The 70,361-nt window shown below is 37.9% G+C and overlaps 6 protein-coding genes and 1 long non-coding RNA gene across 11 annotated transcripts; 4 read left to right on the forward strand and 3 right to left on the reverse strand.

Moving 5' to 3' along the window:
- The first annotated feature begins 1,409 nt into the window (after nt 1-1,409).
- Nucleotides 1,410-4,620, forward strand: LOC116248774 (trihelix transcription factor DF1-like). The gene is made up of 3 exons (XM_031621739.2): nt 1,410-1,427; nt 1,531-2,343; nt 3,019-4,620. The coding sequence occupies exons 2-3, from the start codon at nt 1,856-1,858 to the stop codon at nt 4,331-4,333; spliced, it is 1,803 nt and encodes a 600-aa protein (XP_031477599.1). The 5' UTR covers nt 1,410-1,427; nt 1,531-1,855; the 3' UTR covers nt 4,334-4,620.
- A 6,910-nt stretch (nt 4,621-11,530) lies between these two features.
- Nucleotides 11,531-18,155, reverse strand: LOC116248443 (uncharacterized). The gene is made up of 4 exons (XM_031621233.2): nt 17,880-18,155; nt 12,567-13,271; nt 12,039-12,122; nt 11,531-11,945 (listed from the first exon to the last, which is right to left on the reverse strand). The coding sequence occupies exons 2-4, from the start codon at nt 13,240-13,242 to the stop codon at nt 11,830-11,832; spliced, it is 876 nt and encodes a 291-aa protein (XP_031477093.1). The 5' UTR covers nt 13,243-13,271; nt 17,880-18,155; the 3' UTR covers nt 11,531-11,829.
- A 2,047-nt stretch (nt 18,156-20,202) lies between these two features.
- Nucleotides 20,203-25,266, reverse strand: LOC116248296 (ubiquitin domain-containing protein DSK2a-like). Of its 2 annotated transcripts, none has more exons than XM_031621007.2 (7): nt 24,826-25,266; nt 22,257-23,009; nt 21,889-22,097; nt 21,701-21,814; nt 21,540-21,598; nt 20,918-21,033; nt 20,203-20,831 (listed from the first exon to the last, which is right to left on the reverse strand). In XM_031621007.2, the coding sequence occupies exons 1-7, from the start codon at nt 25,058-25,060 to the stop codon at nt 20,686-20,688; spliced, it is 1,632 nt and encodes a 543-aa protein (XP_031476867.1). In that variant the 5' UTR covers nt 25,061-25,266; the 3' UTR covers nt 20,203-20,685. The 2 variants fall into 2 exon arrangements, with proteins under 2 accessions (XP_031476867.1, XP_049932216.1); XM_050076259.1 differs by having other exon boundaries at nt 22,257-23,013; nt 24,826-24,965.
- Nucleotides 25,267-26,658: 1,392 nt separating this feature from the next.
- Nucleotides 26,659-29,081, forward strand: LOC126409806 (uncharacterized). Its single transcript, XR_007572583.1, has 2 exons — nt 26,659-26,944; nt 28,830-29,081. It is a non-coding gene; the product is annotated as an uncharacterized LOC126409806 (long non-coding RNA).
- A 2,021-nt stretch (nt 29,082-31,102) lies between these two features.
- On the forward strand, nt 31,103-42,431 carry LOC116247155 (uncharacterized). Its single transcript, XM_031619152.2, has 14 exons — nt 31,103-31,265; nt 31,377-31,458; nt 32,016-32,123; nt 32,437-32,534; nt 32,619-32,702; nt 32,829-32,968; nt 33,135-33,207; nt 33,412-33,457; nt 33,542-33,651; nt 33,813-33,920; nt 34,031-34,090; nt 36,018-36,079; nt 40,141-40,450; nt 41,889-42,431. The coding sequence occupies exons 1-14, from the start codon at nt 31,176-31,178 to the stop codon at nt 42,210-42,212; spliced, it is 1,695 nt and encodes a 564-aa protein (XP_031475012.1). The 5' UTR covers nt 31,103-31,175; the 3' UTR covers nt 42,213-42,431.
- A 13,121-nt stretch (nt 42,432-55,552) lies between these two features.
- On the reverse strand, nt 55,553-58,829 carry LOC116248533 (U-box domain-containing protein 15). Its single transcript, XM_031621380.1, has 3 exons — nt 57,790-58,829; nt 57,575-57,691; nt 55,553-57,268 (listed from the first exon to the last, which is right to left on the reverse strand). Exons 1-3 carry the CDS (start codon nt 58,102-58,104, stop codon nt 55,787-55,789), a joined length of 1,914 nt encoding a protein of 637 aa, XP_031477240.1. The 5' UTR covers nt 58,105-58,829; the 3' UTR covers nt 55,553-55,786.
- Nucleotides 58,830-67,295: 8,466 nt separating this feature from the next.
- Nucleotides 67,296-70,075, forward strand: LOC116248361 (G2/mitotic-specific cyclin-2-like). 4 transcript variants are annotated; one of them, XM_031621108.2, is made up of 11 exons: nt 67,296-67,449; nt 67,596-67,695; nt 67,806-67,844; nt 67,939-67,981; nt 68,089-68,298; nt 68,394-68,543; nt 68,645-68,734; nt 68,829-69,050; nt 69,128-69,226; nt 69,310-69,488; nt 69,676-70,075. In XM_031621108.2, exons 1-11 carry the CDS (start codon nt 67,395-67,397, stop codon nt 69,818-69,820), a joined length of 1,332 nt encoding a protein of 443 aa, XP_031476968.1. In that variant the 5' UTR covers nt 67,296-67,394; the 3' UTR covers nt 69,821-70,075. The 4 variants fall into 4 exon arrangements, with proteins under 4 accessions (XP_031476968.1, XP_031476969.1, XP_031476971.1 ...); XM_031621109.2 differs by having other exon boundaries at nt 68,394-68,537; XM_031621111.2 differs by having other exon boundaries at nt 68,403-68,543.
- Nucleotides 70,076-70,361: the final 286 nt, after the last annotated feature.

Here is a 70,361-nt window from a genome sequence, read left to right on the forward strand (position 1 = left end):
ATTAAATGCTCTGCAGTACATTAAGTGTCAAGTATTATTCTCTTTTTTTTTTCTAAAATTTATTCAATGCAATCTCCAGTGTTATATATATATATATATATATATATAAAGTGAAAGAGATAAAATTATTGGATTTGGATAAACTTTTCACAACATACCATCCTTGCATCGAGCGGCATGTTTACTTACATCCAGTCAAAGTCAGGAACATTTAGTAACATTTTATAAACTATGATGCCCTTTATTTTCCCGAGCTCTCTTGATGGCTTATAATGTGTCAAAACTTTTGTTTTTCGTTGATTTTCAACTCATTGATTGAAATTTTCTTGTTTTTTAGAAAAACTAAAATTATTAAGTGTTTGCAAGATATAATATAATAACTTATTAAAAAAATATTCATTGAGCTTGAAATGCAGAAATGTGTTTAAGGTGTGTGTACTTATGTGCACAGATTTCTCTGTCTGGCTTGGTATAAAGTAATCCTTAAATCTCTCACAATACACAGCCCGATATAATCTATTTAATCGCATCTGCTCAATGTATTCAACATGACTGAACAATTTTACCTATATATATATATATAGCGAGGATGACATATTATGATGAAACAAACTTAGGAAGAATTGAAATCAGTCGGTTGATGAGACGATTTTTAAAAAGGGTTTCTAAAAACACCATGTCACAAGAGTATTAGCAACCATTTATGACACAAACACAATCTATAATGTTTTAGTGAATAGTTATGGTGTATCTTAAAGATATATTTAAATTTTTAGTCATTCTGCAGCTTCCTGATTTCAGTTTTCCATAGATTATGAGTTGACGCATTTATGATTAAACAAACTCACGATAGAATCAGACTAGGTAGGATTCTAATCTCATTAGAAACGAAAGGTGCCCGTATCTACAAAACTCATATGCAGTCCTTCCAGTATCAATCGGATGCGGAACACAAAAACCAAGAAAAAAAAAGGGATCAGACTACAAAAAGATCTACGCTTTGTTCGTTCAGATTATGAAAGAGATTTATGCTGGCTCCGATTCCTTAGCCATCCCTTACATTACGTCTTTCCTGCGCCAAATTCTGCGCAGACTCCTCGCGCATTGAAGCCGCTAAGTCAAGAAAGAAAAGAAAGGCCATGGAAGTTAAAAGACACGTACTTCTCATGCTCTCTCTCTTAAACTTCAAACAACGACGGCGACGGACGTTTTGATAAGGCTTTTGAATCCGTTCTGCTGCATCCTTTACGTAAAACACGACGTTGGCAGAGAAGGTTTCTTGGCCATTTGGAGGACAGAAAGGTAAAGGGCATCGACAGAGAGAGCGTGGTTTCCTAGACGGCGATGAACGTCATCAGGAGTCCAATGATACTGTTCCCCTCTTCCTTTGGCCCCACTCTAACGCAATATCTTATATAAACTATATGGTATATAATATATTATACTGTATGCAATATATTTGAGTATTTTTCATGGTAAATTTATTACAGATAACGCATCTGTTTCCCTCGTTATTATCTTTGCTTGCAGAGCCTTTTCTTTTTCCATCTCCCTCAGCGGCTTCTGTGTATTTCCATGACGTCACGCAACTCAAATGTAAAGGGGAGCGAGAGAGAGATTTAGGGTTTGAGGAGACCGGGGGGAAGCTGATAAGCTTAGAGTAGGAGGAGCTACGATGCTTTAGGAACTCTCTTTTTCCCTTTATAGCTCTTCTTCGTCTTCTTCTTGTTCTGTTCTTCTTGTTTAGTCCGAATCATGAACCACACTGGCCGAGAGGAGGAGGACTGGTTCTTAAGCATGGGTCTGTGATGATCTGGAGAAGCAGGAGAGAGGGGAGGGAGAAGAAGAGGGCAAAATGCAACCAGGGTATGGAATTCCAGAGATCCAACAATTCATGGTGGATTCTACCTTCTTTACGCCTCCCAATGAGTTGAACCCATCTTCCCAGCAGAAGCACCACCACCACCTGCAGCTTCAGCAGCAGCACCACCACCAACAGCAGCACCAGCAGCAGAGCAGGAGCTACAGTACTTACCAGCACCTCCACCCGTTTCTTGAGTTTCAAGACTTGCAGCAGCCGAGGGTGCACCCTCAACCGCCGCATCTGCTCCTCGAGGCGGGGCCGGAGAACGTCCCTTCCGCTCGCCTTTTCCCTTTCGTGTCCAATTTCAGGCATGTGGTGGACGCCGACGAGCCCGGATGCAGCCGCGAGAGGCAGCACCGCCACCACCATCTTGCAGACGATGATTTGTCTCTTGGGGACGACGGCTTGGACCGGAGGTGGCCCAGAGAGGAAGTGGTCGGTGCCAAGAGCCCCATGGATTCCGTCAGAGGACCAGTTTGGTAAAGAAAACAAGAACATGCACCATTTTCTGCCATTATCCCTTTCTTTGCGGCCTTGGCCTTCACCCGTCTTCAGATCCTCTTCTTTTTACCTACTTCTCAGTCTTGATTGATCGGGGAATTACTTTGAGATCTTAGAATGTGTTGCACATGATTAATTTCTGTGTAAATTGAGAGTTCCCGTTTTTAGTTTTTCTTCTGCAGTCTGTAGGGCCATAGGTCTCACATTCCAGGAAGGTAAAGGAGGGAAGAAAGACAAAACAAAGCCAATTTGTTGAGGAATCAAAGTTTTTAGAGTTCCTTGTGACTATTTTCAGTTTCTTGTTTAAACCTTTATACCTCAGTAAAAGAGGCAGATTGTCAAACCCCTTATTAAAAAAGGATTTCTTTCGGTTCTCCAACTCAAGACCTAAATTGAAACTTCGGAAGATATATTTTACTCCTATTAAAAATTCAGCATCTTATTTTATTTTTGGTTCATAGTTTATGGCATTGCAATTAATTCTTAGAACACGGAATCCAAAATTGAGACTCTGAGAAAATTGAGAGAGAAAAAAAGAAGAGAAAACAGATCTGTTGCTTGCTCTTCTAGATGCAATTTCAGCCATCACCATCATCATGAATTTTTGCACAGCCATTGACGAATCAGACTGCTAAAGTTGCTTAATTGTGCAGGAAGCTTTCAGGTTTCGGCCACAATGAAGAGAATGGGCAGGCACCCGTCACGAAGAGATACAGGAAGGGGGAAGAAAACGAGCTGCCGCCGGAGAGCAAGAACAGTTGCAGTACCAGCTACCGCCTCTTCAATGAGCTCGAGCTCATCTTATCCCGAGAGCTGCAGGCAGGTTCGGGGTCGGCGCTCACCGGTGACAACAACCCTCCTCCGCCGGCGGGCAACCCTAGCTCTGCGGCCGAAACCGCCGGTGCCCACGTCGACCTGGCTTCCGAGACCTCCCCAGACGAGGAGGGCTCGCTTAGAAAGATGCAGCAACTTGAGGTGCAGCAACTTGAGGAGCAACAACAGAGGAAGAAGAAGAGGAAGAGGAAGCAACAGCAGCAATTGGGGTCGATTGCAGCCTTCTTCGAGAAATTAGTGAACCAGCTGATGGAGCACCAGGAGGCGCTGCACCGCAAGTTCATGGAGGTGATGGAGAAGAGAGACCAAGAGAGGCAGAGAAGGGAGGAGGAATGGCGTCGGCAGGAGGCGGCGAGGCTCACCAAGGAGAGGGCACTCCGCTCTCAGGAGGAAGCCGCCGCGTCGTCGAGGGAGGCCGCCATCATCTCCTTCCTGGAAAAGTTCGCCAACGAGTTAGCCAACCTACCAACCAAGAGGCCGGACGTCACCATCAGCCAGAATGAGACCTCGACACAGCCGGAGACGACGTCGGAGACCAACCGGGAAAGCGGCGAAAACCGGCGGTGGCCCAAGTCGGAGGTGAACGCTCTGATCAAGGTGCGAGGCCGGTTGGAGGGAAAGTTCCGGGAGCCCGGCCTCAAGGGACCGCTCTGGGAGGAGGTGAGCTCAGCCATGGCTGCCATGGGCTACGCGAGGAGCGCCAAGAGGTGCAAGGAGAAGTGGGAGAACATCAACAAGTACTTCAGGAAGACGAAGGACAGTACCAAGACGCGATCCAAGCAATCCAAGACGTGCCCTTACTTCCACCAGCTCGACCTCCTTTACAGCAACAAAGCCGTCGCCTCCGCCGCTGCCGCTGCCGGCGCTCCCACCAACACAGAACTCTTAGACGCAATGCTGACCGCCGGTGGCAGCCGCAAGGAGGAGATCGGCGCAGGCAGCAGCAGGAGCCTGATGGCCAACGGCGAGAACGACAATGAGGAAGGCGGGAATGAGGAGGAAGACGACGAGGATGTGGAGGAGGAAGACGAAGTCGAAGACGATGATGAAGAAGAAAGGGAGAAGCAGCAACACGACGAGAGGAAGAGAGGAAAGAGAAAGGAGAGAGAGGGGGAGGCGGAAGGAGAGGAATAGGGCGTGCAGTCTGGGTCACTAAGCTTGTTCATAATCTAACGGCTAGAACAAATACCGCCGCTTCCTCTCCGGCCGTCGCCACCACCACCTCAGGCCATGGTGGCTCAGCTGTGGGGGAAAGAGAACGGTTTTCTCTAAGCATCCTTTCATCATCAACAACGAGGCCTTTTCATTAGCGTCACCGTTATCAATTATTATTATTATTGCTCCATTATTCTTTTCTTTTTCAAGAGATGTATTTGTGAATTTTGAGCAGGAAGAATAAGAAAAATTATCTTGTTTATCAATTTTTCTCGTTTTCGGCTGATGGGTAGGCGATGAAGTTGTTTGATCTTAGAGAAAAAATGCAAGAAGAGTGAAGCACAGGGAGAAACAGGCCGGACGGGTCCGAGGCAATCAGTGTCGCAGGTCTGGACGTCCTTCTCTCGCCGGGTCAGAGAGCTCCCCACCACGATCAGTTCCGTCCTTTGCAATCAAAGAGTGAGGTCGTTTTCGCTTGCGTGTGAAACGGCCGGCGGTGCGCCGATGCTGCCGGCAGGGTAAACAACGGAAACGCTGACGACACCCGCACGGCGGAGGGTCACGCACGAGCTCTGTTCAGTGCTCCCTCTCCGAGATTCCAACCCAAAAATGTATCGTCGGCCACTTCCTTCACCGAACACCCACTCTCTCTCTCTCTTGCTCGTTTATCCGGCCTTTTCACCGGATTCCGGCTGTTTCTCAAAATTTTGTTCACCCAAACACGAGATCAGATTCTTCAACGGTATGGATCTTAAAAACAATCATAAAATTTGATACGTACGTCCACCTCCATTTTACTGAATTTAATCATGTCTGTAAAATTTGATGTACTTTCATTTTTTAAAGTATTGATGGCCGTATTGGAGTATAAGTGAGTCTACCTTACAAGTTATATATATATATATATATATATATATATATATATATATATATATATATATATATATATATATATATTTATTTATTTATTTATTTATTTATTTATTTATTTATTTATTTATTTATTTTTATTTTTATTTTTTTCTTAGAACCCCTAAATCTAAAAAAACTGCAGCTTTTTTTTTCTTTGTTTAAAGTGTGGTTAACTTCACTGCTCCTTTGTGCCCATCCCATGGGTTCCCTTTGTGTTCATCTCATCGCTTTCACATGTTTTGAAACATGTTACGATGTTACGATGTAGAGGTAAAACATATTGAAACATGATAGTAACCATTTCAAAACTCAAACTCAAGCCCTTAAAAGAGTCAGACAACCTTACCATAGGTCTAGTACGCTACCACCCTTATAAATCTTTAGAACCTATAGCCTAACAACAGATATTATTAATGCACAAATTATAATGCTTTTAGGAGCAAACTCTTTATAAATGTTCCCCCAACTGCCGATCAAATTTCAATTTATTATGTATAATCTGCAAGTGAATTGGTGTAATAGACGAGGCAACTGCTTGTAGGCAGTCAACATCTGTGTCGAATTCCTGTGGTATCAAATTCTCTTTGGAGCACCGATATGCAAGCTAAAGTGAGGCATCGAGGCTTCCTATCTGTTTTTAATTGTTTGTACTAGACAACCATTTTGAACTTGAAATTGATAGATCTGACGAAGAAGCCGAGAATTTAAAAATCAGTTCTAAAATGAGACTGACTTTATACATTTTCCTTGATCCCTTGGTTGTAAACTGAACTAAAAAGACAAATTTTGAAATGCATCTTAAATTTTAAGTTAATAAATTGCATACTTAAGGATTTGATGCTGTTAAAAGTACAGCTACCCTTTTTCTTTTGTTTAAACAAAAAGTCTAACAGCTGTTCTAAGTGGCAAAAGTAACCTTTTGCTTGTTAAACACAAAAATTAAGAGATTTTGATTATTTACCTTTTTCTTCTATAACCATGCAGACAACACAAAGAATGAAATTAATATTATTTAAGAGTTTTTTTTTTCTTGATTCTAGAACTCATCCTGTGTTTCAAATCAGCTCAATCAAATTAGCAAGAATCAATTTTCTGCTAGAAGGTGTTTGCTAAGAAAAAGTTTTTAAAAAAATTGTGTTCTTGATCAAATTCGTGTTCATGAAATAGGTAAAATATCATGTTCTATTCTAAAAATCAAAACGGGGATTTTTGCTCCACATTTGACTCGTAGATCTAAAGAACAATTTCTATAGTCACAAAATTTTTGTATGGTGCTTTTCAGTTATGTGTTCTAGAAATATGTATTTCTAAAACATAGTGCTTCTACCTTAACAAACACCCAATGAAGGTGCTAAAATGGGGGAATGTGATCCTTTCGAATCATTAAAATATAATTTTTGAAGAACTAATTACATGCAACTTATCTATAGTTTTTGTCTCATTACATAAATTTTTCTAGTTTTCTCTCTTGCACTTCTCCAAGCAGAGGAAGTAACGGTTCCTGTCCCAGTGAGGGTAGCGAGAGATGAAACATGGCAATGTGAGCTGAGTAGCAGCATAAGATCAAAGGAAAATTTAACAAACCTTTTTTAAAAAATAAAATTATTTTCAAAGAATAAAAATTAACTCACAGTAAGCAATTGGAAGTAGATGGAATCCAAGTATGGTCTGTACGTGGTGTTTCTGTTCTTCAGTGGCGGAGTTAAGTGTAAACTTGTGTGGGCAAGTGTAAACTTGTGTGGGCAGTTGCCCACACAAGCCAAGGTAATTTCCTTTATTTGCAGAGTAGTTTTAAATTCGTCTAATCATTTTTAAATTCAAATGAACAGCCATTTTGAACATGTTGAACATGCAGATAAGGCTAGGCATCGGGTCGGGCACCTGGCCCAAAAAAATGTACCGGGCCAGCTCAAAAGGGTCCGACTGAGCCCAGTTCAGCTTGATAATTTTTTTTAATATATATTTTATTAATTTATATATATAATTATAATATTTTGTTATGAATAATTATTTTTATATATTATTTTATATTAAAAATATATGTTTTAAATTTAATCGAGGTCGGGCTCAGGATCAGGTTTTAAGTGTCGGGTCAAGCCCAAACCTACAATTGACAAGTGTACTGCTCTCCACCTAAATCCCAACACAACCCTAAACCATGAGGATAGGGAAAAGGGAGGGGGTTTCGGCTCCCTTGGGTTTCCAAACAAAGTTTTAAAGGAAGATTTTTAACTAAGTTTTCACAAGTCTTGGTTTCTGCAACATGATTTTTTTTTTTTTTTGTTTATGTTGTCATCCAAATGCCCCCTAGACTCTTAATCAAGTTTGAACCCTGTCATTTTGTTGACTTGTCTTTTTCCCTAACATTGTTCTCCTTCAAGGTCATTTGGTCAGAAGAACACTCAGAATGTGTTTAAGAAGTTGCCTCGGATATTGAGGTGGGTTCATGAAACACTAGAAGTAATTATATAACATGAGCCTCCTCCAATATTTGAGGCAAATTCATTGGACACTTCCTAAGTGTCCGTGCTACGAAATGACCCCTTCCTAGCACGGAAAAGCCGATATCACTATAGTCTTCAAAAAACACTTCTAAAGATAACTAAAGATGAAGAAATATTTAGCTCATTGCCCAAATAAGAATTATAATGCAGAAAAGAAAAGAGATGAACACACAAATACTGATCAAAAAGCTAGGTGCAAATGCCAGAGCCCTAGCCTGCATAGAACATCTACTAAGGCCCTATATTTCAACTTAGCCAGGTACCCTAGAACCTCAAATGTTATTATAAAGTTTTTGCCTTTATTTTATCGCATAAGAACAAACAGAACAGTAGTCCTAATACCATTATATAAATACCCAAAGTTCCAAACCAAGGGACCAAATTCTCGAAAATATTGCCTCTAATCCAAATACACATGATTTTTGGTGGAATCCTATGTGTTATGAGCGGTGGTTCAAAGTTGTTAAAATATGATTATGCCTAATAATGTGCTGACCGCCCTTGAATTATTGTTGTTGCATGTGCATTATATATGTGGAGAGTTGTCTATTTCCATGTTAGGGTAGCTGCGCCTGCTGTTGGGGTCAGGCCGTGGAGCGTACTGTCTAGGTCGGCACTATATGTGCATCAGCCCATCTCACATGCCAGCTTGTGGTTTACAGTTCCATCCTTGTCTCCCATATATATATATATATATATATATATATATATATATACTGTCGGCATTCAAGTTTGGACAGAGAAAATCTATCAGGTGGTGGCATGTTTAATCGCACGCATGGCACCCCAATGCATTGGGCAGCTTTGATTGAATGGAGTTCAAGTTAGCATACATATATATATATATATATATATATATATATATATATATATATATATATATATATAAACCAGTAACTATTAAAACTCTATATATCGGACTTAATGAGAATCATCTATGCCACTGATAATAGGAAGAGTGAGTGATAGAAATTAAATTGAAAGTATAAAAACCAAACTGTTTTTTCGGCCCAAATAACCATAAAAAAGAAGGGTATCATTTAAGAAAACCCCGTTTTTTTCCTTCTTTCTCTCTCCCCTCCTTTGAGGGGTAGTAATTAGTATTCTACTTTATATTTACTTACTTTACAAGCTGCCACTTGAAAATTTGTTTATTTTTAATTTAAAGCGTTATACCTTGTTATTCACCCTTTTAGAAAGATAAACTTTGCACTTGAGACATTTTAAACATTAATTTGATTGATTTGATGGCTCATAATAAGTTTTATATAATTTTCATATTTGCTCAGTAAAGAGAGTTGATCTGGAAAAGTTTAAACTACTTCATTGAGACAACTCTCTTCCACCTCTTTTGTGAATAAATACTCAATAGTAGACATTTATTGGGTTGAACATATTGAGAACTGTCTGTCTCTCTGTCTAACAGTGGGTCCTTTAGAATCTAACGCTCACATATAAGAAAAAGAAATTGCATGCTTTTATATATATATATATATATATATATATATATATATATATATATATGTGTGTGTGTGCATGTAAGTGTCGAATTTATGTTTGTTTGGCTCGACTAACCAGTGGCGGAACTACATGTGGGCTTGTGTACATATTTTAGCGTATCATATTGGTGTTTTCCTAGTCATCTATTTTTTTATGGTCTGACCTTTAGCAAAAAAAATTTGGCTCCGCTATTATGGCAACGCCTTCTTAGCAGGCGCGGAGCTTGGGGAGCGTTTGGGGCCATGGATTTTGAAAAAACAAAATTTACTGCCTAAGGTTATGAAAATTTTTCAATTTAACTTCAGTAAAAATTTTAAAAAATATTTGTTTGTCCTCTATAAAAATATTGAAAATACCATTTGGTCCCTCCATTGAAAATTTCTAGCTCTGCCCCTGCTTCTTTGAAAATGATATTCTCAACTGTCTTCCACTTCTTTTCTTTTTTCACTATATAAATAAGATTTGTATATCCTTAAAATAGCAGTTGGCATGAAAAATTACTTTGTAAGATCTTGCTAAGTTTTGAGCATCGACACCTGAGTTTTTGTAAGTTGCTTTCAGGGTCTACATATAATACCTGCATATTTGAAAAATACTTTTCTTTTTAACGCGATAAGTTTTGAAAACATATGGTTATTAGTTTATTTGAGAATACTCAAGAACATGAGTTCGTTGATAGTAGAAGAATCTGTCAAATAAAACAACAGATTATGATAAACTCCATTAATACATTAATTTTTTAAAAAAATGTACTTTAAACATTCTGACTGAGGCTAAACATGCAATGAATACGTCACACTTACTCTCTCTATAAATCACTAAAGCTTTCTTCCTCTTACCAACGGCACTAACAGCATTGTATTAATGGCAGTCATGTAAGTTGTTGTGAAGAAGTTCTTATTTTTAGGTGTTACCAAACATTCTTTAGGGACTGTTTAGCATCAGGAACATGATTTTATTGTTCCATATATCTGCTTCAAAATTTTGTTTATGTGTCTACGCTGAAAATTGAGATAGATTCATAAAACATTTTTCAATTATTTTATAAATTTACCGTAATTTTTAGAGCAGATACATGAAACAATAATGTCCTATTATTATTCATGAATGTCCCTACTCCCAAACAACCCATAATCTACCTATGCTTAACTTGACAAACTGTTTTCTGCTAAAAGGATAGGTAGGAAATATCTGCTGCGATTTCTATAATCATTTTTTTTTCTGTGATAATTATTTTTTTCTTTTTTCCTCTTTTAATACGCCTAGTTATCTTGGTTGTTCAAATCAAATGTCTAAGATCAAAAGAGGTTTTAGAACATAATCTGATGTTTCCCTGTGAGTAGTTTGAAGTAGTTGGACCTCATTTGTTGCGGTCAATGTTGTAAAAATACAATCGATGTTACCTTTCTAATGAGTTTAGCATATTCAAAGATTCAACTCAATTGACTATACATTAAAATAATTAAAAGCAAGGAAAACTTTAACAATACCTGAAAAATAAACAGTAAATAACACGTCCGTTGATTTGCAATTCGATTTGAATTGAATTGGCCGATTCAAGCTGAATTTGAAGAATGGCAATGGAGAATATCCGCCACATATCAGTTAAAAATTATTTACAAATTTATAAGCCATGACATCACAACAAAGCTGAGTTTGAGGGAACAACTTGGTTTAGAACAAAATTTTGGGCACCAAGCACGCGAGGTAATGAAATGATGTGGGTCGAGTTAACGCTGTCAATATCGGTATGTATCGGCCCCAAACAATCCCCATAAACTCCTTTGAATCGGCAGATATGGACTGGTATTGGCCCAATCAATAGGTTTCTTTATCCGCCAATGTATTAACCAAATAATATCAAAATTTTATTTTGTTGTAGTATAAAATGTAAATCACCAACTTGGGCTGAAACCCAATGAATTGGTCTTGAATCAACGTATTAAGGCCAGCTTTTCGTAAGAATCAGTTGGTGAACTGCATCTGCGGGGTTGCTCCTTCAGTGAATTGGCCAGTTCGTCCATTCAGCTGAATGACAACGCAAGTTGAATTTGGTTGAACTCAGATAAAAATCATTCTTGAAAAACATCAACAGCCACCACCCTTAGAAGATGCTAACCGGAACGCGCATTCTAGTACAATATTACTCAAGGCAGAAAAAAAACCTGAATGTTTTTGAACTTGGTCCACCTCAAGAGACCTCATTCCATGGCTCTTGGGAAGCACAATTTCATGCTTTTACAGATGGAACAGCAGTTCAGTCATTGAAAAATGCCACAGGAATTCTATAGAGTTTCATTTAACCAGCGTTTTCCTGTCCTTGAATTATGCTAGATTGCAACAGCCTGTTGAGACATGGCAACTTGTAAAGCATTGAGCATAAGAATCGTCACTGTGCTGAAATGGAAACAAAAAACCAACAGTTTAGCTCTGCTGGGTACCAATACCCATTATATCTCTCATTTGCCCAAGCTGAAAGTTCAGCAAATCAACCTCATCTATTGCAGACCCCCTAACACCCCCTATGCTTGCATGAATTAGGGCAGCAGCCCATGCTATCTATGGAATATTTTCTGAAACTGCCTGTACAGAGTGAGGATGAGAAAGAGAGGTCATGTTCTTCGGCAGAGATTTTCCGAGAACATTCAGAGCCTTCATGCGGTGCAGCTCTTTACCTGGAAAAGTTGAAGGGCAGAAATATCAGGAACACTCTTAATTTGTACATTACACTATTGCCAGGTATAATCAGCAGTCCAGATATACTTTACCTTCCTCCAACAAGAGATGGATTGCCCTTTTCTCCAGCTCAACAGCATGCCTGCTTCTGCCAACAGCTGATAGGGACCGTAACACTAATGTGAAACAGACGTTAATATCAGAAGAGAAAAGAATCACTACAAGAAAAAATGAAACATGAAAATATCTCAGAAGTTTCATGTCAAGCATTCCAATAGTCAACATTATCCAACAATTGAAGTAATGAATTTGGACAAATCTTGCAATGCAGCAAGGAGGTATATCAATTTTGGCACCTTCGACAGAAAAGGAACATTCTTCAAATGAAAGTGGCAGTCTTTCCCCCCAGGGCTGAAGCAAACCCATAGGAAACATGACTGCCCATGTTTTTCCTCCTCACGAACTACATACAAACATCGGAGCACCCTGCTCCCTCCCACCCCTACCTACAACAACCCCCCACCCCCAACTCCCACAAAAAAAAAAAAAAAACCCTGGGTCAGGGATTTGACTCAGCATAAATAACAATTGCTAATTAACTAAATAAGAGGTATACTTACTCTGGACATAGTCATCACGACTTGCTTCGTCACATTGTTTCAAAAATATCTGCAAGCGAACAAAGCGCTCCTTCCAATGCTGAAGACAATTCCCTTGAGAATCAACTGTAGTGGGATGTGCACTGGTGTTGTTTGGTTCTCCTGAATCCACATAATCACTCAGCTTCCCAATACCATGGGAGAATGAAGGTTCTTGTGTAGGCTGCAGTGAGGGAAAAGGAGTTGAACCAAACATCAGAAACTGGGAAGCATTTGATCCTTGCAGCTCATTAAACGAGCCACCCAAATTGTTTTCATCAGTATGAGCATCTGAATTGAATCCACCATCATCACAAACATTTAGATTGAACGACTCCGTCTCTAATTTCCTGCGAACATAGACAAGGTTTTCCTTTGAACAACTGCATATTGACTGTTGACACTGAGGATTTGAGCACGTGGGTTTTGCTCTTTTTCCACCCGATAACTTGGAACTGTCTACATCTTTTTGCAAGGGAGAATTTCCCTGGGTCATTGGAACCAAATTTGCAGTTTGATTCTGTAAATCTCTCAATGCCACCTTTTTGCCTGACTGCAGTTGCTGCTTTCTGTCACAGACTCCACTATTCCCGTTGTTTCTCATACCATACTCATAAAATTTGGCATCAGCAACTTGTTTGACCACCATGGAACTCATTTTCTGTATTTGTTAAATTCAAGTTTCACCTGCAAAGACAAAATAAAATCCTGAATTAGTTTTATGCCTCAATGTCCTCTTTCTCTCTCCCAGGCACGTCCTTTCCCGCTATCTCCTCACTTAGTGCTCAAATTAAATGAGACAGGAGGTGCATGGAAGAGGGAAGGACAGAGAATGAGAAGGGGGAGACGCCTGATTCAGCTAGTTCCAAATAGGACCGATTCACACATGTGCACAAATATATAACTGCTTAACATTTCAAATTCGAGACAATAAAATTGTAGACTAGTTTTGGTTAGACTGCTAAAGAAATATATATATATGTGTGTGTGCGTGTGTGTGTGTGTGTGTGTATACACACACAACTGCTTAACATTTCAAGCTTGACTCAACAAAATCAGAGATTAGTTTTGATTATATTGCAAAGGAACCAACATTTCTGCTTGTGTTCTTTGTGTTTATACAACAAAGCAAATTCAACTAGCAGATGTTAGCCTGCATGAGTATAAGAATTTGAAAAATTCTTTCTTAAAGACTTTAACCACTACTCTTCCAGGACAAAAAAGTAGTACTTAATGGGCATAAATTTTCTTCTATTTTTCACAGCCCATACATTAGCAGGTTTTCACAGAAAATTCTGCCAGAGAGCATGACTGGTTTAAGCCAAGTTGCCAAGAGGAGATTGACACCTCATAAGTGGGTCGTAGAAAACTTGTGCTAGCAAAGTACTTGGACAAAATAACATTGGCAAAAATCTTCATTACCACAGTAGTCAGCCATTAAGCAGATAATCAAGCAATGAAAGCAATTGAGGCAATCAAAGAGAATGTGTCCACCAATATTCCTCATTTCCTCAAGACAAAACATCCAAATTGAAGGTTACAGTGGCATTGATACCACCATAATGGCCTGCAGGCTGTTCATTGCATTTCAATTTTTAAGAACATTTTCCATTATTTTGCTGAATAAGTTCATATGAGTTGAACATGATAGGTCAGAATACTACCCAATGTCATTTTTTTCAATGTAAAAGTATAATGCCAGCATTCTCCTTCAGTTTTTTTTAACCACTCTATTATTTTGTCTCATATTTAGGAATTTTTCTGTACTGGATAAGAAATGGTATCATGATAATGAAGTTCAAAAAATATTAAGATCTTGTTTGTCTTCAAAGCTCTTCCTAGAAGATTGAGCCCGGAGACATTTACGACACAGAACATAACTTTTGCATCATTTGTATTTTGCTACTCAGATTGTTTGGGCAAAATCAAAGAGGGATCTTGTCGTGCTGCTCAAGCAACTGCAAAACATGTCAAGCAATCTGCTGGAAGGATGTTGATGAAATCAGTTGTAAAGGAAGTAAAAGAATCCACTTGTTTCAGGGAAAGGAGAGCAGTGATCTTGAGCTGGAGAGAACGTTATACCTTTCCTGTGTAAGCAAAGTGCAGAAAGTATCATGAGCACCACCAAGTAAAGTGGACTCTTCAATAACGGCACTGTGCACAACTCAAATGTAAAATATATATATATATATATATATATATATATATATATATATATATATATATATATATATGTGTGTGTGTGTGTGTGTGTGTGTGTGTGTGTGTGTGGTGTGTGGTGTGTGGTGTCTGTGTGTGTGTGTGTGTGTGTGTGTGGAGCGAGAGAGGGAGAAACAGTGGACCCCACAGAGTTGTTAGGGGCTCCCTCAACTAACACCCACCCAACGTGTGTATATATATATGTGTGTGTGTGTGTGTGTGTGTGTGTGCAGCGAGAAGGGAGAAACAGCGGATCCCGATTCCCTACAGAGTTGTTAGGGGTTCCCTCAACTGACACCCACCCAATGTGTTCATCGGATGGGTGTTATCACACATGCGCCCCAAGAACTTTTATCCGGTTGCGTGTGCAAGGGGCTGTAAGATTGCTACAGCTCAACCTGGCCAAAGAAATCTAGGTCTATATAGAGAGAGAGAGAGAGATGGAGCTATCTTTCAGACCCTCATATACCAAACATAATGGGAATTGTTTGTGTCATTGATTTTAATGAGATCAAATGATGGAGACTAAGTTGAGAGAATTGAAGCTAAGTAGTTGTTTTTTTTTTGCAAGGGTTCTTGATTGAGGAAACCCATTGATGCGTGTATAAAGAAAAGATAAAAAGAGGGAAACGAATGGGTTTCCCAAAACAAGAGCCCTTGCCTTCTTTGACGGGCATTTTGATCTCTTCAAAAAACAATTTAGCTTCTGCATTTCTAACTTAATCTTCACCATCCCATTTCTTTAGAGTTGACATGACAGATGATTCCTATTAAGTCTGGTAGCTACCACTCTCTCTCTCTCTCTATGCATACATACATACTTATATATATATATATATATATATACACACACACACACACACACAAAACCCTTCACCACTGCACCCCTTCACTACTTTGCACTTGTAACCTATTTACTGTTGTCTCGTCCAATATCTACTTGCTTCTCTAGTGCTACTTTCCTTTTTCAAACCCCATATGAAGTGAGTGACATGCCAATGACAGCTAGACAACCTAATTGAGCATTATCACATTTTGACATTAATGACATTTCACCACAGGATCTTTTGTCCCTTTACAACGAAAAATTCATACCCAAAAGCAAATATAAATATCAAGCTTAGTTGGGGCATCCATCCTTTTTCTTGTCAAATATGGGTAAGGAAAACCTACCTTGTTTCAGCTCAGTGAATAACCAGTAAACATAAGTTTGTTTCAATTAGTGTATAGTTCAACTCAAACTAATCAAGATAACATGACTAACTGCTAACCTTGATCCAAATTTATTCTCACTCAGTAATCAGTACTAAAGGCAACACTATGAGAATAGTATAGATACTTCATCATGAGACTAGAGGTAAAATGTTTAGAACAAATGATCAATCCAAAATTTCAAAGTTTAACAAAATCAAAAGAGATTCTTGATCACCCAAAAGAGCCCACATATATAATAATCAAGTTGAAAGCTGTATTCTCCCTAACTATTAATTATTCAATGAGAACAAAGGACACTTAGGATATTGGAAATTTGGAAGGCATTTAGATCTGAAGATCATCTCACATAATATTCACTAACAATGCAAATTGGAACCTTAAACTACATTTTTTCTTAAATAGGAAAGAATAACACTGATTGTGTTTCAGCTTGAAAAGATAGCAAAGTTACATGTTAGGGAAAGTTGCTTTAAGTAAAGCATCAGAATCATAACACAGATCTTTCATTAGTCTTTCTCTGCATGCTTTTTATTTTATGTAAATTTGCTGAAAATCTATGTTCAGAATGACCAATAGACAACAACTATTTATGCATACTCCACAACAATGGAGTTAGCAGTGAACAATCTAATTTTCTTATTGCACTTTATTTGTTCACCCACCAGATATTAAAATGCCACTAAAATTCCTATAAGACCTTGTTCATATTCAGGAAGCATGCTACAAAAAGCTTGTTTAGTCCAGTTAACCAGCAAGCTACTAAAACCAGAAAAAGTGTACAAAAATAATAAAGTATCAGAAGTATGATGGAAACAAAAAAGAATTTGGTAGCGGTGATGAAGAAATCAACTAAAACAATAAAAATTCATTTCTCAGTATGGTGTATTTTATATTAATGAAAGATCTATATAGAGATTTGTACAATACTCAAGGCACAAATTCAAGAAAAAATGCATAAATTTGCATTCATCAAAACCCATTTCTTTAAGATGATTTAAGAATCTAAGTTGAATTTGAGTAAATTCATACTCATTAAATTAATCGGCAGAAAAAATATATTATGAGATCGTTCCAAGCAAACTAAACTCTACCCTTTTATTGACTATGTAAATGCCGGAAAATGTGACTAGGAGTTGAAAGCCTGAATGCATGGGCTGTTTCCTGGAAATCAGATGAAAACGAAAATAAGAATCATTTTGGATGCCTTTACCTCCAAATGCCATCAAAGTCAGAAGACCCAGGTAGCAACCATGAATATTCCCATTGTGGTCAAAAAATGACCTGCCTCGTTATTCTCTTTTGCAATCAACCTCCTAGAACCGAAATCAAACATAGAAACTAAGGCAGCAAGTTATAATCGTTCAGTGCTTAAATGAGACAGTTGTTAAGTGTTAACCAACTAATGTCGGACTTCAAATCCCACAAAGACTACTCCCACCATTATCAACATCTAAAGTGAACACACTTCCCCATCATCCTAACCGAGCCTTGTAATGAGCCGATATTTTTGTGTCCAGCATTTTAACAGAAATCCAAATCCCAGCAACATTAATTGCCCAAATCGAATAGCATAAATCAACAAAATGCAGATAAAAAGTTGTCCAGTCCTAGTCTCACATAAAGAAAATAAGAAAAAACCAGTAAAAAGGATAACACGAAGCCGTGAAGAAAACACAATCCACCTGAACAGATAAATCAAGTTTCTCGAAACGCATAGTACTGACAGCCGTTTTACCACAACAAAGAAAACCGACACGACCCAAGCAGTCAATCCACATACTGAAAGAGCCATAAAAACAAAGTGGTATCTCCATAAAACGTTTCCACAGGACCAAAAACAAGCACAGGAAGAACCAGAGAGACCCACTACCAAGAGTTTACCTTCAATCACAAGAATGGCATTTGAAACCTGCAGAAAGATAGCGCAAAGCAAGTCCTCTTTGAAGAGAAGATGGTGTGTGGGAGTCTCTTCTCTCCCTCGATAACTGAGAAAAACAGAGCCACCCTTTGCGCTTCTTTCCCTTCTCCCCTCTGTGCAACAAAGGCTCAGGCCTCAAACGACCCCTTTCTCCTTTTTCTCTTTTTTCTTTTTTTCTTTATTTTCTTGAGTAGGAGAACCGACGATTTATCAAAAACTTCCAGGACACACTGGCGGGAAATTGGGGACTGTGCTATTTGGCACGCGTGTGGATGCTCTCTCCTCACACGCGTGGTGGTAATAACAGGCGTCCGGGTTGTTGGTTGTTCATCAGTTTTGCTATTATTGATCTTTTTTCTCTTGCACTCAAACTGTATGACAGGCGTAGACATTAAATATGTAACTCTTCATTTCTGCTTTCCAAGATTCCCAGCCATAAATTGCGGTTCATTTTTTCTGAATATCGGACATATTTGAAGATTTGTACAATCTTGAACAAAAAAAAGGAGTGATTTCAAAATATCGTCCACACTTAAGAGAGGCAGCAGACTGGATGTCGTCATTTTCAAAATGTCTTGTATAGTGTAGAAACAGTACGTTTCATATTCAATGTGATTGCGTTGACAAAACTGATGATGAGGGTGTTTTAGTGTATTTGTCATTCTTTAATTATCTGTTGTGCTCGTTCTTGTACTTCCCCCCTTGAATAATAAAGATTAAGATTTGCTAATGAGATTTTGCTCATAGATTAAAGCCAATTTTGATGGCATATTTATAATTTCTTCTGTGAATTATGTAGAAATTTAGTTTTTAAATTGAAAAAAGTATAAATCAGGTTTTATTTCAAACAAACAATTCATAAACTACTCTAGTTTTCACTTTACCTATCATAGTTTTTTTCATGACAGAAACCAAGTTTTGTATGAGTTTAAACGACTTAATGAATACAAAATTTTAAAAATTAAATATGAAGAAAAATCTGAATTGTCATTGTGAAAAAATTTGAAGGGCAGCCTTTCCACTTCCAATTGAAACTCAAATTTTCACAAATCGAGTTGTTAGAAAACTCATTTGAGGCTTTTCCCGGACAAAATTCTGCCCAAGTTACCTTGTGCAGCAGAACTTTGAACACAAACAATTTCATGAATGTCTGTGGAGCATTCAGCATTACCTACAATTGTCATACGTTGTGTCTGAATGACATCTTCAAAAAAACTGGTTTAAGTTTCCCAATCGCGTATTTGAAACCTGATTTTGTCCATGGATGACATGATAAATGGAGGAAGCAAACTATTCACATTAATTTGAAAATGTGGTTTTGTCAAAACTGGGTTTTAAAAAAACAGCCATCTGAATCCAACAAAAACTGCAAATGACTTGTCGGATCTTAAGAAAACAAAAAGTAGCAAGAGAAAATTACTTTGCTAACCATCCAATGAACTTGCGCAATCTGAATATATCAGAGCGTAAGTGGATTCAATCTTATTGATCGAACCATAAATGGCTCAAAAGATTTTGGTTGGACGAGAAACGAAAACAAAATGCTTGAAAAAAAGAGAGGTCAAAATAAAATCAGCTAATTCGGCTTCTATTTGCAAATAGGGTCCAAAAAGTGGACTCATCTACGACTATGAATTAACATGAGGTACAAAAGTTAGAAATCGAAACAAATAAGATTGTTGAACCAACCTGATTAGATCCATAATTGATTTTTTTTCTTAATAGCATCCTTCACAAATATAATAGCTTGTGATGTGTTTTTTTTCTTAATAGCATCCTTCACAAATATAATAGCTTGTGAAGTGAAACTTGCTAATAAAAACAAATATTTTTCCTACTTTTACAAGTTAACGCCCCTTTGTTTGTATTTCGTTCATATTTTTCAAGTGAAAGTTAAGACTCTGGACCTATGATCAGCACCAATGGATCAAGTATTTACGCAGTCCTGACAACAGGGACATGCTACTAGCAATGTGGCCCAAAGGCCCAAACCCAATAACTGTGAAGGCTTTATCATGTAGAGTACCTGTTTTGCTATAAACCAGTAGACTACGCGCACCTGCGGCCTGTCATCTTTACAAAACTAGGACACTCAAACAACCAGGTTGAAGAATGTGACGATCTTAAAAAAATGAACAAGATCATTCCAGAAAATATAATTCGATGATCGAGTAATAATTTATAAAATACTTACATCTTAAGGTCATGGGAGTTGTCCGATCCTATCAAAACAATGCTTTTGTTTGTAAGGTCTGTTTGTAATGTGTTTCCAAATGGCAGTGAGGATGAACTCATCAACTGAATATAGTTGCTCTTAATGAAACTGTACAGCAGGAATGATACAGGTGACCCATTTCCCAACTAGACAGAAGCTCCGTGGAAAATAGAGACAGAGCGCAAATTACAAACAGACCAATTCCCGATGATTCATCGTCTCCATGGGAAAAAAAAAGAAACAATATCCACCATCTAACATTTAATGTTACAATTTTAACCACACAATTATCAGAAGCAAAACCCAAGAGCACGCCAGAAGTCATGTATGTACAGCATAGGTGATTTTCACATGCTCATGGCAAGCAGGAGATTTCGATAAATCAAAATCTGATCACTCTGCAGCAATACCTTATTTTCCATGTAAAAAAAGAAATCCGGTGTCTGCATGTTCTGCCATCTTCAAAGGAGTGTGTCACAACCAGGTAGGGACAGATGGATCAATGAAAGACTGATTGTAGCTTAAACAGACGAAGAAGTCGACCACCTACTCTACTAACCAAGATTTCCCAAAAGGCGTTCAACAGCTGCACTAACATTCCCATGTGTTGCGCTCAGAGCACGAATGTTCTCCTGGGTATCAAAGAAGCCCATCTCTTGAAGCTGGGACAGCTGAGTTGCATAAAGTTGTTCTGGAGGAACTGCTATGAAGAGACAACAATCTGTCACACACATGCAGGTGCAAACATACACAAAAACAGAGAGAGAGAGAGAGAGAGCATCTGACCATCCGAAGTGTTGGGAACATTCAGCCCACCAGCACCAAGTCCTTCAAACATGTTCATCAATAAGTCCAGGTTCAGATTGTTAGGAGTGCCAGCACCTCCACCATTTCCTTGCCCGCTGCAACCAACAAATGTCAAAGAAATGTAGACGAATCATAGCTGCAGAGCAAAAAAAACATCAGAACTCTAGAAGGAACCGACCACACAAAGAGAAAGGCCCTCAGTTCCTTGACCAACAATATCTTGGATCAGATCTCAGAGATATTTCTATTTGTAATGTTGGCAATGATTATCATGCACAATTGAACTAAATGTAAAACCAATCTCCATAAAATCATGTTTCAAAAAGGCAAGGGGCCAACTCATCTCCTCATTTTGAAAGAAAAAGCCCATTTTCCATAAGGAGAAATATGAACGTCCTGAGAATGAGCCATCTCTCTCTCTCTCCCCCCCCCCCCCCCCTCCTCTCTTTCTTCATGGAAGAGGACAAAAAATTTACCTTATTGAGCTCAAGTTTTAGAAGTTTCATTAGGAACCAATCTATTCATATTTGGCTGCAATTAAGGTGCAAAATCACGTTTATTAATGGCAATAATCTATAGGTGTTAAACGTCAGTAACTTACTGGTTTGTTTGCTGACCACTAAGCTGAGAGGAAAAAGCCTGTTGAAATGACATGATTTGCTGCAAAAATTTCAGGTGCATCATCAATAAATGAACTATTATTTTTTTAATAATAGGTGAATAACCAAACCAAAGTGGCAACCGAGGGGCAAGTTAATTAACCTGCAAAGTCTCTGGGGATGTGAGCTGACGAAGGAACTCTGGATTTTGCATCGTCTCTCTCAACTGGGAATTGGAGTCTAATAGACTGCGTAGCTGGGGATTGAAACTAAGAATCTAAAACCATAACGGGATCAGCAAACAATATCAAGGGATGAAATCACTGGAGTGAAAATTAATTGGCATTTTACCTGGTTCATATATTGAGGGTTAGAAAGAAGGTTCTGCATCATCCGAGTTACAGCAGGATTTTGCACCATTTGACTCAGAACAGATGGATCAGGGAGGCCACCAAGCATCCGACTAAGTCCAGGAAAACCAAGCCGACCTGTTCGAGGAGTTCTGGTGTCCAACACAGAAGCAGGCCTTGTAGCAGTGCTATTCGTCTGAGCGCCTCCAGCTGCCATATTAACTCAAAGAGGAGAGAGATTGTAAAAGTGGAAACATTGATAAAAGAAAAGCAAAAACAGATGCAAGCAAAACTGTGTGTGCCCATGTATGGATTTGCATGCACAGACAAACACGAAAAATTGATGAGCAGAAAACAAGACAAGCTTACCCCAAGGATTAGGGAGTGGGTTGGTGTTTGGCCCAGGAGAACCCATTGTCGTTTCTGACCCAGTAGTTGAAGGATTCAGAGAACGCTCTCTTGCCTGGCCTGCTTCAGGGTTCCCTAATAAAGCAGCAAAAGTATTTGACCTAAGATCATTTCCACCATCTCCTGTCATAGTTGACGCGTTTATAAATGGCTCTTGAACAGTTTCATACATGCGCCTAAGCATGTTAAATCCTTCAGGAGAAGACTCTATATTTCTCAGGGCTCTGTCACTGTTCCGCATCATCTCACGCCTGAGTTCGGGATTTCGGGCTACTTCCAGAGTTTGACGAAGAATACTAGGATCATTGAGTACATGACCAAGGTCTGGATTTCTGTCTATTATTTCACGCACAAGGGGATTGCTAGCGATTAAGTTACGCATTACATCAGGGTCATTCATAAGTCCCTGTATAACAGGCATGTTTATTGTTTCCCTCGCCATGTTGGGGTTCTGAGTCACGTGCTGCTGCACACGTTCAAGCTCCGGAAGTCCAGTTCCAAACAAGTTAGATGCCCTATTCCCACTAACTCCAGGGAAAAGCATGCCTCCAAAATCCATCCCACCAAAATCTCCATTATCAACAGAAACAGTAGTCCTTACTGAACCCTGGGTGCTGTTATGTGAAACACTACTGTTCGTCATATTGGGGCTATTAACTGATGAAGACGGTAAAAAGCCACGGACAAGATGAACAGTGTGGTCAGCTTGCAGGCCTATCTAACAACAAGTAGCTGTGTCAGTAAATATGCAATTGATTGTTTAAGTTGAAATAAGCATATGCTACAAACAAGTTTCTAACAAGCATATACTCATCAGTCACCACCTTTACCTGCTTAAGATTCCTATTAGCTACCTAAATAAAACTTAAATCTTTAAGTCATTAAACGAACTTTAATTGTATATCACAAGTTAGACATTATATTACAAGTCAGATGTCAGGCAAAAAAGTGAAGGTCCAGATAGAACCTAATGAACCTTTCCTGTTATTTAGGAACAAACTTCCAAAATGCAGAAACCAAGACTGTGCAGAAGCATGAACGCTTCCTAAGCAAATATGAAATAAGTACTTCCTGGTGAAGCCATAATAAAGTGACCTAAACTAGAAACTGAATGTTAGAAGCAATAAGCCATATCCACAAAATGTGATTAGTAGGAATCTCTGGCAATCAAAGGGTTTATATTGGAAATAAAATACTGGGATCTCATGACTATGTATTACACAGCATGAGACGCTAAAGGAAGGCACAAAGCATTAACACATTAATCTAGAAACTCCAAGTATTATGCGAGAAGGAAACGTACTGAATAATCGATGCCAGTAAAGGCTATTACATAACAGCCAATTTTAGAGAAAGAGAGAGAGAGAGAGACGATCATATCAACAGTTTAACTAATCAACTCATTTTCTAGGTGAAAATGAATATATGAGTTCTATTTAGTGTCTCCCATAGCAAATCACAACAGCCTCACACCAGCTAAATTTTTTCTTTGATTGTGCCATAACAGATGCAAGGAGTTAGCACAATTTCCCTGGTCGGTAGGCATCTGGTGACTGGCTGAAACCTCAATGTGCCGTACTTGCCCAAGTAAGATTCCAGAGTTTAAAAGGCAATGTCGAGGAGGTAACCGTAACTATAGCAGATTAATTCAGTGTAGCCAACTTTCGCATCCCAGGATGGGCGTGGAACTAAAGAAACATTTAACGGGACATAAACGATGCTAACGAACGTCAGAAACTCAAATTACCAAGTTATGATTCCCACATGTGCATCTAACGCAAATGAACTGTGCAGGAAACACAGTCACTGGACTACCATGGATATTTACTAAATCGTATGAGTCCATGTCCGCCCTAGCTGTTATTGGCTGAATAACGAACTAGCATGCAACTGGAGAAACCGCAACAATCAGATACTAATTAGGTTCCAATAACAACAACCTAGAGAACCATGAGCCTAACATTTTCGGTAGCATGCAGTATCACAACAAACCATTGCAAGCTGCAGCCTTCACCGACTAGATTTGGCAACTCAAAGCTCTTGTAGAGAAGGAGAATGAACCAAAAAAGAACACGCTACCGAATAAGTGAATTTGAAATTCGTGAATGGCAGGCAAAAAACATGCAAAAGGAACCAATCCAGAACGTCAAAGGCTTATAAACAGAACATAATTTGAGCCAAAGGAACACGCGGTTCTCTTCATATGCTTCAATTACCGTTTGCACCTTTTACTAATTACAACCATCAATTACGTCGTAAAAAGGAGATTGTCCATCGATAATACATGGATGCCCTATCATAATGTTCAGAAAATCCAGTCCCTGACTATGCATCACGGAGCGAACATCTGTCATATTGACGATGACAAAAAAATGACCAAGAAGAAAAGAAAAAAAACAACGGGCCGTCTAGAAACAACGCGGAAGAAACGATGGCAACGGATGGCATTCATCAATAAACTTAACAGTTATAGCATCATCAACCAAACCCTAGAAAAAACCCAGCGTGAGAAGCGGCGGCCGGCGAGTACCGTAGCTGTCAAGAGTCAGATCGTCCTTGAGAAGCCGTCCCTTATAGATGAGCCGCTGTTGATCGGCCGGGATTTCGCAGCCCGTCGCCACGACCGCCTTGAACGCAGCGACGGTGGACCCCAATTCTGCTCGCACCGTGAACTCCCCGCCGTTGGAACACCGGATATTGACAGTGACGCTGCAATCGCCGGCGTGGACGCTCACCTCCTCGTTTGGATCAGCGCCACCTCCCATGGTTCCCCCCCACTTCGTACCCTATCTAAACACAAAGCCGCCGGAATTTGCCCCTTTACGGGCGTAATCCACGGGGCGCCTCTCTCCTCCGGCTAGAGAGAGACGAAAAGCAGAACGGGAGTTCAGGTAAGAGAGAGAGAGCGGCAGAACCCATCGAACAAAGAGAGAGATGGAGATCCTTTTCCTCGATTTTGTTCCTCCCACGCAATTACTGAAGTAGACGTCACATATTTAACAATGACAAAAAATGATTTCTTCTGGATGCAGATACCATTTGCTGCACCGAACAAGAAACCTCTCTTCGCCCTTGACTAATATTCTTGTGTCCTTTTCCGTAATTTTGTTATTTTCACTTCAAGTCCAACCTTTTGTTACTGTTCCAATAAAGGGGTTTTATACTTCCGAATTTTCTGATCACTCATGGTTTCTCGCTGATAACTTCTTTAGAGCAGTCTGCTTTTAGGACAACGTCCCATTGATTTGTGGCTCACATTTGACAAGTTTGATTAGGTGAAAATAACGATTCCGTCTTATTTTAGGCAATAAATTTCATTTTTGTTTTTACTTTGCAAAAGGAAAAAAGATGAACGTACTTCTTCAGTCTTCAGGACCTTCGGAGAAACGTAGTGCACTGTAAAAATTTTGAAAAAAGGTTGAGCCCTTTCTCTAAGTTCATTGATAAAGTTGCACACTGTAACGTAAAATTGCAATTTGAAATGACGAAATTGGCGTTATGTCTCTCTCTCTCTCTCTGCGCGCTTCCCACCGTTTTCCTATGCCTTTGGGGTTGGAGAGAAACTACGGTTACAAGGCCGTTTGTTTAGCATGAGAAAAGTTTTCTCAGGTGTACTGTGCGTAGATTTTTACTCATAATAATTGGTAAAAAATTTCGGTATTCGGGTTGTGGTGGTTTGGCCATTGAAACATTTTGTAATTTGTAATTGTTTAATGAATTTGGCTTAAAAATTTGTGTTTTATGAATTTGACATCAATTTTTAGGTTATATTCATGAAATACTCAGTGTTCATGTTATCAAAATAATTTCTTAAGAATCTAAATGCTACAGTAACACACCCATCAAGTAAAATATTGTGCACCCATCATTTACAATTTTAAAAAGTAAAGCTCACAATAATTTAACTAACCATCAGAATTTTACTTAGCTCAGCAGTCCAATTAGCTATGTCCATTGTGGGCTAAAAAGAAAAAGAGAAAAGCTTTTAGGTAAGTATTGAAAAGGGAGGCGTGTTTTACTTCATATGTATTTATTGCTTGAACAGATTTACCTATGTTTGAATTTGGTGGCTTGACAGAATTTAGCCGGTTGTGCTGGTGGGCCGGTCTTTAATTTTATTTTGGTGTGTGCAATTCTTATAAACCAGGCACCTCCTTTCAAATTAGAATGTGTTTCCGTAAGTCTCTTCCTCCAAAACCCTTCACAATGACGTTTTCTCAAACAATTTCTCAGCTTCTTTTTTTGCATCACCTTGATTGCATACTGGTACTGTTCATTATATAATTTTTCATTGACAAATAGAATATTATGTTATTGGTGCTCGTTTTTATAAGACACATGGTTTAAGAACATCAAGGCCGCGTTTGGGTGACGCCCGGAAACTCGTTTTGGCTCCGAAAACCCCGTTTGGTTTGGGGGCGCATTTTGGAAGACAGCGAACTGGGGTTCCAGTTTCGCTCAAAACCTGGTTTGCCTGCCCCCCCCTGCCTTTATCAGATGAAAACCAGGTTTTCATTGAGCAGCAGCTTTTGGCGGCGGTCTTTCTGTTGAACGACATGGGTGCTCTGTCCAACGGCTTTCATTCCATTATGAATGGGTTACGTCATTGTGTTTAGGATTTTGCCAGATAGTTTTTGTTTTTCTGGATGGTAAGAAACTAATGGAGTGTATAATTGGTATTTGTCTTGCCTGTTGAATGGTTGGTATATCCGTGATGATGATGAGGAGCTTGCGTTTCCTCTGTTCGGTAATTTAACAAAAAATTAACCACCCAGTGACAACATAGAAATATTGAGTTGTTCTTTTCATTTTAGCGTAATTGATTATGTTGAAAATGGAAGAATGAGTGACAATCTCCCTCTCTCTCTCTTTCTCTGTCGCTAGGAAGCCCATTTGGTTGATGTCAGGTTGAGTTTTACTCATTTTCTGCTAAAGATGCATTTTCAAGAGCAGGAATCTCTCCATTTCTCTCTGCATTTTAAAGTATTTTATTGTTAGGTACAATACCAGGCATTGGCCTATTCCCCTCTCGAATCACTTGCTTGTCAAGGTGTAGATATGAACTTTGGTACTACATTTCATGAATATGTTCAGTTGGCATTTTTCAAATCCACATACTAACACTGTTATTGCGAGTTATTGGAAGTAAATAAGAAAATATTTTTTTTGCTTGTTGTTGGCTGTTACCTCAAGTCTTTTGTAGTTTAAAATTTTGCTTTCTTGGACATGACGACGTGCAATTTGTGTATTTGATAACTGACATCAAGATGCACAACAAATGATGCTTGTTAGTGAAAGGAATTAATATCTCAAAGGGCACCATTTTGGTTCCATTGTATATTGCTTAAACTTAGTTTGCTGAAGTATACATTCCATCTGGATGTCTGGTAGCTGCTTTATCGTCCTCTACCTCCGCAGAATGTTGTTGGGAGTAGGTTTGGCCTTTTAATTTATCGTCCTCTACCTGTAATTAATTCTGCTAGGACGGCCTAGATTACTATTTTCTGGTTAGTGACATTTGTTTTTCTGATTTATATTGCTTTGGCTTTATTTGTATGCTATATGTGAAAATAGAATGTGAACTGCCATCATTTAGTTCATTTGCATGTGCTCTACTTTCTGCTTCTGCATGATATTTCTTCATCTGGGAAAGTGTTTAGCCTTTAATACTACTGCTTCTGCATCTTACGATTCAATCATTTTTGGATGTTGTTGTCCACGGTGGTCTGATCACAGAAAAGCCAACAAGCAAGGAATTACTGCACAAGAATGTTCAACTGTCAGTTGCTTTTCTAATCTCAATGAGTTAGTTTGGAAGATTCAAGAGGGAAGTTTAATTTCCCAATAATAAGTTACTCATGTTCTTTTCACATTTGCTGGTATATGATTGTTTAGGCTTCATAATCGACCACAAATGAATCATGTGAACCTTTTGTATTGCTCGGATTAGCCCGCTCTTGATGTCTTCACTGAAGAGCCTCCACGCACGGCTTGTAGACTGGTGTTGCACAGATATTTAGATTCTAAAATAGGTTTACAAGGAACTGCAGTAGCTCTATGGTTACTCCTTAAGACGCAACTGAGGAAACCAATGAACTCCCTGCAAATAGAATAACACCAGCAACAAGAATCTATCATCTACTTGTTTCCTCATGATGTTGAAGTCTTGGTTCACAAGTAGAAAGTTAATAAAATGTTACAAGAATAAAAGGGGCTGTTACCCATCCGCCACCACCTTTATTAGAACTGGTCTGTCAAACTTTCCCGTTTGGAATTTCAATGGCAAGGGCTGGCACCAGACTGCCTTCTTAGAAGCCATTTCCTGCTCATCGTCCTCTTTCTCCTTCCCTACTTCTCTGTGTGAGTTTTCGGGGATGGCTGTTGCCAAGAGAAAAACTACATGATCGACTTTAAACTACATTGTCATTATACAGAATCTGCTCCTTCATCATCGTCATTGCAATAGATATAGCTAATGGTCATTATATTAATTGTCTTGTAGCTAACGTGTGGCATTTGCCATGTGCATTTCAGGTTCCATCAGAGGTTGCACCATTTTTTACACTAGCAGAGAAGCTTCGCAAAATGACAGTGCAGTTAATGGGTGGAGGGAGTGGCATGATATCTGTGAAAATTTTCATTCCATCTTTTGTCAATGACCTCATAAATTTCTTTGCTGTTCATGCGTCTTTTTCTGGTTGTAGATAGAGCTTTTCATGCCCTTTTTATTGGTATGGTGTACATTGTTTTGACACTGAAAAACAGAGGTTATTTGTAATTGATTAATTGTAGCTAACTGTACTGAAGATTCACCTGAAAGTGGTTGTTAGAGCCACAATTAAAAAACCATGTTTTTGTCATCCAAACAAAAACCAGGTTTAAAAAGAAAAAACCTGGTCTTTGTGTTGGCATCCAAAATGAAAATTCAGGTTTTAAAACCTGGATTACAAAACCAGTTTTCCTCAAAACCTGAAACCATCCAAACAGCGCCGAAGTTTTTGTTATAAAATATACACAACGTTATTATTGGTGTCTGTTTATAAATTTAACAATCAAAAGCTCGATATAATTACACCGTGATTTATTGAAACAATAAATTGCTGTTGCTGAAATATGTATATTATGAACATTTATTCCAATAAGGTAATGTGGTATTTGACAAATAAGGCATCGAGTGACAAACATCAAACATGTCACACCTCCTACTTCTCTTGGTGAGAAAAAAGAGTATTTCATCAATAGCGCCGAAACCCCATCTCTCCACGCCCACTCCACTCTCTGAAATTGTCTATTTTCATGCAATACACTTCAATTTTTAAGATGCAGAGACAGACATGATCTCTATATTTTGTACATTTGGTTAGCTTATCGAGATTCTATTGATGTCCCTTTATCGATTACTTGATGAATCCAGCTCTCAATCTTCAAGCAGTTCTTATAAAATGAAATTGCAGCTTTTAATTGAATAAGGGAAAATAACATGTAACAAATTGGTCATGGTCAATAATCAAATACAACAAGTACAGTTTAGTGTTTCACATTAATATATTTTCTAAAGATTTGTCAAGTTCTGTCCTGCCGCATTCCATAAAACATTGACTATACTTTTTTTCTGTCTAATGTTTATTAGATAAGGATGGTGTGTAGGAAGATTGATTCTACCGCCCGAGCAAAAGCTGAATAAATCCAACTTATAAACACAAATTAATGTTTACATTGTGGGTTACTTTTTCTGCTTACAAGTCCAACTTAAGTTGACATAAATTATCAGATTGATGTGACAAATAAAACAATGTGTGCAATTGATACATCCCAACTCCCAATACACTTCAGATCACGAAATCAGAACTCACACACTAAAAACATTTTAATTTTATATTAAAATTGTTATGCATTTAATATTTTTGTTTTTATTACTAAACATGCTTAAAACAATGGCAGCCTCGAGAAGGGACAAGTTTGATTCACAAAATTGCGGATACTGTATATTTACACGCACACTTTAGGCACTCGGCCACTTTAAAAATCATGCTTCAACCTGTTTGCCGGTTATATACTTTGCATATTTATCCTTTCTCGAAAAATTGGAGCAAGTATGAAAAGTGTGAAAATGACTTGTACTTCTTATGGACCAATTACAAAATCATATCATTTTAATGCATTAACTAAAGAAATTGGAACCATGCTAAGAAAAAGTGTTTGTGGACTGTTTCTCTCTCTCATGCGTATACACACACACACACACACACATATATATATATATATATATATAGGAACCAGTGACAAAACGGACCCATTTAAATTAATTATTAAAATATATATTTTTCAACCCAATCTTATAGATACGATCTTCAAAGTGATTTGGTAAGAAACATATATTTACCTAATATTTTTTTCTTATTAATAATTTTACTATAAAAAAGGTAGACTATATTAAAACTTTGATAGTAGAAAGATCAATTGTTTTTTTTATGAAAACAAATTGTTAAATTAGTGTTTATATGCATAACAAGTGAATGATAACTTTAGCAGGTGAAAATCACCCAGCTCACTCGTAAGAGTCATTCAATTAATCGTGACATATTATTGATAGAAAATAGAAAAAGTATAAAGTAAAACTAATGCTTTCATCTAATTTTTTTATTAATAGTATATTATGATGGATCAACGTTTGCGTGCACACACACACACACACACACATATATATATATATATATATATATATAAGCCGTTGGTTTTACTCATCCTGATCTATAAAATCAACAGATATATATCCCCGTTAGTTTGTCGATAAATTTGGGAAGAAAGGGAGGCATAGAACGTGTGCATCCTTGCGCACGAAGTTTCCCCGTAGTCTCCCCTCCCACGCAATCCCATCTCATGGCGCCCCTCTCTCAGAAGATGCCCCTCTCTTGTTCTTCTTCCTACGTTCACCATCGTCTCCTTCGCCCCATATTTCACGATTTAGAGGCAAGCCCACATTTTTACCTCTTATGGGACAGAGACCTTTGTAATTGTTTGCCCTTCTGAAAAACGTAGGTGCGTGTGGATATGCTTATGTTTTTCGTTTGTTCCATGCAGCGCATGGCTCATAGTTTGAGTGGCGGGGGCGAGAACGAGGCGTCTCATAGTCTGTCTTCTCCTAAACACGTTAATCACCAAGGTAATGCACACCCAACTTACGATTTTTTATTTCTTCCTCTTCTCTGTTGCTTCTTAAACTTGTGGCTATATTCCTATGGACTTTGAATTTTGTTGTTACTGCTAAAACGGCGTGGTTAAAGTCTATTCAGTGATGTCGACTATTTTTGCTCGATAACTATGTTGGTTTGGAAAATGGAGATGGGGAGATCCAAAAGTCAGCATTTGGTAATCATTTATTCATAACAGTTAGTGTTGTGACCACATTCCGCGTGTCCTAAATCGACGAGAAGACCCCCTGGTGAACGATCCTGAAATGTGAAAACCATAGAACTTTTTGTTGGTGTGCCGCTGGATCCTTAGTTAGGTCGACAGATTCTCATGTTGCAAGCTAGTAAGAGGAGTATAACTTGTTTTTTCTTTTGAAAAATTTATGTTTTCGATGCGTTTAATTGTCTGGTCTGTTTTCTTTATAAGAAACAATCTTCTTCTCTTTTCCCGTATCTAGAATGTTTTAGGCGTTTTACTTCAGAACAGCTGGTGAAAATTTCTTAATGCCGTGCTCGTCCAAAATTGTAGACCCTGACATGTCTAACTGGAAGACAATAGACTCGAGGGCCATGGGGCTCAAGAGGTCATCCATCGGATCTTCTGTATGGACTGTTCTGAATCGGCTTCGAAGCAAAGGTGCGTCTCTTTTTACGTTAACATCCTTAGTGGTGTTTCAGAATTTCGATTTTTGTTGTGCCACTGAATTCATGCTCATCAACTTTGTTTTTTAGCCAGTCTTGCTTCTCGTAGTGGCATTATTGTTTCGTTTATGTATGTTTTAGACAGTACTGGTGTGGATTTAGACGTATCGTTTGGCTTGTTTTTGTGAAGTTGTAGGTTTAGGTTTCCAGCAATAATGATGCAAGAGAGGATTTATATTCTGCAGTAACATAAGCCGTACAGCATACATTTCTAAAGGTTCCATGCTGCTTATTTGTTACCTATGTAGGATACGAAGTCTATTTAGTGGGAGGTTGTGTGAGAGACTTGCTGCTTAAGAAGGTCCCAAAGGATTTTGATGTCATCACAACTGCTGGTCTTAAACAGGTATTCGTTAACTGTTTAGAGCTTTAAAAGGTATTAACATTTTTACTTGGAGTTGATGCTATTTGATCCATTAGGTTTTTGCAGATCAAGAAATTATTTCATCGTTGTATAATAATTGGGAAACGCTTTCCAATATGTCAAGTCCGCATTGATGGCTCAGTTATTGAGGTTTGTATGACACTTACATTTTTTGTCGGTCTGATTGTGAGGAGATGCTGAAGGCTTGGCTAGTTGGCTTTCCTTCACTAGAGAATTCAGCTTGTGTAATACCTGTTTAAATTGTTGATCACTTAGGTCTCTAGCTTTGAAACAAATGATGCATGCATTGTTGAGAAAGGAGAAGCTGTTTATCTTCCTCAAATGCCAAATGGCTATGACAATCATGACTTTGTTCGCTGGAGGAATTGCATGAAGCGTGACTTTACAGTCAATTGGTATGCTATATCAGCCTCCAACAGTTGTACCAGACAAAACACAGTTTTGTTGTTTTAGGGCTGTTTGTTTAGTAGCATTAATCTTTACCATTCATGTTATATAGTAGCTATTCTTGGGTAAAACTTATCTTTATCTACTTGTTATTTATACTCTCTTTGTGGGCAGCTTGTTCTATGATCCATTTATCAACAAAGTTTATGACTATGCAAATGGAATACGTGATCTAACGATGCTCAAGGTGATTATGTTTTAGAGACAGTAGATAACACGGGAGAAATGTCATGATAGTACTCTTATGTTTTTACTTGCTTCTTTATAAAACTCTCTTGATATATTTATTAAGTGGATGTTCGTGCATGCGTCCACATTACTTTCTCCTCAAACCTAACTCAAGCTTAATCAGTTATCTAAATGCTTACATATGTAAAAAATGTATATTCAGGTGAGAACCATTACTGCTGCCCAGGTGTCATTTAAAGAAGACAGTGGTAGGTCCTTCTGCATGCTACAAGCTCCATGCTCCATCTTGTGAAGATGAATTTACTTTTCTAATGAACAAGTTTAACTTCCAGCTAGAATATTGCGTGGTTTAAGGATTGCAGCTCGTCTTGGTTTGATAATTTCTGATGAGACAGCTGCAGCAATGCGACAACTGTCTTCATCTGTAGTCGATCTTGGCAAGGTAACTAAAGGATAGCTTTTCCATTTTTCATTTAGTCCATCTCAATAGGGTAATCAGAGAACAGCCTTCTATTTTTTACTTCATGGATTTATATAGTATGTCATCTACTGTTTGTTATTTCTTAGAGACTGTATCATGTGCTCTGCTGATTTTTTGTCCAGGACCGATTAAGCATGGAAATGAATTACTTGTTATCATATGGAGCTGCTGAATACTCTTTCCAATTACTTCGGGAATTCAAGTTGCTTGAACTTTTGTTTCCAATTCATGTGAGCATGTGAGCACTGGCTCAGGCGATTATTTTAGTATGTCACACTTATCTTTGTCAATGTTTAGTATGTTGACCATCTCTCATGAAGTAGTTTTTCGTGGATTACAGGAAGCTTATTTGACTCACCAGACAAAGCTCTCACCTGTTGGGACTGACAATATGCTAATGGTATGTGTTTCTTAATTTATTCCTTCGACCAACTTGCAGCTCAGATAGAATACGTGCAGGAAGTTTTTGTCATGCTTAATAGCTATTTGAACTATCCTGCTTCTTTATCATCTACTAATTGGAATAAGGACATCATTTCAAATTTAAATTTCAGATTGATTTTTCATTGGAGATCTTGATTACATGTTGCTAATATAATTTAGCGTCCAGCTTAACATTGGATCGTATTGAACTTGTTCTAGCTCTTTTCCATATGATGAATCATTGAGAAAGCATGTGTTAATCTATGTCACATGGGTGTGTTATTTTGTTTTGCTACCTTTATCAATGTGATGTGTGTGAGGGTGCCCCTTGGGTGCATAAAGGAAGCTCCAAAATGTGTTATGAAATAATTAATTAAAGTTTAGAATTAGATGCTTGGATTCACAGGCACGCGTGTTAAAACATGGTTCCAAGTATTACATATAGGTTAGGCTTTAGATTTGTTGAGATTGTTCTAGACTTTGGCCAATGGTTTAAGGTGAATATTTAATGTTTGACTTGATGGATGAACATCTGCAGGTGATGCTTTTACTCTATGATCTAAAGAAGCATCCGTACTTTGGATGGACTCTACATATTTATATGGTTTTAAAATTTAAATTTATTCGCATTTCAGTCCTTAATCTTTGCTTAAAATTCAACATTAACCTCTTTTGATGCACACCATGTCTTAGCTATTGCGTACTTATCATTTTCGGCAAAGTCCTTCTTGGTAGCCTTTCCAAAATGTGGGTTTTCTTGAGATCATATTAAAAAAATCTCAAAACTTTTAGATGTCAAAAAACTATAAGGACAATGAACGTTCATGTGATAATGGCCTTTCTAATGTCGTTCTTGCAAATATAAGGAAATAGTTTTTTTAAAACATAGAAAAAAAAAACAATGAAATATTGAAGCAATGTGGTTTAGTGGCAGATCAGATCCTAGATTTGGATCTAGTTTGGCTTTGAATGTATTTTTATTTGGCATTGATGTTCTTTAGGATTTCGATCCTTTCGTTTACTGGGTCCGTAGGCATCTTTTCTTTTGTTTAGGGCTAGTTGTTGATGGAAAAAACCCTAGTTTCCTTTTGTTATTGAATTCCCTCTATTTTTCCATGCTTTTCCATTTGTTCTTCGCTTTTATGGTGCTTTTTTCACTGGGATTAGAATGAGGAACTCTATCGCTGCATCAAATGTATGATTAAAGAGTGGCAAAGAAGTTTTTCTTTTTTTGAAGATGTCGGAGAATATGGAGAGCATCTCATGATAATATTGCAATATAGCATTTTTTTTTTCTTTGTTTCCTGTCTAGTTTGAAAATGTTGTGATATTTTCAAAAATTATTGGTTAGCTTCAAAATGATGATACTATCACTATGTTCCCAACTATCAATGGTGCAAGTGGCTATGCTTTGGCGATGTAAAGTACAAACTCATTGTTATTTGAAGGTTAAAATATTCAACTATCCTGTTTCTTTAGCATTAATTTTTGAAAATGTATTTTTAAAGTTGGTTGGTTGATTGATTGATTAGCAAGTACTTGGTGCAGTAGCCATAGTTATTGCTTTGTCCACCTGAATTACAAATCATGTTTTTCTTCTGGCAGCATCTATTACATTACATGGATAAAATTCTGTCATCTGGTTGCCCCTGTCATTGTTGGTTGATTGATTGACTATCAAGTATCAAGCACTTGTTGCAATGGCTATTGTTATTGCTTTGTCCAACTGAATTACAAATCATGTTTTTCTTCTGGCAGCATCTGTTACATTATATGGATGACATTCTGTCATCTGATTGCCCCTGTCATTGTTGGTTGATCGATTGATTAGCAAGCACTTGTTGCAATGGCTATTGTTATTGCTTTGTCCAACTGAATTACAATTCATGTTTTTCTTCTGCCAGCATCTATTACATTACATGGATAAAATTTGCTCATCTGATTGCCCCTGTCATTGTTCATTGTGGTAAGCCCATTCGTGCTACTAATGGCTCCTCTATAAAAAGTTTTATTTGTTTGCCTTTGTCTTTTCTGTATGTCTTATTTTCCAGGAAGAGGAATTGTTTCCATCAGGCATGAACTTGTTGTTTCTGTAATGTTGGATATTTTTCTAGCTAGTTATTACATACACTTCTGATTGTCCCTTCTCAATGATCATTTGAAGGTAATCGATTTACTGTTTAGTTACTGAAAGAAGAGAAAGATGACCATAGGTGCACTGAAGCAAATACTTGCACTTCGTGACACTATATTTACTTGCTTTACATCAGTCTCACACCCAAAATAGCAGCAGAATATTATATTCTACTCTAGCACTTGACATTGCTTTGCAAAACTAGCCAAATGTGGAATAATATCCATCTCCAAATACCTATGAGTTGGCACAAAATCATGTTTTTTCTTTAATGTCTATATCTGATTCTATGAGTTTAGAAGTCAAAGATTTAAATGCAAAAATCTAAACTAATCACATGGATGTGTAATCTTGTCTTTACAGTTCTTGCATCAAGCTGCTGTACCTTGTAATTGGTATCTTGATCAAGAACTAAACAGGATTTATGAGTTTGGTTATTAGGTGTAGCTTAAAATCCATGAGACATGTTAGATTTTGGTTCATCCAAGAATCACTGACTGGGAAGAGAGCAGGGAACAGACAATAAGAAGAGGCTGCAACAATAAACAAAAATCCTAGCAGCAATAGGATGTGAGCTCTATTTCACCTTTTCATATGAATATTACAATGATTAGGGTACAAAAAAAATACTATTATACGGTATAAACTGTAAAGAGGTGCCATTAATGAGGTGCATACTGATATAAGACATTGGATTGGATCCAGATTGAATCTGCTCGACCCAAAAATTGCATGAACTTCTTCTCACGTTCCTCCAGTTGTACATGTTTCTGAACCACGAATAACCTGCATTTTAGCATCCTAAACATTACTTGTGTTGATCCTTTGTAAAATAGACCTGAAATTTGATTTTAAATTCTCACAAGTTTAGGTTCACTATCTTCTATTCAACTTTTTTGTCTCAAAAAACATGTCAATGGTGCTTTGATTATGATCATAGCAGAAAAGGAGACCAACTCCCCTGCTTCTGTCAATAGCTCAACAGTGGCAACTGCCATGGATTTATACTCTGCCTCAGTGGTTGATTTGGCAACAGTCCTTTGTTTTTTATTCCTCTGCATACCAAATATGTTCCAACTTCCAAGTAAAACATAATGTCAAGAAATCGAGTCATCGCTCACCTAGCATCTTGAAATCAATGCATCTCAAGTCTGGCCCCCCTTTGACTTGAGATCCATTGATTAGAAGCATTCTGTGCTACACAAATACTGCGGAGTACCCGTACCATATGGGTGTGATATGGGTACAGGTACAGGTAAGCCCCTGGGTACATCTCTGGTACAGTTAGTACTGGGTATGGTCAATGTACCCAGGACCATATCTGTCTTTTTTTTGGACTCGGCAAGTCCATTTCTGTTTGAAAAATAGGGTTTTATTTTTTGGATTTTTAGTATGTTTGTTACTTTCATACTTTATTCATTAGTTTTTTTCTTCATAATCTATAAATTTTGAATCATGCATGTGTTGTTTTGTTTGTTTGAATTTTTATTTTATATATATATATGCAGCTGCACTTTTGTACCCAAGTTTTTTGAAAATGGTTCGTACCCATACCCGTACCTATGTGGCATAGGACTATAGGAGTTTGTAATGATCTTAAGTTCACAGTTCTCAAATAGGCAGAAATAGGCAGATTTGTTATAACCATAGATTTAAGGTGTCTCGGTAAATCAGACCCTCAGATCTAAGGTTTGGGGTAATCAAGTTATCAAACACCTCTTTGATGTTTGCTGAACAATGTCTTTGTTGCTCAGACTACACCCTGTAATGGTCAATTGATCTGTTGTGTTCTTCATTTTGTTCAAATACTCCATGATGGTCATAAACCTTTTTCTCGACATTTGAAATTCGCTTTTGAGAAAGACAATTTTTGCCTCTGAAGTATGTGAATTGTGAATATGTTTGTACTTTGAACCAACCCGTCCTTCGACTACATAGCCGAACAATCATCAGGAATTAGCCACAGGAACCTCTTGGAACTGTGTAGGGGTGATATAGGTGGCATAAATTGGTTGTTTTTCATCCAAGCAATGCACTCAATTTTTTTATGAATGCGCTGGAAGACGTTCCTTTTTCATTCCTTTCTTCTTGTGAGATGAATTTCTGTAGGGATTGGAGCGGATCCATCCAGATGACCAAGGAGATCCTAACTACCTTAGAAAAGGAAGTATCTGCCTCTTCCAAATTATGAAATTTAATTCATTCAATTTTCAAACCAAATTATTGAGGTAAATTGAAAGAAAGACCAAACTGAGAAAAGTTTATAATTCAATAGAGAAAAAAGGAAACAGAATTGTCTGTAAACTGATCACAAATAAGTGTTCAATCCAACAGTTCTAAGAAATCAATGATTCTGGCCCTTCTTCCTTTTTCTTTTTTTTATTGTTCTTTTGCTTTTCTTTGACAGATTCACACTTCAGTGCTGATTGTTGCCCAGTTGCAGAATGCCAGAATCAGTCAGTTATGTAGTCAACTAAGTCTCAACTTCCATTCCCTTGATCTGCAAATCACCTGTGTTGGGCTGTGTACAAAACAGTGACGAGTAGTCAACTTTAATGAATCAATTTGGTAAAATAATAGGACACAACGAACGGAGCTAGAAAGAAGAGATGATGCACACTCTAATATGGAGCGGATATTCATATGACAACAAAAACAGGAGGCACAGTCAGACTTTAAATAGAAGTCCCAACTCAAATATGACATTAAACAAAGAGGGGCATCAGAGAAATTTGACTCTTTAACAAAGAGGGAAATCAAGACAAAACTGGTGAAGTCATTAATCTGGTCAGAAATCTGTGGATCTAATGATTTTCAAAATATTGATAAAATTCAACTGTCTGATTAGAAGGTTCAGATCTTACAATTTTTCAGATTATTAAAACCATGTTCAGATTGCTAACCATAATCTGGTTATTTCAGTTCCAGATGTAGGATCAGATAGAGAGAGTGGTCCAGGAATAGATATCTTGAAATAGATAAAGAAAGATGAATTTCAGACACAGATTTATGAAAAGAGAGAAGAAAATTATTGCTTGACATGGAGAGTTGGAATGCCTTTTCTGTAATACCTTTTGGAGCAATCCTAGATCCAGTTCTAGCAAGGGTGTGTTGTCATATTAGATTTTGTTTCATCCAAAAATCACTCACAGAGAAGGAGATGTGAGAAGAGGTTGCAACAATAAATTGAACTGGATATTATGTTCTCCTTTGGAGTGACATGTCGATTTTCACTCTCTACTCTCTGCTCTACCAGCTGATCTATCCCTCAAGAATGTGATAATTCACTTATGCGCCATCAGCCTTCTTCGGCAACAAGACCACAGACGAGGCAAAAGAAGATGTATTGGGCTTTATATGGCCCTTTTCAAGCAGCTCTTTCAACTGCCACTGACTCTCCTAGTGGGCCAATGTCTATGTCCTTCCTAAGTTCCTGTAGCAATAGGATGTCAGTTCTATTTCATGTTCTTGTAGGCATGTTGCAGTAATTAGGGTATCAGAATACCCTTATACGATGTAGCTAATTACAGTGGTGCCATTAATGAGGCATCAGTGGATATAATGGATTAGGTTGGATACAAACTGAAACCAGCCCAATCCAAACATCAGAAAAACTTTCTCAAGATGGTTTCAAAACTGGAAGATAACCGCACAGCCTTTGTGATATCGAATCCTTTATTTTTTCTGTGAAAATATTGTTGATTGCATTTTTTTGTGTTTTCTTCTTCTTTCTCCATGAAGTGATTTCTTATAAACACATTTTCATGTCTTTGTTACACTCTATTGTCTTTTTGCGTTATTTACTCATACAGATTGTTGTTAGCAATTTTGGTAAGTCTCCTGCTTAATTTGGATGATTAAGTGCTAACGAAAGTTTGTCTCTTTTTTGACAGGGTTGGCATTTTAGCTTTTCATCTTGCACTAGTGAATCATCCCAGGGATGCCCTTGTCATTTGGACATTCTGTCTTGCTTTGTATCTTGGGGATGGAAGCGAGGCAGTGAAATTAGCAAGACAAAAGGCTGAAATGAGAGTGGTATATGCTTCTGAAATCTCGCAGTCAAAGACAATGGATGATGAACAACTATGTGCTGAAGTTTGTTCTTTTGTATCATCAATGAAAACCTCAGTAGATGCTATGACCAAGAAAGATAGTCTTCTTGAAGCCATGGAAAGATACCCACTGTCTTCATGTTCTGGTTTGGTGAGTATGGTTGTGGATTTGTTTCTTTTTAAGATCTATACCCGTTAGGGAGGTTTCTAATTTTACTCATCCAATAAGTGTAATTCTACAGTTTCATTAACTAACAATCAAGTAAAAACTGCACACTTGTACAAACTACCTCTGACATATGTCACGATCTGCATGCTATACAGTAAGAGAAGCTACTTTTGGTTGCTTGAGGTTATGGATGTGTAACTTATGTGCAACATTTAACAACTTGATCAGCCTTTTGTTGTGCCAACAAGTACAATTGCTATCCTACCTTGTAAATTGCTTTGGATGTGCTCACTTCAAAAAAGTAGCCTCAAATTGAAGTTCAATAGACTATTTTCTTAGAATAAATGGATGAATATGTACTTCAAATCCTGATGTAACAAGCTGGTTGATATGTTTGTATTACAGCAATGTTTTGGAAACTTTTATTTGGTCTCCATTTACCATTACCATTTTTTAAAACATTTTTGAAGTTTGAACTTTGAACTATTAGAATTATCTGGCAAAATGTAGCAATAATGACATAAATCTGGAGGACAAACTTAAGTTAAACCTGTATATTGTCCCGTAAGCGTATAAATTAAATACATAAACTGTTAACCTCCACCCACACCCCACCCCCACCCCCTCCCAAAAAAAAAAAAAAAAAGATACCCTCAAGAAAGAAGGGAAGCTTAAATATCATGATGTGATTATAAATAGAATACAGTGTTTTCTTTGTTTTTTTCCTTTGAATTCAATATTCTAGCAAAAATTTTGCTTAAATGAACCAGAGTGTACAGGAGCAATATTTCAATTGTTATTACATGCCATTTTCATAGTTCTAACATAATCGGTGTGTAGTTTGATGTAGCACTGGGCTGGAATCCTACGGCAGGTATGGGCCTGGAAATCTGTTAATAAAATTGTAGTTCTTTTCCTAATTGTCAAAATTGGAAGTTAGTCTTTAGGTCCATTGGAAGTTGGTCTCAGGTCCGCCAAGGTCCTAAGAGGATTGAATGAGACTGACCCCAGTCCCCAGCCCATTGCCTGGTCTTTGGCACATGAACACCACATTTAAATTTTAAAATAATATATGAACACACACACATAGAATGTACAAAATACATATGGATATATGCACACACATACTTATGTATATACATGCAGATAGACAGACACACACAGAAATATATTTATGAACACAGCAAGAGCTTCACATTTTTTTCCCTGGAAAATATTTGCAAATGTTTGTGCTGTCTGGCAATACTGTCAACTAGACCTGAATGTCTGATAGTATTGGAATATTTTCATATGATTTGGACACATCACTATGGAAGAGAGATTCCTTAGTAAATTTCTTTAAATTTGTCTTTTCTATTTTAGTTGTTTGATAGTTTACACTCATTGCGAGTGTTCTGAGGTTGATGTTCATGTGTGGCAGGTAGTTGTATCCTTGAGGGCAGGTAGATGTGTCTCAGAACTTCTCAATATTTTTCAAAATGGAATTGAAGGTATTCGGGAAAAGAGAGACAGGCTTGAAGTTGATTATAAGTTGCTTACATGTGGAGATAAAGCAGAAGTTCGCTTTGTTCTCGGAAGAATCATAATGCAGACGATGGATAACGCTACTTTACAAGATCAGCAATTGCAAGTTGCGTGCACAAAGAAGCAGGGCATTAGGATGTCTTCTGTTTTAGACCATCAAAATGAGCGTACTCCTTCCACCAAGAAGCATCCTTCAGCACTTTCAAGCCTTTTCATGTGAGTTCCTGTTTTTTGTAATCGTGCCCTTGAATTTTTGGTTGTCTGCCTTTTGCTCTGTAAAATTATATATGGATATGTTTCTTGTTGTGGGAAACTGAAATGTTAATTTTTTGTCCTTATGTATAGAGTACCCAATTTAGCTTTTGAAGAAACGAAGCTAATATTGGTGATGTCAACTGTTCCAGCATCTGTTGATATACATGCTTTTTTAGTGAAGGAACTACTTTGTTGGTCTAGGTAGTTTTGAGTTCCATCACCAGACATGAAGACTGTTAAAATTGGAAGTGGTTTGGATCCAGAACAGCTAAATACAAAAAATTTCAGGTCAGGGTGGATATTGTACAATTTGAAATGGCAAAGCCCTCAAACTAGATAGGACTCGTTGGCAATACTACTGCTAACCGACTTGATGAAATCATTAAGCGCTAAGATACCACAGAACTTACTTAACGCTCTCTCTCTCTCTGCTTAGCACAACGGGTTCGGTTGCATGGCATGTAGCAACCATGTCCTCGGTTTGAGTCTTGGAGGGTGGTATTTTGATGGAATTGATCTGTGGAAGTCCCAACTTAAACTAACTCGTGCCTAGACAAATTTTTTGAACTCAGGTGAGATCCCTCCATGTATCGAAGTCTCGATCAGTTGGGTTGGTAGCTAAAGATGGATTCCACAATGACACCTAGCCAGGCACGGATTTGATATCAAGTTTGTGTGATTGAACCCCTGTCATCTAAATGCATTTTTCCGTTCGATTTTAAGCTGGTCATGTTCGGATTTGTTTTAGCCAGATCACATCGAACTTCAAGTTGAAGGTCAACCGGAACGGATTTCATTGACTCAGCATTTCTCAGATTCGACATACTCTGGCCCATGCAGATGCCCATTAATGTCCTCTTTGATTTCCTGGTTTTTACAGAAAATCTACAATTTAGAAACAGCGAAAGATGCGTGACAACCTACCACTCAATGATAAGAAGTGGTACAAGAAGAAAAAAAGCAGCCTTGTAAATTTTTGGACTGGTTTGGCAAATTTTCCTCTCTAACGTATACCAAGAAAAAGCACCGCATTTCCCTCGAACTAGAGAACAAGTGAATGCAAAGGGTTACCTCCAACTGTGGCTCCACCGGAATAAGACAAGGGGACAATGCACGCGGGTCTCTTCAACCATGGCCCTGACACTGACCGAACACAAGAAGCCTTGACAGGCGATAGCAATACTAAGTGTAATTGCACTTGCAACATGCTTGGAACCTTTAATTTTTAAAGATCATATCTGGGATCTTGCATACTTGTAAAAGACCTCTTTGTTGGCATCGATTTATCACCCATATCTAAAGAAATCTTTTGTGCTTTTTAATTGCCACTTGCAAACAGCATCTCATCAATGGACAGGGTACAATCCCTATATCATCACGATTGACGTCTTCGCTTCAACAAATTCCATTAACCACCAAAAAGAATCGCATCCAAACAAAAATAACCATCCAACGACAAGAACGAAGAGAAGAGTGAACTATTTGACATGTTCACAAGAAATCCCACTTTCATTCCGTCGCTCTTCATCCTTTCCCATCTTCCCTTCGACTGGAACGAACCTGAAGACTGCATCACCTAGCCGCCCGCCATCACTTTTCATCGTTGCCCACCCTTCAGGTAAGCTTTTCGACCTCTTCTTGCTCTCGCTCTAATGCAGAATGAGAAAGACGAAAAACAGAGAGGCTGGGTTGGCAGCCCCTTTCTATGCATCGGTTCCCCGACGCACAGAAGAAAAGGGTTGCTCAGCCGAGCAGACCCTTCGGTCCACCGCCTAAAGGGGCTGCGGAGTTGCCCTTTCCTCTATATGCACGAAGCAAGGGAAGGGGCGGCTCGGCAGCCCCATCATTTGCATGCACGAAGAAAGGAGGCTCATTTCTACATTTTCTTTTAGATGTAAAAGCTGCTCATAAGTGATATTATCATGGCTACATAAATATTTAAACCGACTACAGAGAACAGCTCCGTTCCATCCATGTCACTTATATTGCTTTCTTTGGTATGTTAGTTTAATATCGTAAAAAATGAACAGGTTACAACTCATGGATGTAGAATGCCTTGCAAACAGTCACAAAATTCCAAGACATGATTTCAGGTCCATGTCATCTATATTGCTTTATTTGTTATGTTGGTTTAAAATCGTGAAAAATGGATACCCTACAATTCATGAATATAGAATGCCTTATAAATAGTCACAAAATTCTAAGACATGATTTTAACGGGTGAAAATAGTTGGTGAATCATATTTACCAAATGTGAACGTTAGCTTGAAATAATTTAAAATAAAAAAGGATTCAGCAAGAGTCATTTCAGAATAGGTTTGCTTTCCATAGTAAGTGAGAGAGCTGTTGTATAACTTCCAGCGTAGAAAGAAAATTGAAATTTTTTGGGATCAAAATGAATGGAGACAAAAGTATTACTTTGCCAGTACCAAGTCTTTTTGCATTCGGTGGAAAACATAAGTAAATTGTTACTGATTTGACTAGGAAATATATTATGTTGAGAAAGTGTTTCCTATATCAAATTGATTTTGTTTTACTTGGAGCCACTTTCTCAATAACAATATAAAAAAAAGGCTATAGCAGAGGCCTGGGCATCGGGCCGAGCCGGCCCGGCCCAAGTCGGCCCGTCGGGCCCAAGACCCGGCCTGATTATTTGATGGGCCGGGCCGGGTACCGGGCCTGGTTGACCATGCCCGAGACCCAGCCTGGCCCGCTTTTGTTAACTGGCGGGCCGGGCCCAGGCCTGTGCTAGAGCCTTTTTTTGACCTTGCCAAGGAAGGTAGACATGGGTGCAAGCGCAGAGCAACGGCTAACTCCAAATGTTTCAACTGAACATCTACCGTCGATTGGAATGGAATTTAATAGTGACGATAAAGCGTATGAGTTATATAATACAAACGAAAAGCAAGATGGCTTCCATACACATATACATATTTTGGAATGTTCTTGATGTCAATTAATTAAGACTCGAAACACTTGGATAAGTTGAAATGCTTAATTATCTTCCACTGGCCCTTGAAAGTTTAGTTCATAAAATGTGGGTCAGTTTTGCAGCAAAGATAGTGCAAAACATTACCTACAATATTCTCATCATTTAACATCGAGATGAATAGTTTCTCAGGATGATGCTATGATCTTAAGAATATATTGATGGGCAACATATATGACGTCAATCATTTGTTAGCCTTTAATAATGTTTTTATAATAAAAAAATGAAAGGCTCCCTCGAAGCATCAACATTTCAATAACAAAAAAATCCACACCCTTATAAAAACAACTTGGATCCAAGTTGTTTATCAACAAAGAATTTTAAGATATTTACATTTTTTAAATAATATTTTTGGCAAAAAAATTAAGGGTTTGATTTATGTATATATGTAGTATCCTTACCAATTAGTTCTACTTCAAAGGTACTGATCAAACAATAAAAAAATTAATTAGAAAAATGAACACGATAACGCTGATCCTTTATTTCATTCTCAAGTAAGCTCCCATCAGAGACGTTTCCGCATAATCGTGTGTGTGACCCACAAAGTCCCAACGTATGTCCACCCCTGGCCGTGGCTAGGGCTTGGCCTTCTCTCTCTCTCAATTGCTCAATCTCTAGAGAGAGAGAGAGAGAAAGCAGCGGCAGAACAAAAAGGAACTGTGCGCAATAGAAATTAATTGAATGCTTTATGTGTGACACTAATTCCTTAAAAAAAGTTGCATAGACGCATATAGTACGTTATTTTAGTCATTTTAGTGTTCCATATTCTTGTTATTTTAGTAGTTTCTTTTCTATTTTCTTGACCATTTTGATAAACATTATATAACTATACTGAAGCTTTCGCTTCAATCATCTCCCCTCGCCTCACCTCACGAGTGATCACTTTTGTTATAATTTGTAAACTTAATCAAAGATCCTGTGGGTGCTAGAGCAGGTGTGTGTGTACATATATATATATATATATATATATATATATATATACAAGCAATTAACCCGCTATTTTAGCCATTTTATTGTTTCAATATTTTTGTTTTTCTTTACTTGCTTTTTTTTTTTCAAAATTTTAACTACTTTTATAAATATAATATAACTAACAAATTGGACCCTCAAGCTTTTGCTTCATCAGCCTTACCTCAACCATAGCTAGTAGTAAAACCATCTTCCATACCAACCGCAAGAAGTCTTCAAAGTTTTGTCCTTAACCAATTGCAAACTGGTGGCGAAGTGGGTTCTTAAGCAAACCCTTACGATTCACTGATGTGCTTCAACCTTTCCAACGAGTTCATGACCAACCCCATGTTCCCTGCAAATAACGTAGCACATTAAATTATAGCGCCATGTCCCGACAAAACAATCGAAGCTAGAAAAGGTGTGCACCATCTCCTGCTATTGAGAAAACAGAAAAATCACGACCTCTTGAGAATACTAACGAGTCGTCTGGAGAGAATTCCATTCGAGTCACAGTCAAGCTGTGGGATTATAAACATTAATACAGAGCCTTCCATCATCCTACTCGCCATAGCCACATTTCTGACTTCTGTAGGTGGTTTGAGAAAAAGATACTGGGAATTGCTGAATAAGGAGAAATTTACTTTCTATACAATAGCAATTTTTACATCTAAAATAAAATGCAGAAAGGTGTGCATACAGATGAAAGGGTTGCAGAGGCAAAATACGCATCAAAGCTCAATAGAAATGATATAACAAAGGCAAAAGTTCGGACAGTAAAATGCAGAAAGGTGTGCGTATAGATGAAAGGGTTGCAGAGGCAAAATACGCATCAAAGCTCAATAGAAATGATATAACAAAGGCAAAAGTTCGGACAGTAAAATGCAGAAAGGTGTGCGTATAGATGAAAGGGTTGCAGAGGCAAAATACGCATCAAAGCTCAATAGAAATGATATAACAGAGGCAAAAGTTCGGACAGTATCACCCTCATCATCCTCATCAAGTAGGAAAACAAATTAACCATGCTATAGCTTACAATCAACTCTAAAACTAACACATATGACATAACACATTAAAACCTCCAAACGAACCAATAAGTTGGTACATACCTTACATGAAAACTACAACAACCTTGTTTCTAAGGCTTCTAATGGAAGTTGAGGAGTCATCTATGGCTGACAACATGCTGCAGCAGAACATGTAGCCTAATGTACCTGATTCCTGCTCCAGGTGAAGCATTTAACATTGTTCATTCACATGAAGTCAACAGATCTAATTAACTATTTGAAGGGCTGTGCCTCAGGTTTATGTTTCCACAGAAAGCTAGAAGAGCTCAATCGTCCCTACCTCCCCCTTAGAGGCAAGCAAAAAAAAACTCCGGAAACATGGATCAACAACCCATAACATACGTATCACAATTTCATGTCAAATACCAAACTGCACCAATACCACAAAGGTCTCTATCTCTCCCTCATGGCTAGTCCCCCTTTCGCTTTCTGGTCACACACAAACCCACATCCATGGTACACTCTTAGCAGGGGCTCATGGGTTCTACAGAACATAGTAGAAAACCGTGAAAAAGACATTGAGCCACATATTTTAAGGGTCAACACGAAGTAGACATTGAGCCACAAATCAACTTGATGTTCAAAACGCTTTTCTTTATGGATCTTTGCAAGAAGAAGTACACATGGCTCAACCACCTACTTTCAAAATTGAAAAATTTCCTAATAATGTGTGCGGTTGCACAAGGCTCTACATGGTTTAAAACAAGCTCCAAGAGCTTGGTTCTCACGACTAAGCTCATTCCTCCACAAAGTCTCATAGAGCTTGGACTGACAATTCATTGCTTATTTTCAGGAAAGAAAACATGATCATGTATGTTCTCATATATGTAGACAACATAATCATAACAGGGAGCTCAACTATGCATGTTCAAAGGCATATACCATCTTCCAAATCAGAGTTTGCTATTAAAGACTTAGGAGATCTACACTACTTTTTAGGAATTGAAGTAAAGTATACCACTGGAGGGTTGACTCTCTCAACAACAATGCATTTTAGAGTTGCTCAAGAAAACCAACATGATTGAAGCCAAACCAATCTCCACGCCTGTGGTGACATCACCTCCATTGATTGCTCAAAATGGGTCCATGTTTCGTGACCCAAGTTTATATCGAAGTACAGTCGGAAGCACTTCAATATGCCACTATGACAAGGCCAGACATATCATTGCTGTCCACACAGTCTGTCAATATATGCACAATCCAACTGAAGTTCACTGGGGTGCAGTAAAGCGGATACTACGCTATTTGAAGCATAGGAACAGTCATGGTTTATGTTTAAAACTATCCTCAAACATGAACATCACAGCCTTCAGTGACGCAGACTAGGCCAGATGCCCTAATGATACAAGATCTATAGGAAGACATGCACTCATCATTGGACAAAATTTTTGTTTCATGGAGTTCAAAGAAACAAAGTGTTGTATCCAGATTGAGCATAGAAGCCAAAATATAGGTCTATAGAAAATGCAACCACAGAAATAAACTGAATACAATTTTTACTTCAAGAACTTGGAATCGAAAATTCAAGGCAGCCAATTCTATGGTGTGATAACATTGGAGCTCTCACCTCATCCAGTATATCATTATAGATGCAAACATGTTTTGTTAGAGACAAGCTGGCCAAAGGAGAACTATCAATTCAATATATCTCTACTAAAGACCAGGTGGCAGATATTCTCACAACCCCCTAATGACGCAAATACATAACATAATGATGTCAAAATTAAATATTGTCAAGCTCATGCATACCAAGGGTACGATGAGTTTGTGAAGGGATGTTAACGAGTGTAAAGGTAAGGCATGCGCGGCAACGGCTATTGAAGACAGCAAAGGCAAGAGATGCAGGAATATGGCAAGTCTTGGACATGCACAGCAGATTTTGTCAATCAAAGATTCAAGCACCCATGTTAACGTTAAAGATAGTCATTGTAAATCAAGACCCATAAATCATGGTGAATGTAATATAAAATGGGATGGAAATCCAACTCAAAAATAAGATAGAAAGAGAGAGAGAGAGAGAGAGAGATTTATTTCCGTGGACGTAGGACTGAACGACCGAACCACGTTAATTATTATGCTCTTGCCATGTGGTTGCTCATCTTTTCATCAATTCTACTAAAGAAGGCAGTTTGGGAGGTCATCAGCTGATTACGTGATTGATGTGCAAAATGAAGAATCAATCAACCTGGCACATTTTATAGACTTGTGCATCCCTAAAATATTCTCTTCACTTCAGCACGGCTGACCAGGTTGGGATTTTCACAGCCCAAATACAACATATATGAAACTACAGAATTTCTGAGTGTCAGAGACAATATAAGGATATTTCACAACAATAATATTTAAGCAAGAAAAGGCATGTGAACAATTACCTCAGAACAAATATCAAAGAACCCCACTCCTTTGGTCCCTCAAGCAACTTACAAACATGATTCCATATCCTAGGAGTTTGGGAGCATGTATAGCAAACAACAGGAAACATGATTCCGCATCATAGACAAGTTTGTACTGCACAAAAGGGGCTGCTCAGCACAGCAGCCCCCTACCAAGACAGAGAAAGATATTAAAAAAAGAAAAAGGAAAGAAACAAACAATAGAGAAAGGGGTCCCCCTTCCTTCATGCATCAAGACAAAGGGCCTGCAGAGCAGCCCCCATCTTCAAGGGTGGAAGCGATGCACAGAGGGGGTTGCTCGACAACCCCTTAGAGAGAGTGAGAGAGACCTACATAATGAACCTAGTAAAGGACCTTTTTCGAACTTATTGAATTCAAAGAATGAGTCAGACATACAGACATGATCTAAGTTTACGGCTGGTCTAAACCTATACTCGAATACTTGGGTCGTATGGCCAAAACCTGATATGCTGACAATATCCCTGTTAATGATTGGGGGCAAAAACGTTTGTTGCTTCATGATCGTCTTAAAGCAAGCTAATTAACTCAAACAGTTACTACAGTGATGGAAGGAAAGGTAGAATGTGTGATCTCATCTCCCATGAAAGAATATAGGAAAGCTAGATTAAAAATATATTAAAAGTGACAATGACAAAAAAAAAAAACAATATCAAATATTTTCATATTGCCAAAGATGCACCAAATTAAAAGTTTTTTTTTTTATTGTTGGAAATCTTAACTATAACCGGGCTTTGCTTAAAATTAGTTTTAACATTAATAAAATCATCGCATAACTAACTTAAACATTTTTAGGAGGAATAAGTTATATAGATATAATTAATCATGAATTCAATATCATTTGGAAAGTTAAGAGAACAAATGCTAAATGTTGGTCTTTTCAATCTGCAGACGATAGTTTTTTCAATAATATATAGTATAAAACTTAAGTGTACTTTTTTAACAATATCAAAAGGTTAGCTGTACATGTTTTTTTAATGATTAATTCTTTAGCTGCCATTTGCAAACTATTAGTTATTTAAGTGTGTAATTTGGAAGGATGATAGAAGATGAAAAGAAATTTGATCAAATAACCGGCAAAGTCAAGATATATTGCAAATCAAGAACAAGGATGAGTGGTTGTTTCTTAGCTTCATTTGTCTTTTTTTTTTTTTTTCACTTTTATTACAGTAAATAAAGGAAGAGGGAAGGATAATTGGTCTCCTCAATGGGGTCAGCGCTGGGGCTGCAGCCGTACCTGCAGTCTGTGTGACATGGTTCTCCACTCTCCCTAATCAAGCTGCTGTTAAATTCTGGCATGTATGAAATAGTGAAATGGCTCGAGCAAAACATCTAAGTCGTTAGCCTGAGTACGCGATTCATGCACCAAGAAGCAGTCATAGCAGTGAAACATAAATGTGTAGTGTTGCGTGCTCGCACACACACACACACACACACACACACACACAAAATAATGTACATCCACACAAAAAATTGATAAAAAAATCAGAAAAATTTATAGACAAATTCATCTATAACATGGGATAAGTCATCTAGTGTCCCCTCATCTTTCGCACTAAATAAAGAATAACAAAATGGTAGTGGCATAAACAAGTTGGACAAGCATAAGCACACCATAAAATTTCAAACAGAAAAATAAAGAACAATCACTTAAATTTACAAGAAGAAATATCACATATGCCTGCTAAAACGCACTTGGAAGCTGGATGCATATCTTGTATAGAATGCATCCCTTATTCAAAGAACCGTTCAATGCTTCCCCAAACCGTCAATCATACATCCAACATAACATTTATTTGAGGAATAAGAATGTTATAGCAATGATACAAGGTGTCATATAGGAATTTGGAGATGAGGACTGATTCGACCCAGATAAGGTGTTGAACTCGGATTTAAAAACCCAATTTGAATAAGAGGTCGAATCTGTTCAGGCTAAGCTATTGGAATTTGGTTTGAAACCAACAATTTGGATCCGAGTCTTAATATGATTCACCTTAGATCTTGAATTCGGATCAAGGGTCTAATAAGATCATATTTAGATGTTGAATGTGGAACCAGATTTAACTATAGGATCATGATCTACAGTCCACTTTTTGGCATCGTGTGGGCGATCTCCAAAGCAACCTAATAAACAAGTTGAATGGTCATAAGTACCCAAACTGATCTTTGCCTCAAACATAAGAATTTTAATTTTCCATGTTCAATTATTACATAGGAAATATTCAAAAAAAAAAAATATTCGAATGGGAAATACATAAGATAATAATCCAATTTTGGATTATATCTTAATCCATGATTCAAATATTTATATCAATCTTCTTGGCAAAGCAATCCAAGGAATCATCGAAGATCACAAATTGTTCACATAACATACATCTCTTTTTCTAAAAGAGTCCGCAATCAACTTCACAAACCGTCAATCATACGTCCAACATTTATTTGATGAGAAACAACATCATAGAAATGATAGAAGATGTCATACAGGAATTTTGATCAGAAGTCTGATCTGACCCGAACAAGCAGTTGAACTCGGATTTAAAATCAAGGTTCGAATCAGAAGTCTAATCCGATCCGGCTTAAGTGTTGAGTTTTGGTTTCAGATCAATTATTTGAATAAGACGCTTAACCTGATTCATGTCTTGGGTCTGGACCAGAGGTCTTATCTGTTCCCCTTTAGATGTTGGATTTGGGTTTTGCGACAAGAGTGTAGATCACAAGTCTAACATGATAATATTTAATATTTAAATGTTCTACAAAAATATTCATTTAAGTGTCGGATCAGGATCTACGATCCACTTTTTGCCATTATGCGGGTGTTCTCCTAAGCATCCCAACGGGACGGGAGAAGCTGCGATGGATTCTTGATCGGCGACGGGGCGAGAGAAGCGGCAGAGGATGAGGCCTGGCTCTCTGCGACGTTCTTGAGGGCATCCGTCTCCAAGAACTCTAGGTCGTTGGCGTTCCGCCACCAGTCATCATCGTTCTCCGTCGCCCTTCTTGGTCACTCGTTGATTCTCTCACTCTTTGAATCCCCTTCCTTCCTCTTTTTGCGCGGTTCGGATTAAGCCTAGCAATCTGAGCTCGGGTTTGGCTCGACCGGCCAAGTTAAAATAAAAAATGTTTTTTAAATATAAAATAAAAATATAAAATATATTTTTAATAATAAAATAAACATCATTATTAAAAAAAATTATGTTTTAAAAAAATATAAAAGACTTCATTAATTTAAAGAGCCTAAATAGAGCTCAAAGCCCAGCTTATGTAGAGCTTAAAGGGTTCCCGGTTGAGTCATATTGAAGTTTTTGGCTCCATGCCTGTTCTTAAGAAGAGATCCATCCTTGAGAAAATATTTGGTAAGAAAAACATTATATTATTAGAACACACTTGTTTAAATATCATCATGTTCTTATTTCAAGAAATATTGTGGAATGTTTTGTTATCAAATTTAAAAATGATATTCATGATCATATTGTGTTTCTTATAACAAAAACAGTGTGTCGTTTTTAGATTAAAAAATTTTGTAATTGGCAAGATGCAGAAATCATGTTCATTCAAAATAACAAAAAAATGCAGAAATCATGTTCATTCAAAATCCTGAATTACAGGAAGTTTGTATGGAAAGCAAACGTTCTAAAAGCAATAAGGAAACTATAAGCACGTATGGTCGTCGTCCATATTGACTTCTATATATGGCGACGACATTTTTGCTCTTAAAACTAACCTAAAGATTTAACGGTGCAAAACATAACTTTTTTTCAAATAATATCAAAAAGTCCATTTAGAAACTCTATGAAAATTGAAATTTTATGTCAATTAAATAATGCCTACTACAAGCATGACAGATTGGAAGCCTGGATTAGATTTTTCATTTTTTGAAGTGGAAAAAGCATCTGCCATCGTTTGCTTTCTTAGATATTATGAAGGTGGGGACACAGTTTTCTTAAAACTGTTTCTTAAAAATCTGGAAATATGTTTCTTAAAAATCAAACACAGAAATATGTTTTTGAAAATATATTTTTCAATTATCACACACTCATCAAATCATTTTTTAAATTAATGATTAACTTGAAGGGGTTCATTATGAGCCGACGACGGTTTCTGAGAAAAAATGGCATGAAGTTTGAGTATGAAAATAAACACGTGAGATCTCACATCTAGCTGCCCCTCTGGCTTCAATTGACCTGACTTAATCGGATCACCAAATGAAGGTTTTTGGTAAAAACCAATTTTCGGACCAGAATGTTATGTTGTTCTTTTTATATTTTGCTTTTATTGTCCAAACATAAAAACCAGTTTTTCAAATCTGATTAAAAAATAAAATTTTAAATGCCAGTTTCCATAAAACAATTTTTTAGCGTGTAATCACTTCTGTGAACCTAGAGAGAGAGAGAAAGAACTGATAAAATGGGAATGCAAAACAAAATTTGAAGACAAGAAGTCCCCTACGTATAAGAACAAATCGCAAAAATAAAGTAAAAGAATGAAATATACAAGATAGCAACACAATGAAACATAACATAGGGGTTGGGAAGAAAGTGGATAGACGAAGCGGCAAAGTCACCCAGTATTAAACAAAAAATAATGTTGTAGCTGAATAGCAAAGTGGACGTCCTTGAAATAAGGAGGAGCCCCTGAAAACTATGTTGTTGCGCTCTTCTCAAATGGGTCGTTAAGAGAAAATAAACTATAGCTTTCAGACACGATCCTAAGAAAATGGCAAATGGAGGGAAAGAAGGCTACTAACAAAGGAAAGCCACACACATATATATATATATATATATGAATTTGTATAAAAAGTGGGCGTAATCCACGCTTTGCCCACCAATCAGGTAATGTTCAGTTATTCAATATTTACGAATGGGCCGTTGTGCTTTCAATGAGTGCTTGTATTGTAGATAGATAGAAGTTGGAAGCCTTAGATAGGTTCTACTGTAAAAGGAGAGTCACTTATGTAGGTCTTTATTTAAGAAAAAAAATTCAAGAAAACAGTTATTTTGACTCGTGGACAAATAGGTTTTTAGGTAACGAATTCTCACTATATTTTATTTTTTGGCGCATCGGGAACATGCAAGATCAATGAGGTGAACTTTCCAGGAAAAATCCGTCCGGCGACTTTCTGAGAGGTTGAATTTAAAGCAATCGAATTCATAATAGAGTTCAGCACGGAATCTTTTTCATTCAGCTGCTTAGCATCTCCAGTTCCATAATTTGTTACTTGTGACCCAAAACAGATTGTCTGAAAGATCTTGTCAAATTGCAACATAAGAAAAAAATTTCTTACTCATTGAACACCATAGTGTTCTTTCGTAATTAACAGACTAAAGTCTGATAATTTTAATTAAGCAGTATTGCATTCACAACATAAAATATCTGTCTGTGACTCGGCATGAGATGGTGATGCCTTGAAAAAGAAGAGGAAGACGTGACAGATGAACATGCAAGATATTGACTGGCATCTCTGTTACCATTATGAGTCAGTGGCACAAGTTCTTATGCCTTCAAGAAGAGATTTCCATAACCTTGTTTTCAAAGTCAGGATAAGCTGCTAAAAGTCCCACGACTTCTGAAATGTATGACAACTGTGGAAAGTTGTCACATAGAAGAAGTAAGTTTCACGGAGATTACGATAATTAAACATGGAAAAAGTGAATCCTCTTCGAGGCAATGCCTAGCAGGCAGGAAAATTGGCTGAAAAAGGTTTCGTTTTGTGTCCTGATTTATCTGTAGAAAAAGAGCAGGAATAACAAGGGGATGATGAGACTGCAATCCAAGTCAGACAGGACTTGCTACTTTCTGGAATTGGACGGCGAGAGATGAGGTGGTAGAAGGAACCGTGAATTCTTGAACTTGAACAGCAAAATCATCTCAGAAAATTGAAACCACAAACAACTTTCACATAAGAACACAATGATATTTATCATTAAATAATCTGTCAGTTGACAGGGCTATGTACATCTCCCATTATTATGATTGCTACAAACCTAAACTCCTCATTTAGTATATTCTGATCATCAAGACTGACCAGCAATGCATGACCTGATACTACAAAAACACCACCTTTACACGAAACAAGAAAAAAAGGACAACAGAAGATAAAGCTAATGAAATATCCCACCTTCGGTGTTCATGGAACCTGCTCACATTTGCTCATATGATGCAAAAGTGTGTTTGCTTTCCTTTGAGCTCTACTTGTTCCATTTTTTGATAGCTCAACTAAATGGTCATACACCCCAAATTGTAATGCGGCTAAAACATGAGAGGAGTTGTTTATTCCTAATTCAAGCAAGACTGCGGTTGCACACTCCTTGTTCTTGGGCGTCCCTTCTTTGATCAATTCCACAAGCGTTTGAATAAATGGCATCTGCCCAATAGAATTGCGTCCTTCAGGATTGGATAACAGAAGAAACAGGATTGAGAGTGCCTCATCAACCATTCCCAAATGCTTGTCTGTCACTAATTGAAGCAGAGGTGCTATAATGCCGGCCTTGATGGCTCTGCCTTTATTAACTTGGTTAAGGGACAAATTGAAAAGGGCAGTGGCAGCATCTTTCTTACCTCTGACAGTCCCATTTTTAAGGAGGTCGACCAATGGAGGTATGCCATTCAAACTACCAATTGTAACCTTGTTCTCATCAACCATGGAAAGACTAAATAATGCTGCTGCTGAGTTTTCTCTAGCTTCCAGACTTCCATTCTGCAAAACTTCAACTATGGCTGGAATGGCTCCCTCTTTCGCAATTATCCGCTTGTTTGTCTCATCAATTGACAAGTTCAGCAATGCAGTTACTGCATGTTCTTGTATCTTGGAGTCAGGATATGAAAGTAAGTTTATCAAACGGGGAATTGCACCAGCACTAGCAATCAATACTCTGTTATCTGGGTTCTCCTTGGAAAGCTTGCGAATCTCAATTACTGATTCTCTTTGCACTTCAAGTCGACCAGAGGAGAGGTTTTGGACGATTGTAGATATTTCTTTTACCTGTACTGCCTTTGTATCTGCTTCCCGCTTTGGGAGTTCTACGTTGTACATTTCACACCAATTTGCAATTAAGTTGCGCAGAGCATAATTTGGTGCTAAAGACAGGTGTGCCAAAGGTTGCCTGGTCTTTGGGCAAGTTCTATGCCCAGAGCCCAACCACTTCTGTATGCTGGATCTTTCATATGTCTGGCCAGTTGCAACGATCACAGGGTCTGTCATGATTTCCAAAGTAATTGGACAAAGGAAGTCATTTGGAATCGACAATGATGGGCATTTTTTTAAACACTTGGCCTGTGAAACATCATCAACATTATTGGTGATTCCGCTTGTCTCTTTAACACCGGCAATTTGCTTAAACTTGTTCAAAACATCTACGATCTGCTGAATGGTTTCTGCAGATTGCCCTCCACCTCTCTCTTTCACAAGTTTTTTTACTGCCACAGTTTCTGACTTGAGGTCTGGAATAGTCTGAAGTTCCAACTTCTTTGCCAACCTTTCGAGTATAGCACTATCTGCGTTGCGATCATCCTTCTTTGAGAACACAACCATAATGTCCATGGCCAGTTCAATGTCCTGAGTCTCTGTTCTTCTTTTCGCTCTCCGGAGTTGTGATTGCATCAGCTCAACCTGAACAACGTTTTATCGACGAGGTCATCTTTATTCTCAAAAGGTTGTACAGCTTTATTAGTTTCAAAAGAAAATAGTCTTGTCTTTGATAGAGAGAAAAATGATCTACCGGAAGCAAGAAATGTGTACATGCATCCAGATAAAACAAAAAAGATATCATGATTGCGCTATTAATTACAACATCAGCTTCGCTGTTCAACAAAAGCAAATGTGAAAGGGAGAAGAAAAGGAAAATAAAACAACCAACTTTGTTTTGCTACATCAAATTATACCCACAAAGAAATAAAGAAGACGAACGAAACTGACCTGCTCTTTGACTTCATCAGAAATTCCCAACTCATCGTAAGGAATGGCATCCAGAGCCCTGTTCAATCTCTCGTACACTGCAAGGAACCTCGCCGCAATCCCCTCGCTGTCCAATGCCTGAAATCGGAAAAAGAAAAGGAGAAACAAGTACCCAGTAAATGAAAAGTTCATACAGGGGAGAAAAAGAAAAGCAAAGAAGGGAAGAAGCGACCAACCAAATAGATTTTGCTCCCGCTATTACAAGTCTTCAACAGTTTCTTCGCGCAAAGGAACGCCTTCTTCAAATCGTTGAAGCATGAAATCGATCTGGGCGACAATGGGCATCCGTTCTCTCTGATTTCCTCCAGGAGTGGGCTTAACAGCTTGATTCTCCTAACCAGGTTGAAGCATTCCTTCCTCTGTGTTTTCCTGTAATCTCCATAGGCCCCAATGGCTTCCTCAATCTCAACCAAGCTCTGTATCACCTCTTTCTCGTCCGCCTTTGACCTCTGCTGGTGCTCGCCCTCTTCCTCCAACGCCGTGTCTTCCATTTCTCCTCCTACCCAAATTGAGAAAAGGACCAAAACCACCAAAGGATTTCTGATCTGCGATATCTAACGGGTGGAACACAGTTGGAGGGTGGTCAAGCACATGATAGGGGGACGAGGGAGAAATGACGCTGCAGAGAGAGAGAGATAGAGAGAAGGAGAGAGAGAGAGAGAGAGAGAGAGAGAGAGAGAGAGAGAGAGAGAGAGAGAGAGAGAGAGGCCAGCAGGATTCCGGTGATTCAGGGAGATGGGGAGCGGCGCAAAGATCTCTCTCTGTCTCTCTCTCCCCCTCTATCTACATCAAGGATGGGCTTCTCTGCTTGATCATGGACGGGGCACGCTTCTCGCTGCTTGGTATTGCAGGCGCTCTTCGTTTCTTCCGTCGCCTGATCAGACTCTTCTTATTTTTTTTCGAAAAACAGTTAAAGCCAACCAACAAAATTCACTCGCCAATGGCCACTGGCCTCCATTCACCGCGTAGCGCGCTCTATGCCTCTTAAATATAGGTAGCTTCCTTCTCTCCCTTCATAAAAGTTCGCAAAGTTTGGACTTTGGACTCGATGGTACGTGGAACAGAATTTTGTGAGCTCATTTGAACTCCTTCTCTCTCGGTTCATCTCCATTGTCGTACTTGGAATAGAAATTTCCTTCCTCTCTCTCTCTCCCCCCCTCTCTCTCTGCAAGTTTCCAACCCCGGAGCATGGACTTGTCTGTACGTGGAACATGCATGTCTGAGACCAAGTTCGGATGCATCAAACCGAGTCTCATTATATACAGCTGGGCTTGACATGGACGGCCTTAGCATAAGATTCCATTCTCATACCGACATACATATATGGAGTATGCAATATTAACATAACATTCTAAACTCTAATCACAATCTTTTCATAAGCCAATCTAATGCCGACGGGAAACAATTTTAGAAAAAGGAATATTTGTGGAGGATTCAACGTGTTTGTAACATTTCAAGATATGTGACTATCAGTTGGTTTCAGCAGGACTTGTCAAAAGAAATTCAGTCTTTATCTAGAAATTAAAACAAAAAAAAACCTCACATAAGTTTTCAAGGGAAACTGATTTGGGTATCAGTGAATGGCATTGACAGTGATCATAATGTGATAAACGCAATTATTTTCACATTTTTTGAGTGTCAGAGACACACAGACACAACACCCTATATGTTTTTAAGATCTATTCTGATAGGACAAGAAAGAAGTTGACGAGTCACAGGTTTTTTGATAAGTCTTTCCTCGAAAACCAGATTTATGATCATGTTGGAGCATGTTTCTTGTCATATTTGATGCATGAAAGGACCCACCAAGGAGAGTTCTGGAGTGGGCTTGGACCCACTTGCCCAACCCAAGTTCCAGAGGTAGCTTGAGCTGGCAAACCCTGATGATCTTTGACATATTCTGAAACTCTCCTGCTTCCTGGTATTTGGCCCAACAAAAGTTTTCAACTGTGAAGAAAGCAGCATTGAAACTTCATGCCTCATGGCCATGTGATTGGCTTAGCTGGCCTGGCTGAAACTCTAAATTATTTGAACAAGTCAGAGGGTTCCTCATTTTCATTTTCCTCAAAGTTGTAGTTGAAACAGAAAAGATGACTAAAAAAAAATTATTATCAGTGAACATTGAAGAATGGAGCTAGCCATGAAAGAACACCAGTACAGCAAAATCTGATTGTGTCAGCCCATTAAAATTCAGATGAGCACAGCATCACATGCAGCTTAGCTCAGATTGGTGCCCTGCATGTGGGGATTCATAAATTAGTCCCCACTAGCCAATTTGAGGGTGTTTTGGCTCATGGGTTGTCATACTGCTTCCATGGCAGTGATCAGGGATGACCACAGTGTCAATTGTTTCCTCATCAACCATGGCAGCCATTGTTTCCATTTTCAGATTTCCTCCAGTCAAGTGCTTCGCGCAGCACACTGAAATTGTGATGAACTGTCAGAGAAAGACAGAGGGTCGACGTGTTCGATGAGACGAAAGACCTGGAAAGATGCCCCTCTTTTTTCTCTCTTCAAGCTTGTTTGCTTTTTAGTTCCTTAATGGCTGAATGGGATTTCTTGAATTTTGATTGAAGCACCTTCTGATTTCTGCGTCCTGCTGTCGCTGTCGACGAATTTACAGACAGACGCGTTTTCTAGGGGCTCACAAGAGAGGCCCATCTGAGATCTGCCGTGTGGAAAGCTGTCGACGAGTGGGAGAGAGGAGGGAGGAGTTAATGGAGGATGGTGATGTTGCCTTGGCAACAGCCCACTTTGTCCTGCCTTCCGGAATCATATGGGGAACTTTTTTTTTTTTTTAATTTGAGCTTACTTTTTTGCTTATATATTTTTTAAAACAACACTCTTACATAAGAAACATATCTTTCTAATAGAAATTGTCAAATAAAAGCTTGAAGTGAACCAGACAAACACACAAAAAAAGTAAAAAAAATGTAATTTATTGACAAAGGTTAATATATTGAAAAATTGTTTTTCAAGTTAAGGCGACAAGACACATTGATTGAAGAAGCCAAAGCCCCTCCTTATTTTCTTTCAACCATGTGTTACACATCAACGGTTTGCAGTTTGAAGAAGTAACATCCAAGAGAATCAAACCTACCATGGTTAATGGAAAATTCACTTTTTTTCCTTTTAGTTGGTAGTTTTTATTAAAATGACCTTCGTTAAGAAAATAACAAGAAATACTTTATTTATTAGAATTAATTAAGTACAAGGGGAGCCCAAAAAAATGAAAAATTGCCCGTTAATGTATATACAATATATACATCCAATATAGTAAAATTCACGTTGCTCTTGACAAAATATGTACATGTACGTCCACAGTAAGATCCACGTTGTTCATTGCAAAATACATGCGTCTTATTCTCTGTCAGCTTTCTGCGTCTGAGCTGAAGCAATCGTCTTCACATGCAGTTTAGTTGATATATATTTTTTTTCTAATTTTTCTAATTGTATTTTACTTTATATATTTGTGTGCAGAAGCAATTTGTAGAGATATGATATGTAGATTGGTTCAATGGAGATTGCGTGCCCGAGTGGCCTAAATCTAAAGTGTGATAAGTTTATTTATTTATTCTTTTCAATTTGATCCAAGGATCAACGGCTAAGGGTACATCACATTTCATCGGCTCAAAATAATTTCTAACAAAATATTATAAACAAAGAGTTGAATGAAAGGTTTCAAATCTATTCCATGTGGTTGTATTAAACTTCGGATTTTTAAACTCCAAAGTTGACGTACATATCAGAATTTTATAAGCAGAATTAAGTTCGTTGCGGGAATCAACTGGAATATAATATTTTTTTTTGAAGTACTGCGGATCATATATTAAAAGGCAAAAGGTTTTTGAGAACCAAATGTTGGATCTATGAATATACACTTAGATACCAATGTGTCTAAAATGATTTATTTATCATGTTAAAGGGTTTATTTTACCACCAATCCACAATTATAGAAAATAATTCACATTAAATATGATCTAGAATGGCTCAGATATACCGACCTATACATATATGTGTGAGTTATATCAGGATGTAAATAGGTCATATATATCTGATTATGGATTGATCACATATATGTTTACTCAAATCCGGGGAAAGATATCTAAATTTATTTTTAATCAAATTCTGATTCGTTAGGGGCCGTTTTGCATTAGGAACAAAGTGCAAGTGTCTCATGAATTTGCCTCAAAATTGAAGTAGATTCACAAAACACTTGATCAACTACTCGGCTACCCTAATTTTGACGTAGATTCTGCTGTTCATAATGCCAAACAATCTCTTATGAGGTTCATAACTAAATCCAAAACAGATATTCAATTGAACTGACGCAAGGGGCTTAGCGTAGCTGTTCAGACTAGTGTCCATGAGAGTCTGGGACTCCGCTTCGTTGGCTCGATTCTCATGAGTGTTAAGCATCAAATGGGTTGCAGATTGCTGTCCCATCAACATCAGATATGATTATTGAAACAATGGTTCTGTTTCGATAGCGATGCATATCGCATTATTAGAACCCAAACCAATAGACAGGTCCCCATGGTCCAGTTAACCTCAGAGTAGAGTTTACGCATGGCGGAGCCAGAAATTTTTGGCTAAGGAGTGTTGATTTCAAAAATCATAAGCAATTCAAGTACATAATGAAATAATTGTAATGAGAGGCACCTAGAAATGAATAAATCGAGCAAATAGTTGAAGAAACCAGCAAGTAAATTACATGCATTTTGTGGGGACTGTATAGGCAACTATATGAACTGATTGCAAACTGTTTGATAAACATTGTGTATATATGCATGAGAGTTTCTTATCATTTGTGAAAGAACAGAGATTAGAAATTTTTGTTTTATGAACTATGAATGAGGTTAGATCAGAAAAACAGAAAATATTTCAGTAAGACATATACAATATTCAAACTACTCCGAACAGATGCTGACTGTTCATCATCAAGAGCATGTCTGGGCTTCAAAGCAGCCAAAGGAGAATTTGGAGAATTTGTTGACAGAACTTCTAATCAACTTTCACAGGTGACAGCAGCCCACAGAAAGAATTGAATTTTCAAGTAAACCTCTGATCTACTGTCTCTCAATATGTGTCACATCAGTTGTAACTAAGAAGACACATTTTAACTTCCTTTTTTTTTTTACTGTCAATCTCTTCTGATCTACTGTCTCTCAACATATGTTATATCAGTTGTAACCAAGAATACATGTTACTTCTCTCTCTCTTTTTTTTTTACTGTCAATGTCTTTTCATAGGCAAATCTCATCTACTCTATGGGGCTTGAGATGAAAGCAGTGGAAAGTATTGCCAGAAGGGAACCAGAAAAGCCTTGCCCATAACCAGCAGGTGACACAACTTCACATGGTGGGACCAAAAGAAAATGAGCATGTGAGTCCATGACAAGGTACCAGCGCCCCTTAATCAGAAGCTACAAGCAACCAAAGAATCTAAGTGTGTGGTGCAGCTCACATTGTCCTTGGGCTTGAGCGTGGCTAGAAAGACACCAATACCTTGACTTGGCCTAGGCTCGGTGTGGTGATGACGTTCGGCTTGCGCAATCCTTGTCGGCCACGTTGCGCGATTCCAAGATCGATACCTAACTTGCAAGAAACGGCCTAGCTAGAACTTCTAGGACTGAGAAAGAGGCCCACCCATGTTCGCCATACCAGAAATGGCTCATGCATATATGGTACAAAGTCTGCCCAGTTTTTCTGCATATACTAACAAGGGTGGTGAATAAACCAGACCAACTTAGCTTTGAGCAAATACATGCATATATAGAACCCGTTTGGCAAATGGAACAGTTACAAACTGTTCCATGAATCTACCCTAAAAGTTGAGATAGATTCATAAAACAGTTTTTAAGTGTTACATAGATCTGCCCCAATTTTTGGGCTATTATTCATAAAACAGTTACATACTTTTTTGTTTGGCCCCAAACGAACCTATACAAGAATAGTTACATGCACACAAGTCATGAAATACACATTATACTAGGAAATATGGGCACTAACATGCACCAACCTAACTTATCTGAATCAGATGGTTGTGAAGTGGTAGTGGAACCAGAAATTTTTTGGCTTGAGACACACTAATTTAAAAGCTTTCATACTTTAAGGGGCATCAGTATAGATAAACAATTAGATGTATAGATAAACAATATAGATAAGATGAAAATGTAGATCTCAAATATGAGAATCACGCAACAGTTAAAATGCTAATTATTACTTAATTCTAATAGAGTCAATTTTTGAGTCATTCAATCTTGTTGATTAAGTCTAATAGTGCACCTTAATTCTTACGTTCTTATTATTGATCATTCTTAAAACCCCTCTTCCTTTCTTTCCTCTCTCTCCCCCAAATGTTTGTATAATATATCCCCTAAAAAATAATGTTTGTACCTTCGGTAAATCTAAACTATATGGATGCACATTTTATATTCTAAGACATCACAAATTCAGGACGACCAATCAATTTTTATGGAATATGTGGTTGCTATTTTCCTGAACAAACATTACAAAAAAGAAATTTGAACCACCACCTTTCACCTTTTTCAGGTCCTTTCAAAATTGAATTTGCACACAAAGGAAAAAGTACAATTTAAAGCCAGTCCAAGTCACACGATCGCCAGGGATGAATCTAATTTTGATACGGAACTGGATTCATAGTAGAATTCAGGAAAGACTAAACCTGGATCTGAGCTATTCACATAGCTGTAGGAGGGACTAAATCTCATGCAATGAAAAAAAAAAATTTGTTATGGGGCATTGTTATAGGAATTCTCATTTATGAAGGAACACAACATATAAGTAAATAGTTGTAAGAAATCTATGTAAAAATATATAAAAATAAATAAAAATTTTGTTGCAGGTGTGGGCAGTTGCCCACACCAGCCTATATGTAGCTACGCTACTGAATATAACACCCCAGTTTAACAAGTTTATTTCTGCATCTAAGATCGTGAAGAATCTTAAATGACTTATAAAAGGGTTGTTAAGTGGTTGATTGTCCCATTTCTAAACCTACTGAATGGCAAGTTTCAATTGGTCGAACCAATAAGTCTTGGGGGTCTTACACGTGTGCACAAGTGTGCCATAAGAGTGATGGATTGTAATGACATATTTTGTAAAGTTTAATCTTGTATATAAGATTGTGAAAAATTTGATATGATTTATAAATAAGATTGTCAATGGTTGGTTGTTTTGGTTCTTTATATTTTTTTACTTAAACTAAAACTATTAGGAGGCGGGTTGAGATCCATCAAATCAGAGGCCTAAAGCTTGTATAAAAGTAGGCTCCATAGTTAGAAACAAAATAGCATCACATACTTGAACATGAACAGGAAAACAAACAAGAGATAGATTAAAGACGATCGATAGATGTGGAAGAGATAGATTAAAGACGATCGATATCTGAACAAGTTGAGAGGAGACACAACAAGGCTGGTGTCATTTGGGCGGTTTGAAAACGATGTGCCGACCAGGACAACACATGGTTCATGAAGGCCATTAATTGCCATGGCTGTTCGCTTGCTCAAGTACAGTTACCAGTGTTCTAGTGTTTCATGGAAACTCTGGCTTCCCAAACTTGGTGATCATCACAAGGATCTTTCTATCTCATGTGTTACTTGTCTCATGTTCTTATCAGGAATCCACATGAAATTGGCCAACTGCCAATCACCAAAGCTAGAGAAAAGGATGTCCAAGCTACCACTTTTATTGAGGGGAATCAATGAAAATATCATCATTGACGCTGGCGGTTTTGCGTCAGGGAAGATTGGGATTCACTTAAAGGGCATTTGATGGTTTGAAATTTTGTTTCAGGAATGAAAATTTCAGAATAATAATTTCCTATCAAACTGGAATGAAATCAAAACTCTAAGTTTAGTTTCCTAATTCGGGAAAACAAATATCATGTTTGTTTAATCATTTCAGTTGTCAAAAAAATGAACATTTTGATTTTAAAATTTCATGATTCTATGTATATCAAACTTCCCCTTAATTTGGAGATGATTTGTCTTATGTGACACAAGCTTTGAACATGTCACTAAACATATTGATGGTACCAACATTTGACAGTCCAGGGTCGAAGCTTGAAATTTTTTATGAGATGGGCCGAATTAAAGTTTCTAAATTTTGACTAAGGCCGAAATATCATTTATCAAAATTTTTATATAGAACAAGTCAATTTTTTTTAAAATTTACATGTAATTTTTTTTTTAATTTTGAGGTGGGGCCAGGGCCCAAGTGGACCCTACCTTAGCTCCGTCCTTGCCAGAGTCGAATAGAAATGAAAAAAATTGCACTAGGTTTGATATTGATGATCGATTTAGTTCAAGCAATGATATTATCTGCAAAATTATTGATCAAAACGACCATATATGACGAATACATTTAGAATCTGACTTGAAAAAGTATGATCAATATGTAAAGATAGCTCCATGTTTTTGCCTACTTTATTTCAAGTTTGTTCGTGCATGTACCGGCTTCAGCTTTCGTTTTCCTTTCCATAAAATTAAAATTATGAGCATTCCACACACATGAGAAAGAAACTCAACTACTTATAGCAGTAGTAGAGGCAACGTGGGGCTGGTGTGAGTGCTGCCCACGCCAGCCCAAGACAGCCCAAGGTACTAGTACATAGTGTCCCATAGCAAAAAAATTTTGGCTCCGCCACTAGTTAGAAGTATGATCAATATGTACAACTTATAAGGGAAATGAGATACCTAAAGAAGCCGAAGCTCCTCAATTCTTTTTCAGCCCTTATGGTTTGGAGCTTTTTAGGAACCTAGGTGTTGCTTATCCAAAATGACTAAAATGTCACAATAATGCAAATATGATAACAAAGAAAAGCTTCATACCAAACCCAAAAAGAAAATTATCTAAAGCCTTATGATGAAAATTGAATAAACCAATTATTCTACTTCTCCAGTACTCTTTAATGAAGTAACGCACATGCCACAACAAAATAAATGTCTTGATTTACAGAATAAAATAAATATCAGTAAGACAAGAAAAGCATCAATATATATATCAATATATATATAGACTCTCCATAAGTTGAAGATTCGAAGGTACTCCAAATGGATTTGAATACCATATCAACAAGTGTTGCTAATATCAGTCAGTCATAGTTGGACATTTTTATCCCTCATTCGTATCGTGGTCCAAAATCCAAAATCCAAAAAGGATCTAATCAGATTACACAAAAAAAATCGGACCTAATTCAGTTTCAAAACTTGAAATCCGAATCTGAGTCCTGGTTAAATGAATTCAAATCAGATACGATCAACAGTTCTGGATTCGACCCAGCTCCAAATGGCCTTTATCGCATTCCAACACACCGAAGGGTAAATCCGTAAACAAGTTTTACGAGACAACCTGTTTGGTCATTTCCTCTTCAATCGTAACTTGAAAATCAAATAACAGAAATGTACGAAAATGCCCACAGTTTGAACCCAACAAATTGACCGTTCATAGGACGAATAAAAGGGGAAATTTACGTAAGTGGAACATTCGGGAAGACCGCCTCTTTCGTTATTTAGGTCTGCTGGACATATTTTAAAAAGATAGGGGCATTTCGGGTAGCATGTGAAAGTCAAAGCGGAACCGTTGAATGCACGGAGATGATGCTGTGGCCGTTAGATGGGAAAAGGCAGCCGTAGATTACTAGCCGTTATGTTGTTTCCCACACGGGGAGAAGGGGGAGAGAGGAGCAGAGGAAGAAGATGGTAAACTCTTAGCAGAAGAAACGAGCTTCTCTTGGACAGAAGAAGGAGCAGAAAATGGATTGGAATGACGAGAATAGCTCGGTGGTGGTGAAGCCCTCGAACACCAGAGGTACTAGGAACAATTGCCCTCTTGCCACATTCTCTTTTATTTTCTTTAACTTGAACCTTTGAATTTTTTCAGTTTGAAATATGATCGGTTATCGTTTCTTTCCTTTCTTTTTCTTTTTGTGGGGATTTGGGATTCGAAATCCGTAGGGGAGGGAGCTCACAGAGATCGGAAAGCACTCAGAGACGTCACACAGTTTGTGGGTTTACCACCTCTGCCTCCAGGGAACAACAAGCAGAGGTCTCCATGGTGATAAGAAATATATTGCCTTTTCTTTTTCTATTTCTCTGTGTTCTTTAGCGGTTCCAGGTTCTTTTCTCATTCTCCTGATGAATGTTCTTTATACTAAAAAAAATCAGCAATCTAAAGCGAGAAGTGCCGAACAGACCGATCACAAGGTGGGCGTTATTGATCCACTTTCTCCTTCTGCTCGTGTTCTTGCGATTTTCACTTAATTGGAACTGAACTTTTCTGCTTGGCTCTTCTGTTTAGACAATTAGCTGCGCTATTGGCAAATAAACGAAGTGGAGATCAGGTTAAGTAATTTCTTTTGGAGACAAAAGCTATATCTGGAAAAGAAGAAGCGGATTTTTCTTGTAACGATTCATGCAATACATTCTCACCAATTTTTTGGCCTTCTAGGATTTCAATCAAAAGAAGGAATGGGGAAAGGTTTTACGATTAGGACCAGAAGACAAGAAGAAAGCCGTCAACTGTGATCAGGGTTTACAAAAATCGCCAATCATCGAGATAAACAATGCGGAATCATCATACATGGAAGTGGACCCTTGTTTTCATACGATAAAGTACACGGTGGCTATACTTGATGAAGAAAGCGATGAGGAATCAACGGTGAGCATCACGGCTGAAGTTTGTTTATTCAGAAATCTGTATTATCTCTGATGCAGGGTACTTGGCCTTTTATTTTTATTCCTCTTACTGCAAAGTTTGAAAAGGAACAGCAGAATGATGATGAACTCAATGAAGTTGAGATGGAGGATGATATAAACATTGACCAGATAGATGCGCAGAATCCTTTGGCAGTGGTTGATTATGTAGAAGAAATCTATGCCTTCCATAGGCAAAGAGAGGTGAATGTATGATGCAATCCAGTGACCAATTGTTGGTTGTTCCCTGTGCATATTAGATTACAAAGAACTGAACACCATGAACACATTCCTCTTTTGATTTTTTTCAGAACTCAAGCTGCATATGCTCCAATTACATTGCTCGTCAACCAGACATTAATGAGAGAATGAGGGCTATTCTGGTCGACTGGCTGATCGAGGTCAATCAAATGACTGTCTCTCTTAATCTAATATTTAGTACTGAACTAATCTGCCATTGAGTTGCCTGGAGGTCATCGAAACCATTTTCTGCAGGTTCATTCCAGATTCAACCTTATGGATGAGACTTTATTCCTGACAGTGAATATTCTCGATAGATTCCTGCAACGTCGGACGATCATGAGGAAGAATCTTCAGTTGGTTGGTCTGACGGCCATGCTTGTGGCATGCAAGTATGAGGAAGTGCTGGTCCCAGTTATAAACGACTTCATTCTGATATCTGACAACGCATATAGCAGAGAGCAGGTTCTGGGGATGGTAATAGAGTTCTTTGTGAATTAGTTAATTATACTCCCTCAATAGATAAGTCTGTTCATTTCTCGAACATGGTACAGGAGAAACTGATAATCAACACATTGGAGTTCAATTTCTCGGAACCAACCCCATATGTTTTCTTGAGGAGGTTCCTCAAGGCAGTGCAATCTGAGAAGAAGGTAGTTTGTACTCTGCAATTGTAAATATGAAACACTCGTTCCAAGAGATTTCTTGTTGAATCGTTATATGTGACATCCCACAGATTGAATACCTCTCGTGCTACCTAAGTGAGCTCTCTCTTGTCGACTATGGAATGCTCAAGTACAGACCATCAATGGTGGCTGCTGCAGCGGTCTACTCTGCTCAATGTATGATCAAAGGATTCAAATGTTGGTCCAGGACTTCTGAACACCACAGTCGATACTCCGAAGATGACATACTGTGAGTTTTTTCAAATTATGTCGACTACCATATGCTCCATGACAGCTCATGGTGTTCAGAGCAACCATGGTGCTGCTGGAGATGTGTGAGTGTGCCGCATGTTTTCGAATAACACGTGATAACTCACATACCCAATGACAAGATTTAGTGTGATACTTAATCCCTATTTGATTTTCTTCTGAACCAGAGAATGTGCTAGAATATTGGTTCACCTGCATAAGAAGGCTGGTTCGGGGAAGCTAACTGGCGTATACAGGAAGTATAATACTCTTCGGTTTGATTTCTCTGCAACAACTGCACCAGCATTTTTCCTTCTAGATCAGTGTTCGTGACAAACTTTATCACAGATGAGGAAGTTGCTCCACGTCTTGTGCAATAGAAGTTGCAGCAGCATTCAAAGACATTAATACTGCTTTTCTTTTCCTGCTTTATGGTAGACAAGCATGCATAGATTTTCAGTTTTCCATGTTCAGTGGTTTACCCAGTCATTTCTAGTTGTCCAGACTTATGTGTAACTCAATAGTTGTGCTTTCTGTAAAACTAGAGATAGAATTGAATGAATATGACTTATATGTGACTTACCTCAATAGTTATGCAAGACAAGAAGAACGTTGTCAATGAAAACCTCGCTTTTCCAGTTTTCCCTTACATCGTGAAATTGTAATTTGTTTTATGAATTTCATACATGAGAAGGAAAGATCTGTTAACAAAAAGAAGTTGAAGGATATTTGCCAAAATGTCATTCAAGAGCATTACTTCTCCAGGTTATTTTCTTCTCATGTATTTATCAGCAAAGCTGTTTTCTTGAAGATTCTTCGAGATTACAGAAAATAAAAACATGTAAAAGTTGTAAAATTATGAGTTTCCTACTAA

This window comes from Nymphaea colorata, chromosome 2 (genome assembly GCF_008831285.2).
Source record: "Nymphaea colorata isolate Beijing-Zhang1983 chromosome 2, ASM883128v2, whole genome shotgun sequence".
Classification (NCBI taxonomy): Eukaryota; Viridiplantae; Streptophyta; class Magnoliopsida; order Nymphaeales; family Nymphaeaceae; genus Nymphaea; species Nymphaea colorata.

Excerpts from the sequence above, each read along its gene's own strand:
- LOC116248774 (XM_031621739.2), top strand. The coding sequence starts at position 1,856 with ATGCAACCAGGGTATGGAATTCCAGAGATCCAACAATTCATGGTGGAT. Across the intron at positions 2,344-3,018 it reads TCCGTCAGAGGACCAGTTTG|GAAGCTTTCAGGTTTCGGCC; the intron begins GTAAAGAAAACA and ends TTAATTGTGCAG.
- LOC116248443 (XM_031621233.2), bottom strand. The coding sequence starts at position 13,242 with ATGAGTTCCATGGTGGTCAAACAAGTTGCTGATGCCAAATTTTATGAG. Across the intron at positions 12,123-12,566 it reads TCGTGATGACTATGTCCAGA|TGTTACGGTCCCTATCAGCT; the intron begins GTAAGTATACCT and ends GTTTCACATTAG. Across the intron at positions 11,946-12,038 it reads CCATCTCTTGTTGGAGGAAG|GTAAAGAGCTGCACCGCATG; the intron begins GTAAAGTATATC and ends CAACTTTTCCAG.
- LOC116248296 (XM_031621007.2), bottom strand. The coding sequence starts at position 25,060 with ATGGGAGGTGGCGCTGATCCAAACGAGGAGGTGAGCGTCCACGCCGGC. Across the intron at positions 21,034-21,539 it reads AGTGGTCAGCAAACAAACCA|CGGGCAAGGAAATGGTGGAG; the intron begins GTAAGTTACTGA and ends TGTTGGTTGCAG. Across the intron at positions 20,832-20,917 it reads TGTTCCCAACACTTCGGATG|TTCCTCCAGAACAACTTTAT; the intron begins GTCAGATGCTCT and ends TCTTCATAGCAG.
- LOC116247155 (XM_031619152.2), top strand. The coding sequence starts at position 31,176 with ATGGCGCCCCTCTCTCAGAAGATGCCCCTCTCTTGTTCTTCTTCCTAC. Across the intron at positions 32,535-32,618 it reads CAACTGCTGGTCTTAAACAG|ATCAAGAAATTATTTCATCG; the intron begins GTATTCGTTAAC and ends AGGTTTTTGCAG. Across the intron at positions 33,652-33,812 it reads CTGTAGTCGATCTTGGCAAG|GACCGATTAAGCATGGAAAT; the intron begins GTAACTAAAGGA and ends TTTTTTGTCCAG.
- LOC116248533 (XM_031621380.1), bottom strand. The coding sequence starts at position 58,104 with ATGGAAGACACGGCGTTGGAGGAAGAGGGCGAGCACCAGCAGAGGTCA. Across the intron at positions 57,692-57,789 it reads GCGGGAGCAAAATCTATTTG|GCATTGGACAGCGAGGGGAT; the intron begins GTTGGTCGCTTC and ends TTCCGATTTCAG. Across the intron at positions 57,269-57,574 it reads CTGATGAAGTCAAAGAGCAG|GTTGAGCTGATGCAATCACA; the intron begins GTCAGTTTCGTT and ends AACGTTGTTCAG.
- LOC116248361 (XM_031621108.2), top strand. The coding sequence starts at position 67,395 with ATGGATTGGAATGACGAGAATAGCTCGGTGGTGGTGAAGCCCTCGAAC. Across the intron at positions 68,735-68,828 it reads TGGTCGACTGGCTGATCGAG|GTTCATTCCAGATTCAACCT; the intron begins GTCAATCAAATG and ends CATTTTCTGCAG. Across the intron at positions 69,489-69,675 it reads TACTCCGAAGATGACATACT|AGAATGTGCTAGAATATTGG; the intron begins GTGAGTTTTTTC and ends CTTCTGAACCAG.